The sequence below is a fragment of the Vombatus ursinus genome, unplaced genomic scaffold (genome assembly GCF_900497805.2).
Source record: "Vombatus ursinus unplaced genomic scaffold, bare-nosed wombat genome assembly UNPS02014848.1, whole genome shotgun sequence".
Lineage (NCBI taxonomy): Eukaryota > Metazoa > Chordata > Mammalia > Diprotodontia > Vombatidae > Vombatus > Vombatus ursinus.
In genome coordinates, this window is record NW_020954626.1 from 3130990 (window position 1) to 3203078 (window position 72089).

The following is a 72089-nucleotide window of genomic DNA, read 5'->3' on the forward strand; positions in this document are numbered from 1 at the left end:
CAGGTCTTCCTTACTCCAGGCCCAGCACTCTATCCACTTCATTACCTAGCTAAACAACAACCACCACCCCAGATTATAGACACCTGCTCTAAAGATCCCTGTGATTTAACTACTAAATCCAGTGACCTTTTCTCAGGCCTCATGCTCTTTGACCTCTGGCCAGAGACTGACATTGCAGAATACTTGCTCCCTTCTAGAATATCCATCTCTCTCAGCTTTGGTGCCTCTGCTGTCACCTGGTTTCTCTCCTACAAGATGAAATCAAAGGTCTGGACATATTGAAGTTTTGTGAAGAAGTGATAGGATTTGTTGTTACTGTTCAGTCGTTTTTGGCTCTTCATGACCCCATTTGGGGTTTTCTTTTCAAAGATACTAGAGTGATTTGCCATTTCCTTCTCCAGCTCATTTTACAGATGAGGAAAGTGAGGCAAACAGGGTTAAGTGACTTGCCCAAGGTCACACAGCTAGCATTTGAGGTTAGATTTGAACTCAGGAAGATGACTCTTCCTGATTTCAGGCCTGGCACTCTGTTCACTGTACCACCTAGATGCCTAATGATAGGACAGGATTAGGAATATTTAAAAATGTTCCAGTCTACAAAATATTTTAATTCACATAATGACATCTTTGATACCTTTTGCATACAATTTCAGGTGGACCAAACACAATGTTACATGCAAGTTATATAAACAAAGATATTTCAATTTTCATGTATAGTTATTACAGGAATATGTTACACATGAATAGAATTGTTTTTAAAAAGAATAACTGAATGTTTCTTTAAGTTACACGGTTTAAAATAAATTGATGAACATACTAACTCCAGCGGATAGAGATTTCTCTAGAGGTTTGATCACAAAAAGAAAGCACAGGAAAAAAAAACCGAAAGCACCACCCCAAAAGACAACATTTATAGCCTTGTGGGCATAGAATTCTAGGGTCATGAAAACAGCAAGAACATCTGGGATAGCCCAGGGAAAGAAGCGTTGATTAGGAAAATTAAGCAATCTAGAGGACTTAATTAGTTGAAAGCATCCCCTGAACATTTACTGGATGCAGAATACTGTGCAGGGGCTGAGGGAAGGACATAATAGAATAATATGACCTATTCCTGAGCTGAAGGACTTTACAGTCAAGTGATTCCTCTGTTCCACTAGAGAGAAAAGTTGAGAAGCATGACAAAATGGCCTAGATTTTTGATAATGCCCTACTTTGGAAAAAAAATAACGAGAACTAGGCACTAAAGACCAATAATAAATGAAATCATTTCCACCTCCACTGTTCAAATTTATGTGCAAAAAAAAAAAATTAGGCCATAAAACAATAGGAAGGGTGGGTGGCAATAAAACAATCTTATGGAGAATACCATAGAAATGACAACATGGAAAGTTAGGTAGGTGTTCTACAGGATATCATATTTACTGTACCACACATATGTACATACAAGAGATATGTCTTATATGAGGATAAATAACTTTTTCTCATTGCTCTGCAACTGTCTCTTTTGTCATTGCATTCATATATCACAATTTTTTCAGCCATTCCTTACTTGTCTAAGAAGAAATTGAAGGTATCACCTTAGATTCTAATTCTTTTCTTTTGTTCCCCCTTTTCAGAATCAGGAAGTTTGTTTTGCTTGCAGCTATTCCTTCTCTAGTATTATTCTCTCTCTTAGCATCCCCGCTATTCTGCTTCTTGTATTCCTACACTAAACTTTTGCATATATGTTTGCATATGTATGCATATATGTTTAATCCTCCTTTGTCCACTTCAGTTAAATAAGGCTCATCTGATACCTACTTCTTGCACCCCTTCCTCCATGTTTGTGTATTATTTTTCTCATATACTCCATTCATGAGAACTAGCAAATTCTTTCTTCTTCCTTCTTTCTACAACAACATGTTCCTTTCACCCTCCCTTTTCAGTCCCCTCTACAAATCCTAAGAATAGAATCCACCCATGACCATGGCCTCTTCTATATTTAATTCCTTCAATACTCTTCGAAAACATTAAAGTTCTGAAGAGACATTTATTTCTTCTCCTTCCAATAGAATGTTAGCACTATATAATCATACAGCTCTGTCCAACTGCTCATATAAATTTACCTTTCTAGGATTGTCTGGGTTCATGTTTATATTTACAAGTTCTTACTTAGGTCTGGCCTTTATCAGAAATGCTTGAAAGTCCTCTGTTTCATTAAAGATTCATTCCCCGCCTCTATGTTCCCCCAACTGGATTATACTTAGCTTTTCAGGGTAAGCTATTCTTGCCTGTAAGCAGGTATCTTCTGCCTTTTGGAATATTGTATTCTATAACCTCTCATTTATAGTACAAGATGCCAAGTCTCGCATGCTGCTGACTGTGGTTCCTTGGTACTTGAACTTTTTGGATGCTTCTAGAATTTTTTCTTTGATAAAGGAGTTCTGGGTTTTGGCTATGACATTCCTGGGACTTTAACTTTCGGAGTACCTATCAGGAAGTGATCAGTAGGTTCTTTCTATATTTACTTTGCCCTCTGGTTCTAATAGAGCTAGGCAATTTTCATTTATGATTTCTTGAAATATACTACCCAAGCTTTATTTTTTTATCATGGCTTTCAGGGAGTGTAATGATTTTTATATTACTCATCCTTGACCTGTTTCCCAGGTCAGTTGCTTTTTATGTCATTTACATTTTTTTCTTTTTTGATTTTTTGATTTTAATATTTCTTGTTCTCTCAGAATCATTGATTCCTATACAGTCTAGTTTTCAGGGAGTACTTACTTGGGTAAATTTCTCTTGAAAGCTATTTATTCTCTTCTATGTCTTTTCTCCTGAGTTTTTATGTCATGTTTTAGCTCTTGCTTTGTTTTTTTTATCTAGGTGTTCATGTAGTCTGTTGAAAATCCATTTTTTTCATTGAGTTTCTTTTTGCAGTTGTATATGTCTCATGAATATGAGACATATTTTATGTAAACATAGTAATATTTACTAAGATAACACAGAAACAACAGTATAAAATATTACCCCCATAAATCTGGGGCACACTGCCACTGTGTATGGTACATGTTGTACCTGTGCCCCACTATCATTAAGGGCTGCCCTTTGCTATCCTCCAAAGTCCTTATCTTCCACCAAGCTAGGCTAAAATTTGAATTCACTTTCTTGTTGGTGATTGTCTTCTCCAAGAGCACTGGAATAATTGCTGTGGATTCTTCCACATATATAAACAAAGTATATACTTAGTATATACCCAAGTAAGTACTCCCTGAAAACTAGACTGTATAGGAATCAATGATTCTGAGAGAACAAGAAATATTAAAATCAAAAAATAAACATATATTATGTAAACATATATTCAGAAGTCTCCCTTGTACTTTTTTGAGATGCTAGTGAAGGTCCTGAAAATTCAACACACTGAACTAGATGCAGTGGGGCCTACCCCTGAGATGTGAAAATCAGCTCAGAAATCAATATGACCCAGGCCAAACCAAGGCCAATGACCCTAACTAAAATTCCAGTAGGGGGCTGAGCCTGAGCTTGGTACAAAGCTTCAATTAAAGTAAATCAAAGAAAATGGCAACCAGGTTTGGAAAATTATCCCAAATCTAAAGATATCTCGAAAGAAGAAGTTTTCCTACAACACTTATGCTTCTTGTTTACCACTTGTGGTATGAAGTCACTTATTGTGGTTTCTTCTTGGATTTCTTGATCATTATTTGGTGCAGTGGGAACTTCAGGGTTTTGCCAAAGTAGGTATGTGGGAGCTGGGTAGTTCCACTTAGGCAGTTATCTTGGCTGGAATTTTACTCTGCATATATCTTATATGTACCTATTCATCTATGTATTGTGTCCCTGATAAGAAGTATATGCTCACTGAGGACAGGAACTGCTTTTTCTTTTTGTAATGACAGTTGAATTGGCCTAGAGGGGACATCCCAGGGAATGTGTACCCAGGCTTCCCCTGGAAACTTATGGAGATTTCAGAGACAATGATTCAGTGCTTGGACCCTTTAGGGATAACAAACTTCCTGGCTTACTTCTGGCCAAATAGTAGCTAAACAGCTGAAAGTATTTGGGGACTTGAAATGACGAAGCCCTCACTGGCTACTGAGCAGGAAGAACAGATGACTCAGTGGGTATTTTATAAATGAGTGGCCCCACCCTCAGGGCCCAATCTTCCTTTTTGGCTTCAAATTCTGTCAGGACTGTGTCAGAGGCATTTGCTGGAAGTGCGGAGGAGGGGCAATTTGCCCTATTTCCCACTGTGGCTGCCATGAACACATGGCAGATAAAATATGTTTTTGTCTAGGAGAGACTGAGACTTGGTTTGGGTTGAGTATTTCGTGTTTGTTCTCTCCTGATCCTAGATGAACAAGCATATATCTGTAGATCAGTGTGTCTAGGCTTGGAGGTAACCTTGGGAATTCAAGATGCCTGGAGGTCCTGGGTCTTTTGGGTTGGGGTTGACTGGAGATTCAAAGAAGAATCCACAGCAATTATTCCAGTGCTCTTGGAGAAGACAATCACCAACAAGAAAGTGAATTCAAATTTTAGCCTAGCTTGGTGGAAGATAAGGACTTTGGAGGATAGCAAAGGGCAGCCCTTAATGATAGTGGGGCACAGGTACAACATGTACCATACACAGTGGCAGTGTGCCCCAGATTTATGGGGGTAATATTTTATACTGTTGTTTCTGTGTTATCTTAGTAAATATGTTTTTTTTGAGCTGTGACTATTGACTGATTATTAAAAGCTCACTGTTGGGAGCTTTATGCTATAGTTTTTAGTAGTATAGCTCCAAAGAATGCCATTTGAACCAAGAATAGTTATACCCTGGTGACTCAACTCTATGAGTGACAATTGGGGAGCCAACTCAGAAGGGGAGCTATAACTTTAATCAAATGCCCATGAAGTGAAGGATGAATTGGCAATAGATAGCTAAAACTCAGAAGGCAGGGAGAAAGTTGGACAGGGCAGGGATATATAGAACTGATGGCAGTGAGGTAGTGTAGTGGATAGAGTGCTGGGCCTAGAGTCAAGAAAACTTGAGTTCAAATCCAGCCTTAGACACTTATTAGCGGTGCGACTTTGGGCAAGTCATCTAACTCTATTTGCCTCAGTTTTCTCATCTGTAAAATGAGAAGAAGGAAGAGAAGGAAATGGCAAACCACTCCGGTATCTTTGCCAAGAAAATCTTAAATGGGGTCACAAAAAGTCAGACATGACTGAACAACACATATAGAATTAAAGATTAGATGAAGGACAAGAATAAAACAAAGCGCCATACAAGTGGAGGAACCAACCTGAATCTTGACTTTCTGTAACATTAAGTCATGCACACTATTCAGGTGCAGTGGGGGAGGGGAAGTTGACTCTCCCGTGCCCTGAATCACACTATCTAGTACTATAAGATTGAAGGGCTGTATAGTTAGTTCCCTATGGGAAATGAAAGTTTTCTGGACTAGTGTTTTAGGTCTGGATGAGTCTTTTCTATCTCTTTGTGACTGTAAAAACCTATTTGGTTATGTAATGTATTTTGCTCATATCATGTGCCTTTCCACTGCCCTCTGTGTGATACTCATTTTTGGTTCTTCAGAGGCAGTGGTGTTCCATGACTCACTGCCATAAAGAAACACAGGCAAAATATTAGTATTGAAAAGGCAGGCCATCAGAAAGAATCAAAGACAAGTAGCACAACTTTGAAGTTACATGCTGTTACATATTTAAAAGAAAAGCAAGTTGTACATAACACAGATCCAGTTTTATGAGCAATGCTATTCTCGAGTTGTACTAGGTGTGTGGAAATGTCCATTTTATTTGGTGTTTAAGTTGAGAGTAAAAATTAAAGTTTAAAAAAATATTAGTCTTTGCTGTCATGAGATACTTGAGGTCAGTGAGAGTTTGACAATTTCCATAAAGTAATCTAGTCTGTTCTCCCCTTTTCAACTCTGGGCCTGGCTAATTGTCCATACATACTGTCTCAGATGTGCATACTGCTGGACAGGCTTTATAGAGTGTACTTCCAAATGCATGTTGAAATCTGGGCAATAGACATTCTTCACCCCCTTGGTTTTTCCTGTGTGGGTAGATGGGCCAAATTTCCTTGATTACAAATCTCTTCCAGGAGGCTCCTGGAGATTGATGCAAACAGTACACTGTCCATCCACAAACAAGATTACTTCATCTACCCCTCCTCAACCCGGATAATTCATTGGATCTCCTCTATCATAGCATCAAATATCTTTGGCAAACATACATCTTTATCTTTTATACCTTGCCTGATGTTTATTATCACAGGGTTACTAATTAGGGTTATTTTTGTTGTAACATGTGGCAAGGAATCCAGAATAAACTTGATATATTGATGGGAGACAGCTTTCTAAAAAGAGCTTATAATGTGGTGGTTATTCTACTGAATCAGATACTTTTTTCATAATAAACAATAAGCATAACTGGATATTATATCCTCTGTAACTTTTGATTGAGGTGGTAAAGATATGATCCATTGTTTAATATCAATTGTGAAAACCTGCTTGCTCACTCCCTATGAATACCATCAATATTCTTTTTTTTTTGTAAATAGTACTTTTTTTGTGAAAGTATTTTTTTGTAAACAGTATTTTATTTTTTCCAATTCATTTAAAATAAGATTTTGAGTTACAAATTTTTCTCCCTTCCTTTTTCCCCTCTTCCCCCTCCCCAAGACAGCAAGCAATCTGATAGAGACTACACATGAGCAGTTATGTTAAACATATTTCCACCTAAGTCATGTTGTGAAAGAAGATTCAGAACAAAATGGGAAAAATGAGAAAGAAAAACAACGACAAAAAAAGTGCAGATAGTATGCTTCAATTCACATTCAGACTCCATAGTTCTTTCTCAAGATGTGGACAGCACTTTCTGTCATGAGTCTTTTGGAATTGTCTTAGATCCTTGCATTGTTGAGAAGAGCCAAGTTTATCAAAGTTGGTCACTGCACAATGTTGCTGTTACTGTGTACACTGTTCTCCTGGTTCTGTTCACTCAGCATCAGTTCATATAAGTCTTTCCAGGATTTTGTGAAATCTGTCTGCTCATCATTTCTTGTAGAACAATAGTATTCCATTTCATTATATAGCACAAATTGTTCAGCCGTTTCCTAACTGATGGGCATTCCCTCAATATCCAATTCTTCATCAAGGATATTCTTGATTCATGCATAAATGACTCTCACAAAGATTTTGTTTTGATGTGATGCTACACACATAGGTTGTTAGTTACCGGTGTTCTTTTTTTTGTACTAATGAGATCTGAGATTTTTTCCATGCCTTTGGTATCTTCCCCTTTTTCAGATACACTGTATATTAGTATCTTAATGCCCTTACAATTGTATTGCCATCTTTTTTTCTCTTTAATACCATTTATACCACTTCTATAAGCACCTTGTGGGCTGTGATGTTAGGGTTCAACTATGGTAGTTCCATTATCACTCGTAGAGAAAACACTTTTTAAAAATGTCTTTTACAAATCTTTATCAAAATTTTCTTCTGTTTGTAGTCTCATTCTTATCTTTACATGCTGTGGAAATACCTTTATTTAGTTGAATACCTCGTTATGCTTCCTTTACTGCTTCCCTTTGTTTTATGAGTTGATGCTGGTCTTAATTATCCATCATCCTTCTTCATGAGATTTTACAGTTTAGTTTACATTATAATCATGTGTTGTCCTTGGTAGCCATGAGGTTTGTTGGTTTCTAGGCTCTGTCATCTTTGTTGTGGCAATTAACTAACAGTAGTAAACTTCTATATGAAATTACTATTATTATTATTATCATTTTTGGTGAGGCTATTGGGGTTAAGTGACTTGCCCAGGGTCACACATCTAGTAAGTTTCAAGTGTCTGAGGCTGGATTTGAACTCCAGTCCTCCTGACTCCAAGGGCAGAGTTCTATCTACTTCGCCACTTAACTGCCTCTTATATAAAATTATTTTAACTAGTATTGATATCATTTCTGTTGTCCATTTCTTACTTTTAAATTTTTAATTACTTGTTTATATAATTCAGGATTCAACTGTTTTAATTTTGCTCCATATCCTCCTCCTTCACCTTTATTTTTCATTGTTGCTCTATTAGTGGGAAGTGTGAGAAACAGATTATAAATGAATATAGAAATAAATTTATTTTTTAAAAACTTTCATCATAACTCTGACAAGTCAATGGTCTGATTGTACAGAATTTCTCCCACATCAATAACAAGTCTTTCTTTTGTCTTTTAAAATAAATTCAATTTAATTCTTTATAGTCATTTGGTGGTCACCACATCCTGGACTTAATAATTTTTTAAAAAATATTTATTTTTTAGTTTGGACCACTCTTTTATAAGATTTTGAGTTCCATTTTCTCCCTCCCTCCACCCCAAGATGGCAAGCAATTTGATGAGGCTATACATGTACAATCATATTACAAATACTTCCACATTAGACATGTTGTGAAAGAATCAGAACAAAAGGGAAAAACCACAAGAAAGAAAAAACAAAAAAAAGTGAGAATAATATGCTTTGATCTGCATTCAGACTCCATAGTTCTTTCTCTGGATGTGTATAGCATTTTATATCATGAGTCTTTAGAATTGTCTTAGATCATTGTACTGCTGAGAAGAGATAAGTCTACAAAAGTTGGTCATCGCACAATGTTGCTGTTACTGTGTATGATGTTCTCCTGGCTCTGTTTGCTTCACTCAGCATTAGTTCATGTAAGTCTTCTGGACTTAATTCTTTAAAAAAAATTTACAATATAGAACCATAAAATTTCTGTATCATCTACAAGTCAGTTAAAAAGTCTGTTAATAGTACTCAACAAGCACTTAAGTGCTAACTTTGTGCAAGGCACTGGGCTACATGCTGGAAATACAAATAAAAGCAGAAAGACAGTCCCTCACCCCAAGAAACTTAAGTTCGAATGGGGGTAGGGGGGAACCAGAGATAGCACATAAAAGGGAACTGAAAAGGAAGGGGGGGGGACATGATAGATAATGTCCCATGGACATGAGTCAGCAGAGCAGCCTGAAGAGAGATGAAGCCTCTTTGACTTGGGTCTCCCTCCTTAAATTGTGGATTCTACAAGTCTTCAAATTCTCTCGTTTCTTTTTGCTGATTCATACTGTTCCATAAATTTTTCCCTACCCTTACCTTTTCAGACATTTGAATAAAAGAATTAATGAATGAAAAAGAAGTTATTAAATACTTACTATATGCTAAGTGCTGGTGATAAAAATCCAAAAGCCATTTGAATTCTGAGACCCAACACATATAAGGGAGTGATGGCCAGTGGGGAGACAATTTGATCCTAAAAGTTAGGTTATGGAAAGTGAGGCCAAAAGGGAGAATGACATTACCTTATCCAGGACCAATGGACTTGATTTAATTATGGTTCCAGAACAGGAGAAGGGAATTAGAGGTGTGGAAAGTAGAAAGGAAAGGGTATATATACCTGTAGAAGCAAGGCACTGGAGGAGATAAGCAGAGAGTAGGGAGTAGGGAGTGAAGTGAAATATGTCTGGGGATGTTCTGAAACAGTAGGCCAGGAGAGGCAGTCATTTTGCATTAAAGACACCAAGTAATAGAGTGTATAATGATTAGATCTGGAGGGTCTTACGAGTTCTTCACAGAATTTCTTTACCAGTTCATTCTCACCAAGCAGTGTTGGTATATATGCTGCAATTATTTTCCTAGTTCTCTTTCTACAAACATTTACCATTAGTACTGCAATATATGATTACCAAATATCCCGTGAAATAATTCTAGTAGCTTGGGGCATATGATAAAACCCACTCCACTAACTCCTTTCTTTGCTTCTTCAGAAGTACCTGAGTCACCCTTTCATTTAGCCACAACTTCCTCCTTTCTTCTGGTTTTGGTCATAACAAGAATATCAAGATCTAAAGTTCAGCCCCTCTGGCAGTATGTCCACTTGTTGGTCACTGGATAAGGATCTCAGATTTAGAGTATCAGCAGTACAAATGAAGTTTATTAACAGTCTAAAAACTAAATTCTTAGTCCTCTGTCTTTCTTGCCACTGTCACTGAAGAAGAGGAAAGCACCCCATAAGACTGAGGGCCATTTAAAATTTTTCTTTGTTGCAAGGGTTGCCATGACCAAAAAAACTGCCACTGGGTAGCCAGACTACTAGTGATACCCCTCTCTGTAATAATTTAGAAAACAAGCTTGTTTTGCTACCAGGGTCATACTCAAAGCCTTTCTAGCATAGAAGGACCTTGTAGAACTTGCACTCTATTGGTATAGCCTTCCATAGCCCAAAGTTATCCACTGCATCCCAGGCCATCGCCAGTCATTCTGACTTTTGTCTTGCCACTGGATTTTGATGACTCTGGAAGAGAAGAGTGAGGTTGATAATTCTCTGCAACTCTGCCTTCACTCAAGTCTTCTTCACATGCAAGTCAAGATATCACCCCATGATATCAACGGTCCTGCTGGAAAACAAAGGATGTACAACAACAATCATCTCCCACGTCATGAGGAGGCATCAGAGCAGGATTTGAGATATGACATGACCACTGAAATCTATAAGGTCATTAAAGAATTCTTTACCCTGACATGTGACAGTCCAGTTTTCAATAGTATGAAGAACTTCAGGTATGGAAATTTCTCCTACCAAGCAGAGAGGCAACTCCTCTGTAATTTATAGTTTTAGAGTTGTCAATGGGCACTGAGAGATACGACTTGCCCATGGTAAATTAGCTACATATTAGAGTCAGACTTTGAACCTAAGTCTTCAGGACTTCCAGGCTGTTCCTCCATTTATTAAACCATGCTACTTCTCAAACAAAAAGATATTAGACATATAAGTCATTAAGGTTCATTAGGGGAGTAAGGGAGGTTTGGAATAAATCTTTAAAATTCTCAGGTTGTCAAAAACAAAATCAACCCTGCTATTTGATAAAATATCCCTTAGCATCATTACTATGGAATACAAAACTGGATAGATATGTATTACTGATTTGAAATACTTTGATATTTATGTTCCTAGTAATTTTTCATTATGGTATATACTGCAAGCCTCCAGTGTTTTTTTTCTTTCTTTCTAGTGACTCCTAGAGATTAATCAGTCCTTATGGAATTGGTAACCAAGTGTCTGGATCTGTAGAGCTAAAGACCTAGAGAAGTAACCTCTACCAGACCATCAGAGATTGTTAAAATGAAACAATTGCTACTAATAAACTGTCTTTTATCTTATTAAATAGCTGTTTATTGAGGTCCTACCCACTGGATCCTCTTTGCAATTGAAGCAATCCTGCGTTAGGCAAGTTTATTATTCCTGAATCTTTATACATTTCATTTATCGAGCTATTGTCACGACCTTCCAGAAATGAGTGTGTAGACTTGGACACTGAAGTACTGTGAAGCAGGGTGAATGACCTGAGTTGCAAAATTTCCTTTCATCCCCAAGTTCAAAATGCTTATATCTCACTGGGGGTCAGGGTTGCTGTTAGGGACATTCAGGTGTACCCTTTCTCCTAATTTACTGACTGTGGTTATGGTCATGACCGTGTTCTTCTCGGGGATCAGTCACTGTGGTGGAAATACTGCAGTTTTGAGAGCCTCAAGGTTAAAACAAAGGGACTGTGTCTAGAAATTTGGTACATCTGTTCTTCCTAGGCTAACAGAACTGTCAAGATAGGAGCACAAACCAGGGCAGCTTGCCAAAGCAATAGGCAAAACCTGAACTGAATTTCCCTGAAGCCAAGAGACACTTTTATCCTTGTGTTAAGAGGATAAAAATGACTCCTTTAACAACAGATTCAATTATTCATTTAAATCTACCCATCTTAAAATTTGTCCCATTTTAAGAATATCCTGTTTACAAAATCAAGTAAATTAGGAGTGATTGTATTATATTTTGACTTAAAAAATGTTTCAAATAGGCATTCTCGAGTATAGCTAAGTGTTTGGTATGATACCTCAAAAAGTTTACAATACGATTTTTCAGAAACTTATTTTAATATTACAAGTAGTTAAACTTATTGCTCTTTTTGTCTCATCCCCAAGAACCCCTCATTCCTGGCTTGAGGGCAGGGGCACATGGGAGTTTGATTTTGGTCTTTCCCAGTATACAGGTAGGACTCCACTGATTAATTCATCCACTTAAAAAGTATTGCCTTTCAAAACTAAGTTTGATTAGGGCCTGTCCACCTCCTTGAATCACCAAAACCATTGTGTGAGACAGGGTCACGTCCAAAGGAATTTATACAAGAGGAGAAAGGTTTGGAAGCACAGAGGTTGGAGCAAGTATGTTGTGAATTGATATTGCCCTTTCCTAGTTCTTCTACCTGTCTGACTAGTCCTTCTTAGTCTCCTTTGCTGGATCTTCATCCATGACACACCCAATAATTATGAATGTCCCCAAGGCTCTGACCTAAACCTTCTCTTCTCCTTCTATACTATTTCATTTGGGGATCTTACCTGATTCTCATGGATTCAAATGTCATCTCTATACAGATGATGCTCAGATTTACTTATCCAGTCCTTACTTTTTTCAGCACTTCTGGTCTTGAATTTCTAAATGGCTATTAAACATTTCAAAGTGGATGTCTGAAAGACATCTTAAACTAAACAGGTCCAAAATTGTTGGGGGTCTATCATTACACTCTTTAAAACTTCCTTATTCCTGTGTGGGCACCATCATCCTCCTAGCTTTAAGAGCCTAAAACTTTTGGTACACACTGTATTATCTCATTTAATCTTCACAACAACCCAAGGAGGTAGGTGCTATTATTATTCCCATTTTGCAGATGAGGAAACAGAGGCAGACAAGAGATTTAATCCACTTGCCCAGAGTCACACAGTAGTAAATATATAAGGCTGGATTTTGAATTCAGGTCTCCTGACTCTACGTCCCGTACATTAGCCACTACCTATACAGTTGGCTGCATGTTTTTCTCCCATTAGACTATGATACGGCTGGGACTGTTTTTTGTTTTTCTTTGCTTCCCCAGCACTTAGCAGTGTCTTGACATGTAGTAGGTGCTTAATAAATGCTTGTTGCCTTGACTGAAGTTGGTGTTCCAGCAAGCCTCTGAGGGGTGAAGATAGGCCTGAGATAGTATGAAAGGAAGATATAGAAGAGGATTAATTGCTCTACAGGCATCTCTAAGCCAAAGACCTGGGCTGAGGGAACAAGTTCCAGGAAAAGGTCATCTCTTTCCCCAACTTCCCTTTCTGGTCACTGTCTATCTACAGAAACTATAATATTTGCTGCTGTTTCATTACCTAAATGTTTCAAGTAAATTGAATTTTGCCTGAACTACAAAGAGGCCAGGGGCTCACTAGAGAAAGATATAAATATAACGTTAGGCAGAGAGCCCAATCTCTGCCTAAATGTCAAAAATTTTTGTAACTGGGGGCTTGATTTAATTCTGACTGAATTCCGAGCTTTTTGTCTAAAACAAATTCCCTAAAGCTGAAAAGAAACCTCATTACCTCTTCTTCCCCCCCCCCCCCCCCGCCCCCAGTCTTAAAGGATGGAAGCAGCTAGGGAACTAGTACACTATCCAGAAGGCCTACAAAAGTTAATTCTGAGCTTCCCTCTCAGGCAAGCACTTTGACTTCTATCACATTTGTGGGCTTTTTTGTTTGTTTGTTTGTTTTGTTTTGTTTTAAATAAGGAACTTAGTTCCTTGACCGCTGCCCTTGATGCTGCTATTTAATGGGTTGGGAAGTCTGGACTCCACTCACCTCAAATCTCCTCAGGGCTTGGCAGAAAAAGCTGTGGGCAAACTCACTACACTCCTATCTGCTTTGCTCCAAAGGAAGTGGGGGTGGGGAGAAGGAGCTGGATTTAGTTTCAGAAGGTCCTCTTAACTCCATTCAACTAATGATTGTCAATCTCCTTTCCCCTTTAAACCACTGGGGGGGGGGGGGGCTGCATTCTGACAAAACCAAAAGGGTCTGAGGGACCTTTTCTTCAGTCAAGCCCCACAAGCTCTTTGGGATTTGTCAGAGGAATAAACTGCTAAATACAAAAAGGGTAGGAAAGTCCTCCGAAAGTCAACATCTTTCACCTCGAATCCTTTGTTCCAAGTTCCTGCCTTTCTCATGCAAACATGCTTGGCCACAAACAGGAAGGCTATGAGCTGCTCTACTTTAGAATACTGGGTACCTGAAGCTGGGTAAGGTGTTTCATTCAGTGGTATAAAGTATGAGAAAAAGAAGACATCTTTTTATAGAGGAGGAACGTAATGACACAATAACATATCCAGGTCACAAAGATAGCAAATAGTAAAGCTGGGGTTTGAAACCAGGACCTCTGACTCAAAATCCGGTGCTCTTAATGCTTCAGTAGGGTGCTACTACAAACAAGGCATCCCACTCCACTGTGAGTTAACTTTGATTAAAAGAAAATTCTTTAGATTGAACCAAAATTGGCCTCTCTCTATAATTAACACACATTGGTCCAAGTTTTGCTCTGCAGATCAAAATAAGTTCTTCCTTGTTTCGTGTGATAACCTTTCAAACATTTGGTAATATTGTAGACGTTGTCAGCCCAGGTGCAAAGCTTTATGAGTCAGTCAATAAGCATTTACTAAGCACTGGGAGTACAAAGAAAAGCAAATACCTTATAAGAACCTGGCTAGGAGAGAGAGAGAATGTGGCCTAGTAGATTATGCTCCCAAAGGATGTAGAGATGTTCGTTTAGGTTCTTAAGAGTTCTTAACTTTTTTTTTTTTTTTTTGCCACGCACCCCTTTGGCTGCCTGCTGCTGTTTGGTGGGTGACAGGGGAAAAGGGGTGTGATATGAGAAAAAGATGTTATTTTATAGAGGAAGAACCTAAGGTCCCAGGAAATGACTTGGTCAAGTCACAAAGATAGCAAATAGTAGAGCTGGGGTCTGAAATATAATAATATTAGAACTGTGGTATAGCTTACAGCCCCTTGGCTGAGTGACATTTTTGAATGCAAATAATACTTGGGATTACAAAAAAAAATCAAGTATATTGAAATACATTTGTCAACATATTTTGAAAAAAAAAAGCTCAAGGGATCCAGATTAAGAACCTCTAGTACATGAATCTTTTGCCACGGAACTTCAGCCAAAATCTTCTCCCTCCTCATCTCCATCTCCTTTGCTTCCCTGGCTTCCTTCAAATCCCAGCTAAAATCCCACTTTCTACAGGAAGCCTTTCCTCTGGTGATTGTTTCTAGTTTATCCTGTGTATAGCTTATTAGTAAATAATTGTTTGCATGTTTTGTCACCCCCATTAGACTAAGAGCTCTTTGGGAGCAGGGTTTGTCTGTCATACCTTTCTTCGTATCCTCAGCACTTTGCACGGTACCTGGCTCACAGAAGACGCTTAATAAAGGTTAGTGCCTGACTGGACTGGAAGGTTAGTCTTTACAAGCCTTGTCAGATAGATGAGTCTTTCCCATGCCTACTTCGGGTCCTTCTGTCTCTACCTAAATTGATTGGTTCAAAAATTTCAGATTTCACAGACCTGGATCAGGGCCCCTTGGACTGAAGTCCACAGTTGTATGCAGAATAGTAACGCTTTTTTTTTTTTTTACTCCTCGACGTGTTTTTGCCAGAGCATGGGAGCCCCGGGAGCCAGGACGGCACAAGGGGTTCTGCAGCATCCTCTTTACTCGCCGTCTACCCGGCCTCTCCCGGTACAGCTAGAGCACCACGAGGCGCACGATCCCTCAGCCTTTCCTGCCCTCACCCATCGCCGCGCGAAGGCCTCAGTCCCCGGCGTTTGAAATTCCTGCGCGTGTCGGTGGCAAGCAGCCAAGGGGAAAAAAGGAAGCAGGCCCGGGATTGGGGTGTGTGTGGGGCGGGGGCCCGGGGCTGGGAACCCGGCTAGGGAGCCTGTGACGTAGCCGTAGGAGGCGTGGCCCGCAGAGGCCCCTCCCCTGCACATCTCCTCCCCCCTCCCCCTCCCTCCCTCGCCCTCTCTCTCGGGTCGGGGTTACATGGCGGCGACTGCGGCAAAGCGAGAGCCTTGGAGACGCCGCTGCCGCCAACACCGCCGGAGACCGGAGCCGACCTCAGGGGCTGTCCGCGGGCCCTGCACTGCCTCGATGAGTCGGAGAAGTCCCGTGAGTGTGTTCGGTGTGCCGGTGGGGGCTGAGGGCCGCTGGGGGGGTGGAAACGGGCGGCCGGCGGCGGCGGCGGCGGCGGGGGCGGGGGGGGACGAGACACCGAGTCCGGGAGGGCCCGGCGGTGGCGGCCGCGGGGCCGGCTCGGCTCGGCTCCCTCTTCTCTCTTTCCCCCCTCCTCCTCCTTCTCCATTGTGTGTGACCCTCCCTCCGGCGGCGGCGGCGGTGGCGGCCGCTTAACAAAGGCGCTTTTGTTTTGTCTCCTTCCCGCCGCCCCTCCTCCAGCTCTCTCCCATGCCCAGCCTGGCCTCTCTAGCCGGGCCACGTCCTTTCCTCCCCCGAGCCGGACCGGCGTGGACCGGCCTGGGCCCGGGGGGGGTGCATCCGCGTGCGGCTGCCGGGCTTCGCCCCCCCCCTCCAGCGGGGCTAGGGAAGCGGATACCGCGGCGTGGGGCGCGCCGCCCGTCCCTCCCACCGCCCGAGGGGGAGGCGGGATTGGGGGGAGGCCGCTGCCGGCTTGGGGCAGGGGGGCGTGGTACGCTCCTTGTCCCCTTTCTCCTGGTCTGGGGGGGGGCAGGGTGTCCTGACTCCTCCTTGGTGGCCTCGTAGCGGGGGTACCTTAGCTTGGGGAGGCCCCTCCTCTACCCCAAGGACTTGTACCTCCGTCCCAGGGACCTACATTCTCCCACTGTCCCGGGAACTTATGGTCCTTCCCCCCCCCAGCCCCCACTGCTCCCAGGACCTAGAGCCCCACCCCCGACCTGGGAAGTTATGATCTCCCCCTGCTGCAGGTACTCTAAGCCACCTAATGCTTCAGGATTAGGTTCCCCCCACCCCACCGCAGATTTACTGTCTTCCACTGCCCCGGGGACTTGTGCTCCTACCCAGGGACTTAGAGCCCCCCAGACCTGGGAACTACTTATGGTCCTCCCTTGCCCCAGGGACTCTGAACCCCCCCCCCCCCACCCGCCTCGACCCAAGAATTTATGGTCCTTCTCCTGAGCTGGGCACTTAGAGTCCACCCTACCGCCCTGGGGACTCAGATCCCCCTCCACTGCCCAGGGGACTCAGCGCCGCCCCCACCCTCTTCTTTCTCCCAAGGCCTCAGCTTTTCCATCACTTTTCCTTTTCTAGGAGAGGTGGGCGTTCGATCTCTTACCCCTTGTTCCTTAAGGGCAGAGATTTGAATAGCTTGGGGCTTGTAGGTGGGCCCCTGGAGGAGGGGGAAATCCCAGGAGCGGTTTGTGGTGCCGGGTGAAAGAGAGTGACGGGGACTCTCATGCCTTCCTGGCATTTTGCTGGTCGAAATAGTTTCCCGGATCTCCTCTTCCTCCCTCCCTCCGGCTTCCCCCCAGTGACTCTGCCTCAGCTGACTTCTGAGGCTAAGGCACCCGAGGACTTAACTTGATAAATTACGTATCAGTTGCACATTAGGAATTGTTTAAAATCCTCCCCAGTTACTAATCTAGGCTGACCTGGGGTGCAGAAAAGGCGATTTTGTATTTGTTGGCCAATTTCCTTGTGTATTTCAAAGTCATTTTTTTTTCCTTAGCTGTGTAGGGTGGTAGCTTGTAAAGAGACCAGAATTTGTAAAAATTAGGTCTGTCAGTTCTGTGAAATTCACTCTAGAGTTAGTGTGTCCTCACCTTCTTAATTTTGAACCCTCTGACCCATGACTTCCCTGAGATGCATTGAAAAGTCATGGAGTTTTTACTTCATTTAATTCCAATTGGTTAGGATTGTTTAGTCTGTAAAAAAGAAAAGAAATGATTTTTTTTTTTTACTTTTGTCCACCCTTTGGAAAGATTCAATGAGGGGAACAGTGAACTCTATTTAGGAACACGGTAATGGTAGATGAACTGATATGGCTCTTAGAGTATTGTGTAACTGCTAAAAATGATTCTATTTTAAAAGTTCATTTTCAGCTTTGGTGTGATCTGTTAGGAGAGAAGTTTCTTTGGAGGGGAAAGTTAATGGGGAATGGAGTAGCATCAGACATTTGGACTAGATTGCAGTATCAAACAATTTATCAAATTGTTTGGCTGGTCTTTCTGTCCTGTTTATTTTGAACAAATTCTGAATTGCTTCATCTTGTTTTTTAGTTTATTAATCACAAGTGTAATTTTCACAACGGGATTCTTTGAAAGAATTTTCTGACTAGACGAATCAAGGATCTAGAGCAGAGCACTTGAAGGAAACTTCTTACACTTGCTCGTGCTTTCTTTCCCTCTTCAATCTGAAAAAAAAAAAAAACCCAAAAAACATACATACTTATTTGTTTAGTAAGAGGTTGTAAAAAACTTTTAGATCAGAATATACAGTACTATAATATTTCTTGTTTTATTTTTCTGAATGCACTTTTTTCATGGGCTGGTCTTAAAATAAGCTAGAAAATATGCCAGATTTGAGAATGATAGGTTTTGTCCTCTTTATATTACTGTAAAGAAAAACTTTAGAAAATGGAAATTTTTTTTTAAAAAAAGCTTTAAATAATACTCTTTGTTGATTTCAGAAGTTTAACACAAAGACTAGAATTCGTATTTCAGTTTCAATTGAACGTCCATTTATTAATCGTCAACTATATGCAGAACTCTGTCGTGGGAAAGATAATAGATAATAAAGATGTAATGAGAAATATCATTTCTTTCCGTTCTTGGAGCTTATCAGTCTACCCCTTTCTTCAAAACTGAAATAGATTGACTTCTTTCTTTCATCATTAAACTCCTGCAAATAAATAAATAAATAGAACTGTACTCTCTCCTCCTCTCCCAAAACCTCCAAACAATCCAATCAAACCACCAAGAGATAATTTTCTTTTGGAGTAGAAGAAATAATTGATTTTTATTTTATAAATTTAACAGGTTCTGGATCCTGTCAGTCTTAAAAAGTTTTGTATTGTTTTTACATATGCACTAATTCTGAGAATTTTCATAGGCTGATAAAGTAGCATTTGCTGACTCAGTTAATGTACATTTTTTTTTTTATTATGAGGGGTTTAGAAGAACAGCAAGTTTTATGAGTTCCATGATGACTCATCCTGACTACTGACTGCAACGTGGCTCTTTTTTTCTTTTCCTCCCCTTTCCAAGCATACTGTATTTTATTTAGTTGGGCTAAAATTGTTCAGGATGCATATTATTTCAGGTGATGTTGTCTTTTCTAAAGAGAGAAAGTTAATATTTTGTCTGTGGAGTGATCTTGTATTTTTGGTAGGTTTTTGAATCTTTGTTATCTTCAAATAAGTCAGTGTATTTTTGTTTCTAAGTACTAGATGCTCAGATGTGGAATTTTGACATACTTTCTAAAAGAGATTTTTTTTTTTAAAGGTTTCCTGGTGAGGTTAATTGGTTCAGTCAGTAGTATTTTGAGATATTTGTTAGTTTATTTATGTAAGGTATGTAGTATTTCTATCATGTACTGATGGAAACTGATTTTACTAATATTTTAACTGTTTATATGTCTTTTATAATAACATTTGCCTAGAAATAAATGAGATAACCATTTTAAAGGTGCCAACAACTAATCAAAAATATAGGTGTAAACATTTGGTTTTCAGTTTAATGAAAGTATATTAGAACAATGCTAAATACAATAATTTGACAGATATTTGTAGGCTTTTTATTTTCTTATATAATGAATAGTATTTTAAATAGATCAGCATGATAGCCACTCATTACTTTTTCATCTGTCGGAATTTCATGATAGGCTGTTGAGCACACTGTTCCAAAATTAGGGCTTAGATTGGAGTAAGGTAATAAGATGCGGCTTTGACTGACTTGAAAACCTACAGTGTTTAGCAATTTGGCAATAGGATTTAAGGCAGATTTTTTTTGTCTCCTTTCCCCTTTGTTTTATATATTAAAGAGTTTTAAAAATGGATTTATTGTTATTAGTTGTGGGTATTAAAATATTGTAATAGGAATTAAATTTCTGGACTTCTTTGGTTCTGATTTTTTTGAATGACTTGGCAGATGGACTTTTAAGAACTTTAATTAAATTTTTATGTTTAAAATCTGTATTTCACACATAGGCTTTTTGCTATTGCAGTTTTTGTAGCACCAGTGTTAAGCTTAAATACTTAAAGTGGATTTACAATATTTCTTTGTTATAGGTGAGTACAATATAGGACTAATCAACATATACAAAATTGATTAGGTCTTCAGGTTTTTTTAATATCATAATAAATGTTGTTTTTAGAAAGATCTTAGCACCTTTAATTCTTTGACAATCAGCTGTTTGTTAGTATTGTTCAACTAGTTTCCTTGAAAGGTGAGTGAGCGGCTTCTGCTATAACAGTGTTACAAGTTCTCTGTCGCAATCTTCTTGTGATGCTGTCTTGCTAAAGCTAACAGGAAAACCCGGAAGTGAGGTTCTACAGCTGTTTTATTACTCTGAACTCTGTAAAGAACTTAGAATATTATTACTTAGTTAATGATACTTTCAAGGGGAACTTCTTATAGGACTGACTAGTTCTTTTTTATACAACTGGAGGCAATACTAGTGGTTGGGTAGACGGCTAATAACCCACCTCCATCCATTCCAGAAGCAGCTAGGTGGCACAGTGGATAGAATGCCAGGCCTGGAGTCAAGAAGCCTCCTCTTCCTGACTTCAAATCTGGCCTCAGACACTTAACTAGCTCTGTGACTCTGGGCAAGTCACTTAACCCTATTTACCTCAGTTCCTCATCTGTAAAATGAGCTGGAGAATGAAATGTCAAACCACTCCAGGATCTTTGGCAGGAAAACCCTAAATGGGGTCACAAAGAGTCAGGACTGAAACAACTGAGCAACAACAATCTCTTATAGGGATACACTTCTAAAATTGTTATAACTCAGCTGAATTTTCAAAATTTTGCATTTTACTCTACCCTCTTCAGCTCTCATAGACATGCTGGGCCATGATTTTCCTCAGGTTGTTCCCTCTGCCTGGAGTGTTCTTTTCATTTTTTTTTTTTTTGACTGAACTTGTGTTTTCATACATACCAAAACCTTTGTAACTAATATGTATGGTCAAGCAAAACAAATTCATACAATGGCCATGTCCAAAAATATATATATCTTATTCTGCATTTTGAATCCATCACCTCTTTCAGAGGTGAATATCATGCTTCATCATTGGGTCTCCGGAATAATGTTGATTGTTGTGTCAATCACAGTTTTTAAATCTTTAGAAGTTATTCTTTAGAATGTTTTTATTTTATGTATTGTTTTCCTGGTTCTGCTCACTTCATTCGGCATCAGTTCATACAAGTCTTCCCAGGTTTCTCTGAAACCCTCCCTTATAATATTTCACTATATATATCTATATGTATATCTCATTATTTATTCATCTATTCTCCAATGATGGGTATTCCCTTAGTTTCCAGTTCTTTGCTATAACAAAAAGAGATGCTACAAATATTTGTGTGGATATGGATCCTTTTCATATTTTGTTGATCTCTTTGGGGCATAAGCCCATAAATGGTATCACTAAGTCAAAAAGGGTTTGCACAGATAAGTAATTTTTTACTCATAGTTCCAAATTGCTTTGCAGAAAGGCTAGATAAATTCACAACTCCATCAGTAGTACTGTTGAAAAGATCATCCACCTCATTTAAAATATACTATACAATTTACTCCTACTTCCTAGGAAATCTCCTTGAGTGTGTAGGATTTGAAGGTGATATTGTACCTGTTTTTGATTTTCAGGAGACCTTAATACTCATGGAGCTTTATCTAGCCAAAATTCATTAGTTCATTAATAACATAGAACATATATTAGATAAATATTCATTATGGAGTGTAATAGAGGTAATTTTGTTTTAAACAGAACTTCCTTTAGAAAACTTCCATAAGAAATCAGACAAACTTTATTTTAACATTATGCTGCCTCTGAAGAATGAATTTCTTCACAAACCACTAAAACTGCCCTAGGTTTTACAATCCCTTTTCTTCTTTGAAAAGGAGGGGACCTCTGGTGCTTGGAGGTCACCAGTTTTAAGTCAGTGTCATAGTTTAATAGTATGTACAGTGTAATAGTATGTATTAATAACTATATAAAACACTGTCCAAATCACTAAGAGAAATAAAGCAACCTTTAAGTTTCGTCACATAACCAACAAATTGGTAAAGATAGCAAAAGATAAGAATGTTGGAGAGGTTATGGAAAAATGGGTGAAGTTACTGGTGAAGTTGTGAATTGGTCCCAATCATTCTGGAAAACAATTTGGAATTATGAAAATAGTAAAATGTCCAATATCTTTTGATCCAGAGTTTCCACTGTTAGGCTTGTACTCCAAAGAGGTCTTCCTTTCAAAGGATTCAGGGGTGGACATTGACACAAAAGCCCTCCTGATTCTTTCATGACTTTTTTGGACAAAAGATCATAGCCTGTATTCTGTGCCTGGAATGCCCCTTCTCCTTCCTCCCTTTCATATTTAGACAGCCTACCCATCCCTTTAATACCCAGAAGCCTTCCTTGTTCTTTTGTCCCCTCCTTCACTTGGAAGAGATTATAAGATCATAAATCTAGAGCTGGAAGACACTGTAGAAATAATTAGACCAACCTCCTCACTTCTGTATGAGGAAACTGATGCTAAGACAGAGGTAAGGTGATTTGTTCAAAGTCATGCAGCAGAATTAAGATTCAAACTCAAGTCCTTTGTTTATGAATCAGGTAGTCCATAATGCTTGATCTCATAGCACTTCGCTTTATTTATAAAGGAGTGGGTAGTCCCTACTATTTTGCGTCTTTGACTATGTATTGCCACATCTAAATTGGTGAATTTGAATTTCATTTCTTTAAATGGTATAATTCTTTGGGTAGGCTATCAAGTAGCAAAATGGGGAGAAAGTATGTGGATATAATCCCCAACACTTTTGTGGATTATTTAAAAATAACACACCTTTTGAAGACTATGATTATTGGAATATCTTTTCTTTTTCTCCCATGTGTGTAAAGCCTTACTGCTATTAATAGTGAAATTATGATATTGTTGAATTAAGCTTTTTTTCTCCTAATTTTATGTAACTAAAAATGAGCATTTAGTAACCTAGAAAGGGGAGGGGGAACATGAACTGGTTGATTAGTATTGTTAGCTTTGTGCAGTTGTTTTTGGCGGTTATTCCATCTTGCTTCTATTTTTTTTTTTTTTTTGCATGTTTTCCCTTTACGTATATTTTATTATGGATTTAGCAAGGCCAGATATGCTGGGAAGAAGAAGCTCTCGGGAAGTCTGTGCTGTTCTCAAATTTGGAGCTAGTGAATGACCTTGCTGTGTTAGGACCTGTTGGGTGAGAGTCCAGAGATACTGTTGTGTACAGACTTGCTCAGCATGACTTTGCTGTCCCTCTCACCTTGTGTAGCTCAGCAAACTAATGTAGTTATGTAAGCTTTGATGTTTAAGCTTGAAAGTTATGAAGGTTGCACAAGCTGTTAACACTCTGTTGGCATAGGCTGTTGGTAGCAGTGGTCAGTAATAGAAAGATCCTGTTGGTAGCTCTGTAATTTTTAAGCTTGTAATCTTGATTTTGAGCTTATTGACATGACCTTTTAGAATGTTGTGTTATATAAAACTTCCTTAATATCACTCTTTCATTCCTAACTGAGGCTTTTTGCATGGATCCCAGGACCAAGTTGTAGTAAGGCTAGTGTATCTGATTGTTCATCACACTGGATGTGACCAGCTGCACTCATTCAAGGCAAAGCCAAGTTACTCTTTGGTCTTAAAACTTTCTGAAGTGAAGTTTGTCTGGAGTGCTAGGGAAAGCATAGAGCAATGGAGTGATACATAATTGCCTTAAGAAATTTTATTGATATATTTTGTTTTTGCATCATTTATATTTTACAATTTATTCTTCCCCTCTCCTCTTTCCAGAGTGTCTATAACAAAGAATAAAAAATAGAGGAAAAAAGAAGGAATTCAGCAAAACGAACCAACACATGGAAAAAGTATGACATGGGTTGTTACTTCTAGTCCCCAAGTACTCCAAAGAAGTAGGGAGATGGCTTCTTATAACTTCTGTGGGTCTAAGTTTGGCCAATAGAATTTCCCAGAATTATGTTGATTTGTTGTTGCTCTTTCTGTTTACATTATTGTCATTATGTGTGATGTTTTCCTGATTCTGCCTACTTCACTTTGCATCATTTTTTATCATATTACATGTTTCTTACAGCAGCAATATTCTGTTTCGTTCATGTATTACAACTTTGCTTAGCTTTTCCCCAGTTAATAATTCTGTACTTTGTTCTCAGCTATTTGCTGCTATGTAAAACTCTAATATAAATATTTGTTGTATGTGGGGCTTTAAAAAAAAAATCATTGACCTCTTTGGAGTATAAGCCTAACAGTGGAAACTCTGGATCAAAAGATATTGGACATTTTAGTATTTTCATAATTCCAGATTGTTTTCCAGAGTTATGATAGGACCAATTCACAACTTTACCAGTAACTTCACCCATCTTTCCATAACCCCTCCAACATTGATTATTGCTGTCTTTTGCTATCTTTACCAATTTGTTGGGTATGCAGGGAAACTTAAAGGTTGCTTTATTTCTCTTAGTGATTTGGACAGTGTTTCATATGGTTATTAATAATTTATGATTTTTTTTTTTTGGCTTGGCAATGGGGTTAAGTACTTGCCCAGGGTCACACTGCTGTCAGGTCCTCCTGACTCCAGGGCCAGTGCTCTATCCACTGTGACACCTAGCTGCCCCATAATTTGTGATTTTTAAAAGAACTATTTGTTCATAACCTATGACCATGATTGGGGAATGGCTTCTTGTCTTATATTTCTGTTAGTTGCCAGTAGTTGTTTTATTGTTTTCCATCCAGTGATGGATGAAGAGCATGGTTAAAGTATCAGCAGCTTGAGGGCAGGTTCTGTGTCTTTTCTGATAATTCCTCTTCTGTCCTCACGTAGGATGTTCTATTATTCACAAATGTTACCTAATCTCAAATAGCAGGGCTACCATTAGAAAGAGAGGAAGGTTAACATTTAGAAAATGGGAGTAGGGTAGGATATGGTAGAAATGAGTAAGTAAATGGTTTGGAGGGCAGAGATGAGGAAGTTAAGAATGTGAAGCCATGAGAGAGAGACTAGAAATAAAGCAGTGAGAAAAACTCTAAAATGAATTGAATTAAGTATGAATGGGAAAAGGAAGAATCAATTTGTAGACTAACTATACTCGTAGACATTCCCAGATATTCAGTAGAGATTGGGAAAAGAAACTGCTGTATGTCCTTTATTTTCCTGTCCCTTGGATCCATTGTCTCTTTAAGGTTAGGTGAGGCATGCTTAGAAATGAGGGATTAGTTGCGGAGCACACGGAATGGGGTGATTAAGAAAAAAGTAACATTTCTGACTGTGTGCTCTCAGATGGTATCCAGTCATTTGTCAACTCTTGTGCTGATTCTCCCCACAGTATCGTTCATCAGTCTCCTTCTCTCTACTCCCACCACAACCACTCTAGTTTAAGCCCTCATTACATCTGGCCTGGATTATTTTAATAGCCTGCTAACTGTGCTCCCTGCCTCTGTTCTTTCCCCCTTTCCATCTGTCTTCCATATAGCTGCCATTGATAATTTTAAAGCACAGGTCTGACCATGTCTCTCCCCTGCTCAAGAAGTTTCAGTGATACCTGGTTACCTCTAGGATCAATCCGTCAGTCAAGCGTGTATTAAGCACCTACTGGATTCTAGGCATTGAGGACATACATACTACATACACACATATATACATACATATATGCAAGACAGTCTCTGCCATCAGGGAACTTAGAGTAAAAAGCAAAGTCCTCTGTTTATCTCCATCCTACCTTTCTAAAATCATTGCACATTATTTTCTTTGGTGCTTTTTGGGTCCTACATACATCATTCCTTCTCTCTTCTCCCTGCCTTTGTACAGACAGTCATGCTTGGAATATACTCCTTCTCCCTTCTGTCTGTAGACTCCCTAGCCTCCTTCTAGGCTTAGCTCAAGTGCCATCTTTAAACAAGGCATATCCCAATCTCCACTTTACTTCTCTCTAATTCTTCCCACCCCTATTCCTTGCCAGTGCACCCCAAGGCTCTGTCCTGAGAACTCTTCTTTTTTCCCTTTATACTTTTTCACTTGATGATATCATCAGCTCCCATGGAGTTCAGTTATTATATCATTGCAGCTGACTCCCATATGTATTTATCCAACCATAATCTCTCTCCTGAGCTCTTGTCATACATCATCATCACCTGTCCTTTTAGTAGGCATTCCAAACACATATCCACGACAGAACTCATGTATTCACATAAAACCACTTCTCTTACAAAGCACGGGATTGCCTTCTTCCAGTTAGCTACATTTGCAGCCTTGGTGTCATCTTTGATCTCTCACCCCACGTATACAATCAGTTGTCAGATCTTGTTTGTATCTCTGCAGCATCTCTCACAGATGTCCCACCATCCTGGTTCAGGCCTTCATTACTTTTCACCTGGACTATTGCAAAAACTTCCTAATTCAATTTCTCTGATTTAGGCCTCTCCACTACTCTAATCCATCTTCCGTATTGCCACCAAAGTGTAGGTCTGGCCATGTTACATCTACTACTCAATAAATTCCACTGACTATTATTACCTCTAGGATCAAATAGAAGGTTTTGCTATAACTTGGCTTTTCCCTCATTCTTCCCGTCTTCTCCCTCTTAAGGTATTGGCACTCTGACCAACTAGTTTCCTACTTGATATTCCTCATACACAGGGCCTTTGCATTGACTGTGCTCTCCCTCCAGGGTTGTTGTGGTCTCCTTTGTGTGTCTTGTGTATGTATACCTATACATCTGTACCAGTGTATCTTCCTCCCTGTTAGAATTTAAGCTCTGTCTTTTTATCCTTAGGGCTTAGTGCTCAATGCCTGGTAAATAGTAGGTTCTGAATAAATACTTATTGTTTGATCTGTATTTTGTATTTACTTATCTTTGTGTTCGCTTACCCTTTCCTTCCCCTTCTTCCCTTGCAAACTTCTTAATAGGAGGGACTTTTTTCTTTTCATCCCCATGGCCTAGCCCAGTGTATGGCAAAGAGTAGCTGCTTAATGAATGTTGAATGAATGAATGAATGAATTCTGTAGTATATAGCTGCCATTATCATTATTTTAAAATTTTAACAAACACCCTCTTGTTCAACATCAAGGTTATCTAGTTAATCCAAGGTTCTTAAGCGTACATTCAAGGTGGATATGGATACAGAATAACTGGGTACTTAGTAATAAATAGCAGGCTCACCAACATATTTTTATCTATTGTGGATGACAAATTCCACCGAGCATTTACAAAAGCATTTAGACAATAAATAGTATTCCAGCAGGGATTGGAGTGGAGGGGATTTAGAAAAAATAAGCATTATCTCTAAGACTGAGAGGCAGTTTCTAGTGTAGTGGAAAGAGCAGAATAATGGATTTAAGAATGTGGAGAGACCTAGATGCAAATCCTGCCTCTGATACACACTAGTGGTGACTATGAGCAAATCACTTAACCTCTCTCAGTGTCAATTTTCTCATCTTATAAGTAGAGATAATGGTACCTGTCTCGCAGGGTTGTTTTGAGGGTCAAATGAGATAATGCACCTCACTTAAATTACTGTATAAATGGCAGTTGTTGTTAAAGATGATGTTGCTGAACACTACTTGGGCACCACCTAGTGGGCTCACATGCTCTTGAGTCTCCCCACTAAGGTTCTTGAATTTGGTGATTGTTGATTCTTTCTGAGACTTAGAATTTTAGTTCATCAGTAGCTCTAGGGCACTGCACAATAGACACTTACTGCTTTCTAACCAACATTTAAAACCAGAGCGTAGGCATGGTCAAGCATCTAGGCTTTTGTAACCTTGCTTTGGTAGAAAGCTCCTGCTATGGGGACTGATCAGTTTCAATCAGAATTTTCTATGTGGGTCAGAGGCATGAATAAGTGTCTCCCTGAACTATGATAGCTCTAGGTGCTCAGGGGGTTGAGGTGAGGTGCTGTGGCAAGTAAACAGGTGCCCAATATCCAGGATATATACAGTTATAATCTAGCCTTTATGTTCAGATGTGATGGGCTCTTGTTGATTCCACCAGTCCCTATCAGTGCTCATCATGGGAACAGAAGTTTGCTGGATTTATTTGCCCCTTTGTGGTCCTTGTATATTTGGTAACTGGATGGCCAGGTTGGGTCTTGGGTTGCTGTGGAGGAGGACTGGGGATATAGAGGGAGGAGGACAACCATCTTTCTTTCTGAGTGAGGTCAGATGACAAGTATCAATACTTGAATCAATGGAGAGGAGATGGGAGGGAATTCTACGAAAGTAAACAGTTTGCCATCTAAGACTCTCACTGGGATCATGTTAATTGAAGCTATACTTTTCTTGACTAAAAGTCTGAGATAAGTGACTTCCCTGGTTAAGGGGGGGTGGGGAGGAGATGGACCTAGTTCCTTTGGAATAAGCAAATTGGGTTATCTTTTTTTTTCATTTCTGCCCTAGCCACATCAGTTGCATAGATTGTAGGGCCTTTACTAGGGCCCCCAGTTAGAACTGAGGTAGAGCACTTTGCTTGGGGGCATGGAAGGAGAGGAAGAGAAGGAGGTCTGGGTGATGGTAGGAAAAGCAGCCAATGTCAGATCTAGAGAAGCAGACTGAATCAAGCCAACTCAGTTCCTGTAATTACCTCTTTCTAGTCTAGCTCCTATCTTCAAATCTTTCTAGGCAACCCCAAAAATATCATTGTAGTCTTTGGTGGTATACATGTAAGGGGCAGGGATGGGGAATCAAACATTCATTTCTATGCAGAGAATTATAAAGTGTGTGGAGTTAGGGGAGAGTAACAGTTGATTTCAAGCTGATTTTTGCTTTTCCTCACCTCTTCTGGTACATACAAATGAGTGAGGGAGTTGTGGGCCTTGCCATGCTAAGTTCTTAGCTTTAGACACAGATGATTGTATGATAGGGGAATCATGGAGATGGCTGATGTGAGAGTAGTTGACCTGTAAAGTAATGGGTTCTGCTTAGGACCTCTGACTGAAGCTAAGCCATCACCGCATTCTCCTGATGGTGTCATTTGCTTTAGATGAGTTTATCAACCTAGGAGGAAGCTTCATTCCTTGGGCCTGTATAGTCTTTGTGAAGGCTAAAAGTGAAATGTCATAAAGACAAAGGTGATATGGTGGGCTGTGTGTTTGTTTCTTAGTCTTAGTCTGGTAGACAGGATCAAAAGTACTCTCCCCCATAGTGAGACTGCCAGAAACAGCATTAGAGATATATCCACTACATTATGCTGTGACATTATTGGGTAGACAAACTTCTGTGAGCACCTTATTATTTGAAACAACCTTTAATAGAGAAAATTTTTTTCAGTTTTAAGTGTATAAATCAGCAGTTTTGATATGAATATTCTGTGACTGCAGTAGAAGGGAAACAATATAGCTTGCAGTATAATTTTACTGATTTCTTTCTTCTTTTTCCTTTCTTTTTCAGGTTGTCACAGAGTAAGATGGATGGTAGCTTTGATTGTGATTGTGGTGAGCTGGAGCCACCTGATCACTAACAAAAGACATCTTCTATAAACCAACAGCTGCCAGAGCTTCCTAGTCAAATAAACAGTAAACAAAGGAGGAAAAGAAACAAAACTAACATAGTGCTTACTGGCACCCTAGAAATGATGCTGCTCAGGACCAGTCCAACACTGAATGTATCTGCACTGTGAGGAGAATGTTCAGAGAAGCCTATTGTGTGCATATTTATTCACTTTTTTGTTAAATGTTAACTCGTTTAGCACAGTAAAGCTGAGTGCATAGTATGTCATTTCATTCCGTTTGAGTTTCTTGAGTGTTTTCTTTAAATGTCTGCAGAGTTGCTGCCCCTATCTTGAGCTATGGATACTGCAATCTTTCTAATTCTCAGTATGAGTTAGAGCTTAAAAGCTGTAAATTTAAAGGGAACTCACCAGGCCTGGTTGGCACATGCGATGAGTATCAAGAAACCATCTTGCAGTGGAAGCAGAATTATTTTTCTCCCTTTTTGAAAGATCTTTCTTTTTGATGCCAGTTTCCTTCCGTGTTTACACAAGTTCATCAGTTTGAAAGGAAAAATAATATTAAGTGTTTCAAAATGGCAGAAAAGTTTGAAAGTCTCATGAACATTCATGGTTTTGATCTGGGCTCTCGGTATATGGACTTAAAACCGCTGGGTTGTGGTGGCAATGGCTTAGTTTTTTCTGCTGTCGATAATGACTGTGACAAAAGAGTGGCTGTCAAGAAAATTGTTCTTACAGATCCCCAGAGTGTTAAACATGCTTTACGCGAAATCAAAATTATTAGAAGACTCGACCATGATAACATTGTGAAAGTATTTGAAATTCTTGGTCCCAGTGGAAGCCAGTTAACAGATGATGTGGGCTCTCTGACAGAACTGAACAGTGTTTACATTGTTCAGGAGTACATGGAGACAGACTTGGCTAATCTGCTAGAGCAGGGCCCTTTACTGGAGGAGCATGCCAGGCTTTTCATGTATCAGCTGCTACGTGGGCTCAAGTATATTCATTCTGCAAATGTACTGCACAGAGATCTCAAACCAGCTAATCTCTTCATTAATACCGAAGACTTGGTGCTGAAGATAGGTGACTTTGGTCTTGCCCGGATCATGGATCCCCATTACTCCCATAAGGTATGTAAAAGAAATGCTTGTAGGGGTGCGCGCATGTGTGTGTGTGTGTATGTGTGTGGGGGGGGGGGTTTAATCTTTCCAAGGATTCTTTTGGATCTGAGGAGAGAACCTTTGTGCTCTCTCTGTGCTTTCTCTTTTCTAACAAACTTAAAACAACTTCTGTAGATTTTTTTTTTAAATTCATGATGTAGCCCTGTTGGGTAGGTAGGTGAGAAGGCATCTTAATTTTTTGGGTAGGGAAATGGAAATGAAGGCTATCTACATTGAAAACTGCATTGTGAGTTTTACAGACTCAAGGCAACTTTTGATTTCATCTCAAGCGTAATTAGGTAGCTTATCTTGACCTTTTGCTTCCCTTTATAGATACTAGCATTTTGGTCATTTTATTCATTGCTTTAATAGCTTCACTGAAGGATAAAAAGAGGAAATTAAACAAAATAAGAATTCCTGCTATCTGTCCATTACTTTATTAATTTTGTTGTGGTGAAGAAGGTTGTAAAAATAAGATTTGGGCCCTTATATTTGTGTATGATATCCCTATCCCTCGTTACTTTGACTTGGACTGCAGGATACATCTTTGCTGAAATGCTGACTGGGAAGACCCTCTTAGCAGGTTTGAATTTCTTTCTATATACACATATGCACACATAAAATATAGAAATTAATCACATGCAGAAGTAATTTTTCATTTATTGAAAACAGTTGAGGATAATTGAGAATGAATAGTGTCAATCAAATTCTATGTAAATGACACTAAACTAAATCTGTTTAGTTACCAGTTCTGTTCCATTGAATGGAACAAAGAGGAAAAGGGACTTCAGATGTAATACAGAAGCATTCTTTTTACTCTTCTGTGATTTCATTGCTGTAGAGAACTCCTAGTAAGGAACTCCCTTTACCAACACAGATCAACACCTGCTAGTCCTTTTAAACATTTTTTTTTCTCAATTGCATGTAAAAACAATTTTTAACATTCAGTTTTTAAACTTTTGAGTTCCAAAGTATCTCCCTTCCCTTCCCCTTCCTTGAGAAGGCAAGCAATTTGTTATAGATTATACATGTACAATCATGCAAAACACATTTCCTTATTAGCCATGTATAACTGCTAGTCTTAAAAAGTTGCTTGGGGCACTGAGAGATTGATTTGTTTAGAGTCATACAGCCAGTGTTCATCAATGACAGAACTTCAATCCAGTTCTTCTAGATATGGAGGCTTTCTCTCTGTCAACATTGCCTCTCAATATAAAATTATAAGATTTAGAAAAATCTCAAGCAACATCAAGTCCAGTACTCTCTATTTAAAGCATGTGAATAACTAAATGATATTCTAGGAAATATAGTTGTGTATCCTTGAAGGTCTTCAACCCTAGAGACGTCCCAGAATCTCATAGTAACTTATTTTTCCCCAGTGTTTATTATCCTGGTGATCAGTAAGTTCTTCCTTTTTGTCCAACTGAAGGTTTTTTTTTTTGTTTTGTTTTGTTTTTTGCTTTTTGGTGAGGCGATAGGGGTTAAGTGACTTGTCCAGGGTCACACAGCTAGTAAGTGTTAAGTGTCTGAGGCTGAATTTGAACTCAGGTCCTTCTGACTCCAAGGCTGGAGTTCTATTCACTGTGCCACCTAGCTGCCCCTGATGTATTTTCTTTAATGCCAGTTTCTTCATGTCTGTAGAAGCATAAACAAGCATTCAGCATCCCCCTTGTTAAAAGATTGATCGTCACCTTTTTGTAGGACCTATTTTTAACTGTTTGGGTCTTGGATTTGAGTCATTTATGTTAAATGGGCAAAAAAAAATTCAATAGTAGGGGATATTACTATTTCAGCAAGTTACTAATTCATATATTTGGTTTGATAAGTGTGGTTTTGCCTGAAAGCATAAGGTGTTTGATTGCTTACGTGAAAGCTTGTGGTGTCTTCTTTCTTTGTAATGCTTTAATATACAGGTCCACTTTGCTTTTGGCAAGCATGATATAGTGTGGAATATTAATTTATACAGAAGTTAAATTATTCACAACAGGATTCCTTTAAATCTAAGTTCCCCTGTTGCATTTAAAATGCTTCAATTCCAGTGCACATGATTTTGGACACATGATTGATGCGTGAAGTGAATTATACTCGTATGTATAACTGTAAACATGTGAAGGACATCTTAACCTTTTTGAATGTGCAGTAGAGCCACATTTTAGCATAATAGTCAAGAAATTACATTTATTGATTACATTATATCCTTTTGTTTCTAAAAAGATAGGTCAGAATTCTAGGATATGGCTTTTTCTCTAAGGCTTTGGCAATTTAAACATTTTAGAATTACTGACTTAGTTAATACCCCTGATTTCTCTAACATTTTTGACTTATGAGTGCCAAATGAAATCTGCATTTTTCCATGCATATTGTAGTGAGGTCTGTTCTGCTATGGAAATGGAAGTTAGAGAGATCTTCTTGAGAGAATTGATACCCAAAATAGCCATTGCCCTCCAAAAAAAAAAGTTTTAAAATTTCAGTTTTTTTAGATTTAGACATTTGTTAGGTCAGATTTATTTGTTAAAGTAACATTGTAAAAATAAGCTTTTCATTTTTTTAGGGTCATCTTTCTGAAGGATTGGTTACTAAATGGTACAGATCTCCACGACTTTTACTTTCTCCTAATAACTATACTAAAGCCATTGATATGTGGGCTGCAGGATGCATCTTTGCTGAAATGCTGACTGGGAAAACCCTCTTTGCAGGTTCGAATTTCTTTTTATATACATGTACACACACACACTATGTAGAAATTAATCCCATACAGAAGTAATTTTTCATTTATTGAGTAAAATTGATCTATGTACAAATCAAGTAATTTACCGTGGAATGAAGAATTTCAAAATTCAAAGGTGAATAGTGTTTTTTTTTTAGCAGTTTTTTAAAAAGTAGGTTAAATAGCATATGTATATTTGCACTATCATGCAAACCCTCTGTTTACTTGAACTTATGTAACTCTACAGTATCCTTTTATGTATTATGTTTGCTGATTGTTGCCCAAAAAATGAAGTTCATTTTTAAAGCCAGTAAGATCCTATGTTATTATTGTGCCATCTGTCACCTGTGCTGTGCACCTTTATCACTTTTGGTCTTTGCTGCTGATGCCCTTTACTGCTCCAACTGCTGAAAGTCCAGCTAGTTTTTTTCTTTGGCCTCCCATAGTTTTGCCACTTGAACTACTACAATTTAGTGGCTGTTGTGATCTTCAGAAATTTAAAACAGATATTTATCGAGTGCCTGCTATATCCTGGCATTATGTTTGGTGGAAACTTCTGGCAAAAATGATGGTGACCTCAAAGATTTTAATCAAGCCCAGCTCACCTGCAAGACCATGGTACTAGGCACTATAATAGATAAAGTGGGAGATAGTGTAGTCCCTGTCAACAAATAGTTTATTTGTAAAAGTTAAGGCTAATACAGGAAACATCAGATTCTGCCCAAGGCAGAGTATAATAAGTAAGTGCTAAATGTTGGTTTTGAATGTAAATGCAGTAGAGTTGTTCATAGGAGAGATCAGTGATAGCTGGAGTTGTCAGAGAAGGCTTTATGGGTGGGTAGGAGTGGAGCTTTGGGCATGTAGACTAGGTGGCATTTAGATAGATAAAGGTGGGAAAAAAAATAGGTAGGACAAATAACAAGCAAGAATGAACACAGTATGTTTTATGTAACATTCAGAAAAACATCCACACTGGAGCTTTGGAATTCATGTTGGAGATTCTTGAAAAATAAAATTTGTATAGGCTGGGCAAGATTATGAAGGACCTTGGAAACCAGTGAAGAGTTTAGGTTTGATAAAGTAGAAAACAGGGAATCTTGCGAACTTTTTGAAGAGGGAAATGATATGATGATCTTTAGAGTAGACTTTCTCTTTTATTTTTAACCCTGTTGTGGGGAGGTTAGTAAATGAGTGGTAAGAAATCAGTTTTAGAGAAGAGTTTAGCTTTTGATGAGATAGAGTGAGTGTTAAGGAAAGCATAAGCATAATCTATGTTAAAGTAATTTTTAGCATTAGTACTCATTACAGATATCTGTTTACATGGAATTTTCAGATTTCTGTATAAGGTTTTTCCTGATGAATATCTTAAGGTTCATCTGTAAAATGTGATCATGATAGGAAATTTCAATTTAGAAAAAAATTGAGACTCCCAAGAAATGGAGCCAAATAACAGGTAGAGCCCATTTCTCATCACAAAGCATTGCTGCCACTCACATCATGAAGTGGAGAGTTAAAGCATATTCTCTTTCCCTGTAGGAATGAATATTCTATTTGGGGAATGTTTCTGACTGAGGACTTAGAATCAAATCATTATTTATAAGAAATGGTGAGGCTTAGGGAAAATTCTGGCCTGGGAGGCAGGTTGTGGGATTCTAGTTCAGGCCCTCTTACTGCTGGTGGTATGAATCACCTCACCTTTCTGGGCTCCAGTTTCATCATCTGTAAGATGGGTATATTGAAGTAGACAGGACTCTGATGTCTCTTTCAGCTCTAGCAAGCTGAGACCCACACTGTCATAAAGTAAAGATAGTAGCTATAAACATCTAAAATTTAAACAGTAAAATTTTGGTCCAAGTCCTATAAAAATAGATGTAATGGACTAGATACATTATAGCATACATACATACATAAATGTTGGAGGTATCAAAGATTTAACCTAAAACTGATACTAGCTATAATAAACATCTAATTTATTCACCTTTTATAAGGTCTTTATTTATATGATATCTATGGCCCAGTTAACTTTGGAAAAATATTTTTGGGTACGTATAATCTTGATGCTTTTTTTCCTCCTCTCTCTTCCTATAGCAAACTGAGGCATCCAAATTATTCCTTTGAGTTGAGTTCAGAGGATCTGCCCTTTTGAGAAAAACTCATAGTTCCCCTCTTTTCCTATTAGATGCTATACCAGTACCTCGGTAAACTATCCTAGAAAAGGAGTTGGAAGTTGATTTAGATATTAGGCACTCTTGAATGGAATGTGAAGCATCAAAAGTTGGGGGCTGCTTTCATTTGTGTTGTGGTTTTGTAGATTACAAAGTGCTTTCATATCTGTTCTCAGCTTTATAGAAAGCTATTTGTAAAGAATGTTAGGGATCATTTGGTCTAATTTCCTCATTTATAGATGTGGAAACTGAGATCGTTGAAAGAATGTGACTTGCCATGGTCATTCAGTTAGTAAGAGTAACATCTGAAGCTGAAAATTGTTTAGCATTATGATCTCTAACCAACATTTCAATGTATAGGCACTTTCTAATATTTACTGCATTGGTATCTTAGGAGCTCTATCAGAAAACAGAATGATGGGAAATGGGTTCTTTTTAAAAAAGAGCTAGTACATAGCACTCAGTTATTGTTTTTCCCAGTAGAAATACTAGGATTTAGAAACTGGGAATTTTAGAGCTGGAAGGGACCTTGGAAATCACCAGGATTGGTTTTATCATTTTGTTTATATGGAAACTGGTCCAGAGATGTTAAATTAATTGGCTGAAAGTGTACAACTGGTTAGTAGCTAAACAAGTATTATATTATGACTCGGGTCTCTTAATTTCAGTCTCATTATTATTTATACTATAACATGTTGCCTTGGCATGATGTCCCAGCTAATGAATCAACTAAGACAAGGTATGGGCAAACAAAAATTACGAAAGATTTTTTTTTTTGGAGACCAGCAGTTGAGAGGATTAATGACATTCTGGGTGGTGAAAAAGGAGGAATTAGGTCTGTAAACCTAATAAAAAGTGCATTTCAGCTAACTATAAATGTTACTTGGTAAAAGTTATAAAATATAATGGAAATTATAATAGGTAACGTGTGTTCAGTTAAACATTTTTAAAGGTCTTGTACGAGAGAGTGTGTTGGGTTCTGGAGATACAAAAGCAAAAACTGAAATAGCAAAGAAGTATGGTATAGTAGAGGCTGACATCTGAAATCTGAGCTGGTGAATATTTCCCTTCTCCTGCCCAGACTCAGACCCACTCAGCCATCTTCTCGTCGTACGCCATGTTACTGCTCGTGTGCTAGGGACACATCCTTTTCCAACTGTAGGTCTGACTCTGTTATTTAGTGTGTATGTGACCGAGGGGGGCGTGGGAGGAGGAGGTAGATTAGATGATGATCTTTAAGGTTCCTTCCAGTTTAAAATCTATGACTCTTTTGACAGTCCCTGCATTCAAGGAGCTATTATTCTATTGAAAATTAAATACGTATACAGATACATATAGATACATAAAGTAGTTTGAAGGGAGAGATCACAATTTTCTGACATTTTGGGGGCTACTTGAGTCATTGTTTTTTATATATATATATATGTTTTACTTGATATTTCTTATTCAGGTGCACATGAACTTGAACAGATGCAGCTGATTTTAGAATCTATTCCTGTTGTACATGAGGAAGATCGTCAGGAGCTTCTCAGTGTAATCCCGGTTTACATAAGAAATGATATGACTGAGCCACACAAACCTTTAATTCAGCTGCTTCCAGGAATTAGTCGTGAAGGTAATCTGGATTGAGGTTAACCGTTATTTTCTTTGACAAACTAAGGAAAGTCTGATCTTAGTTTTTTTAAGCATATGCATGATACGTTTTTTTCAATGTCTAAGGGCATCTAGATTCCAACTTTTAGTATTCTCTTTTTCATATTTCACTTACCCTTGTCTCTCTTTGCCTGTCTGAGATCACTTTCTGGCTCTAACCCTGTCTCTTCTGTAGCCTCTCTAGTCTTTGGTGCCTTTGGTAATAATAGAGGAGAGATGGCTATTGTCATCAAGTATCCAAGTTTCTAGGGAGTCATAACCAAGAGTAGGATGACTCCATGTTTGTCTGAATAAATATGAAGGTGTGGCTGTGAATGAAAAGATAGAAGGGGGAGAGGGGATGACTAAGTCAGTCAGCAGCATGGAGTGAGACTGCAGGGCAGGGAGATGCCTTAAGACTTGGAGGCAGGGAGGGATGGTGAAGGGAGGAAAGATAGAACAAGACTTAAATAGAACTAGTAACTATGAACGTGTATAAAGAATGTACAAGTGTTGAGCATGTTATATGTATTAGATACCAACTCGTACAAAGAAGTATAACTGAAAACAGTATGTATAAATATGAATGATGAGAGAAAAAAGTAAGGAGATACAAAACTTTAGTTGACTACTAAAGCCGTTTTCAGTTTTATATCAGGTTATATGTCACTTATCTTTTTGGATCCATGTTAATATAACAAAATACAAAGGACTTTAACTATAGTAGTAATCCAACATTAATTGTAATGTTGAAATTTTTATAAGGGGCAAATATTAGTAATGAAAGTTATTTTTGACTTATATTCTTAAAAATTCATTTATATCCATCAAGGATTATACCCATTATGTGACCGTTCATTCTAGTGTTCAGTCTGACAGTGGCACCAAGTGTTTTGTTTTCTTTTTTAGAGTTGTCATTTCTTATGCCAATTTGGAAAGTTAGAGATATCCACTGTTTCCCTCTTCCCACCCCCACCCCAGTATAAGCTTCTTTTTACTGGTTGTAAATAATATCTCCATTTCAACAAAATTCTGGAAGTTAAATTGTATGTGGGTCAGAAAAAGAGTTACATTTTACCGCCATTCCAAGAAATACTGTGTGGCAAAATGATAATGAATGTTAAGGTAATCCTTGTTTTCCAAGGTTAATTGGGATTGATTTTGTCAATCAGACAAAAAAGAATGAAAATACTTTTGTTATATTTATGCAGGATTTGCATATATAGATTTTTAGTTCTTGCATAATAGCCACTGACTCTTGTGAGTCCATAATTCTATTTGAATGAATGAATGTTAGTTTTTGTATATGTTACTGTGTTAAGATAATGAGGCTATTTAGTTACTCTTTTGTCCGTATGGGAGAGCAGAAAGGGAAGAATAGGTCCTCAGTGAGGAGTGATTGGTATAAACAGAGCATGATGAAGTTTGGAGATGCCTCGCTAGAGTCTCCTGCAAGGTGACAAATGGACAGTTAAATATCGGTCGAAAGATCTCCAGTGGAGAAAGGTCAAGGCATGAAAATGGTATCTATGTGGATATTAAGGCAACTAGTGGCCCCAGTGCTTAGAGCCCTAGGCCTGGAGTCAGAAAGATCTGAGTTCAAAATCTGGCCTCAGAAACTTACTATCTGTGTGACTGGGAGCAAGTCACTTACCTTTGCCTCAAGTTTTCCTCAGCTGTAAAATGGCATAATACTTACCTCCTAGGGTTGTCGTGAAGACCAAATGACAATATTAGTAAAGCACTTAGTCCGTTGCCTGGTACATAGTAAGTGCTATGTACCTGTCAGTAGATAACTGAATGAAAATATTCGTATCTGTTGTAGAATGCTTGGAACTTGAGATGTGATTTAACCTAACATCAAGGATTGTAGAAATCTGGGCCTATAAAAAAGCCAAGGGTGTAAATACCCTGACAGAAGCTGCTGCTTTTGTGTTAGCATATATTTCTGCATTTCAAATGTAGAGTATGCTTGTTCTCATCAAGTTAGATATACATTTTCTAAAGTCTTCTGAAATTACAACTTAAAAGGAGACTACCCCTCTAAGATAATAGGAAGAAATGCTGGAAAAAGAGGGATGCCAAATTTAGCATAGAAGATGTGACAGAGACACTGATATGTTTGGCTGATTTGAAAGTTCATAGCCTTGGCTCTCTCCAGAACATTAAGATGGCAAGAACATCCATCTGCAGCTTATCAGAAGTCTCTAGTAATTAAGCTGTGACTCACAGAAGATGCTGATCAATTCTAATTTCAATATCTATAGCTTTACATCTGAAGATGGAGAAGTTGACCGTGGCAGCAACAATGTTGTAAAATATTGCAAAGAAACAATATCGCAGTTGTATTGTCAAGTTCTCTTCTCCATTTCCAACCATAAACATCAAATGAATACACGTATCTACAGTTCACTTGATGTAATACAGACTTAGATTTTGATATTTAAATGTTATAAAAGCTTTTTACTCCTTTTCTGTTCTTTAGATGTAATATACCTATTTTCACTTCAAATCACTTACCTTTAGCATGACCAAACTAAATGGAATTCTCTAATTTTGAGAGAAATTGATTTTGCCAGGGAACAGTTCCAATGCATTTTCTCCAGGCTTTGTATTAAAGATAGTTGTTTGTTTGTTTGTTTTAAAGTTTATGTTAAAGATAGTCATAGAAAAGTTTTTAGAAATAAATTATCTTAATAGTATAGGTATAAGGATATGTGTACATATAGGTACTGAATAAGTAAGCTTGTTTATTAGTGCCTATATTTCTGCTTGTAAAAACAAAAAAAGAGAAAACCAGTATTTATTTTTTCTTTTTAAAAATTTTTTTTGGGGGGCAGCTCAGCGGATAGAACACTAGCCCTGGATTCAGGAGGATCTGAGTTCAAATCTGACCTCAGACACTTGACACTTACTAGCTGTGTGACCCTAGGCAAGTCACTTCATCCCATTGCCTTGCGGAAAAAAAAATTATTTGTTACCTTCATGTTGAAAGCTTCTCTGTCCAAATCAAGGTAACCTTGATGTTATCTTCATTTTTGACAATATGTATTCCTCCCAGTCAACTTCCCAGAGAACTATCCTTTGTAACAAAGGAAAAAAGGGAGGAGGGGGCAGTAAACGAATCAACACGATAACTGAGCCTAATATATGTAGTTTTCCTCTCTCATAGCCTACTATCTCTGAAAAGAAGGGAGAAAGACACATTATCTCATGTTTCCCTCAGATCAGCTTGGTTATTATGATTACCGATTATTGGTTTCTGTTTGTATTGTCATAGTGTATATTTTTTTCCTGGTTCTTTCTTTACATCAGTTCATATATTTTTTCTTACATTGAATTAATACTCCATTACATTCATGTACTACAATTTGTTTAGCCATTCCACAATTAATGAATATCAGCTGTGTTTCTGTAAAAATATTATTATGAATATTTTGGTGTATATGGGACCTTATTTTCTGTTTTTGACCCCTTTGGGGTATATGCCTACTGGCCTACCAAGCATTTTTAAAAATAAGTGTTTAACATCACCAGTGCTACATGTTTTAATTAAGCAATGTGAAAAGGAAAGGAAAAAAATTTTAAACTATTTTTCTGTCCAATGATAATCTGTCATAAGAATCTTACTAGTCTTATACTAAGTGCTTGATAGTATCTTTTCATGCTTGTCACTAAAGTGCTAGTACATAAGAGATTTCCTATTGGAACTTTCCTTAGCTGGTGGGGATTGGATATCATCTGGGGAGTAAAGTTAGGATGCCTAAAAAAAGATTTGTCTTTTTCAGCTTCAGTTGATTAGAGGTCACATACTAGAGTTTTGGCCTTTATTCAAAGAATAGTGTAATATAAGAAGCCCTGGAATAGTGACTGGAAGCACTGGAATCTGACTTATGGTTAGGAGTCAGATTTTTAAAGAGTCCTGAAGTCTGAATGGCCTTACCTGCACATTTTAGGAGGAGGGGTAAAAATATAAGTTCATTTCTAGATGCAATGTAGAAGGGAGATGACAGGTTATAGGATGTAGGGGTTAGGGTGGTGGACTTGGAGTCAGAAAGACCTGAGTTGAAATTCTCCTCGAGACACTAGCCATGTAGTCCTGGACAAGTCTCTTAAACTCTTCAGGACTCAGTTTTCTCATCTCTAAAATGGATCAGAGGGTAGACTCAAAGACCTTTAAGGTCCCTTCTAGCTCTAAATGCATGAGTCTGTGACCTTAAAATTCATGGCTGTGTGTTCACTGGGTAATCATTTATTTTGAAGGGTTGTCTCTGGTAGGATCAGAGTAACTTGTAGATTTCCTATAATGGAGATACACTTTTGGTTTCATTCTTTCTGATCCATCCATCCTTAAAACCAGTTTTCTGGTTCAAAACTGTGGTTCAAGAAATCTTATCCAGTTTTGCATAGTATAGTGGTCTGATCCTAGTGATGAGTTTCTGGAGGTGGAAAAGAAACAAATGTAGGTGTTCTTTTATCTTGTCAGCTGTGGACCTTTTGTCAAGTTATCTTTGAAGGCTTTTAAGGGGAGAATTTGTTAGCCTTTGTTCTAAAAGGCTAATAATATGAAGGACCTTCAGTAAGACCAATTAGATGCACTGAGTTCAAGAACATACCATCAAGGAGAAGGTATCAGTTATTAATGGTCTGCTGAAGGGTATCTGACAGGGGTTAGTTCTGTTTTGGGTGTTTTATGATAGGCCTACAGTTTTCAGGGGTGTCTCAGGGGAAGGGAGTCTGTTTGGAAGTCTAGTTAAAGCAATTAAGTATGGTCATTGCCTAAACAAATCACTCAGACATGCACAATCAAGTTACAGATTATTCATTTAATATTTAGCTGTGTTCTGAGGTTTCTTGTTATTCTCATGAGTCAACAAAGTGGGCACTGGGAGTTAGTACAGTAAGCAGTGAATCACCCTTTCAGGAATAGGTGTGTAAATGCCGTTTCCAAAAGTGTGCCTGCCCCTCAATCTCTTGAGCTAGCAACAGGTATTTTTTGATGGCCCATCTTTGTGGAAGACCCATTCAGTTTCTTATGGCTCTGATTTTTTTAGAAGGATAATGTTTCTAGCAAGCCCAGTGGAATGCTTGTGGTCAGAGACCCTTTAAAGATGATTTGTGAAACTCATGATTTGTGAGGGGGTTTCATCAGTGAGGGTATTTGGACAGAGGAGCTTTCCAAACCAGTGTGATAAGGTTGGGCAGCTTTAGTTAACTGACAAAGTTGTTTATGGTTCCTCACCTTGTAAAAAAGTAGCAATTGATTTTACTGAGAAATCTTTGAAGGCAAAAGAATCATTTAGTATTAGTGGGCCCAAAAATGAGAGTGAACAGAGGTTTAGAGGGGGAAGGGGAATTTAGTGTGTTTTATGTAATAGTTTTAATAATTGAAATACTTAAAAGAAGATTGACAGACTTCATTGCCTCTAGACAGCAAGAATAAGAAAATGACGAAAGTTAAATGTATTACTTATAAATAAAGATGAATGGATCAAGAATAAAACCCATCCATGTGGTGCTTGTGGGAAAATACATTCAATGCAAAAAAAAAGCTAGTTTCAAATTAAGAGGTCCTGTGAAATATGTAACTGAAAGTTCAGAAAAAAGCAAGTGTATTGGGAGATTTGAGAGGGGGGGACAGTAAAGGAGTTTATTAGAAACAGATCAGAAGTGATATCTTTTTCATTTTCCATACCATTTAGTATTAGATACTTCTAAATGTCTGATTTTTATAGTAAGGCATTGGCTAGCCAGAAAGATGAATGACAGTCCACAAAACATAATATATGTTAAGCCATTTTTATTGGAATGAAATTTTGGGTTATATTTGATAGACCATCTGTCATATCCTGAGGTTCAGGACTAAAGCTACTGATTGTTGAGGCCCCTTGAGGCTTCCAGTTGGATGCTTTCTTCAAGGCCTGTGTGGTCACTGATGTAAATACCTGTAGGACAGAGTTCTAGGAACAAAGAAGTATGAGGATTGCTTCTGACACTCCCTTATATAATGGAGAAACTCCATTTCCCCCATGTTGGCTGTGATATCCCGAATAGTTTTCCCCAATTTCTGATCTCCCTTTAGACTTTCTAGTATTTCATTTGGCAGGGAAGACAGATTTTTATCTGTTAGCTCCATTCCCAAATTTCTGCGTGGGCATATTTGCAGAGACTCACTGGCCCAAGGCAGCAAGCAGGAAGAATCCTCCAGATCAGAGGTGTCAGAAACACATGGACCACAATACTCCTAAGTGTAGCCTGAACCAGATTAAAATGTAATTGGGAAATATTTAACAAAATAAGTAAAAATACAGTAAGACATAAAATAATTTTAAAACTAATCAGTATGTGGCTCACAGGGATCCTTTTGTACAATTTAATGGCACTCATTTATATTTGAGTTTGACACCATTGTTCCAGATGACTGTCTCTGGATTTGTTATTGTTGGAGAGTGGGAGGGCATCCTTCAGCTTTTAGAAATGTAAGCTCAGGGTAGACTAAACTGCTATTGGGACATAATTAACAAAAGTAGAGACGTAGAGTAGCAATATATGAATGAATATTGGATTTTATCAAAGGCTTTTTCTGTATCTATTACATATATGTTCTTCATATATATATACATTTATGTATATATTTTTTAAATAGATACAAATATATACAGTCCAAAGTGTTTCCTAGTTTGTTGGTATAATACTTTGTAAGGGATCCATTGGTCTATTTTAACACTCTCTAGTAATGTATGCTTGTAAGCTCAGTTTCTGACTCATCTTTTAAGTAAGAAATGTTTTTGTGTGGGGTATGTATATATCCTTTGAATAGGAAGCATAGGAAAGAAGGTCACATACAGCTTAGGAATAAAACAACTAAGCAGATAGCAAAAAAACTCCACATGGTATCATTGAATTGTCCTTTTATGTGACAGCTTTCCCAAGCCAGTTTTTAAAGCAGGCTAAAAACAGACTAACATAGTTAACTCAGGATTTTTGTTCAGAACTTTTGTTTAACAGCTAGGTGTTGCAATGGATAGGATAAAGGGGAAGAAGTTGGGGTTGTATGCTGTGAATCATCCACATTAGAGGTGATAAACCTATGAGAGCTGGTGAGTTACTGAGAGAGAAGGCCTAGGACAGACTTTTGGGGACCACTCATAGTTAGGGGGCATGATAAGGAAAATGAGTTAGCAAAGGAGATTTAAGAAGGAGCAGAGAGGTAGGAGAAGAACCAGGAGAGAGCAGTGTCACAGAACCCTAGAAGGAAGAGAGTATTCCAAGAGAGAAAAGGGTGATCAGTAGTGTCCATTGCAGCAGATCGTTGAGAAGGATGAGGACTAAGAAAAGACTATCACATTTGCCAATAAGAGATCATTGGTGACTAAAGAGAGGAGTTGCAGTTGAATGAAGCCATATTGAAAAGGATTGAGGAGGGAGTGAAAAGAGAGGAAGTATAGACAGCCTTTTCGAGGATTTGCAGTGTAAAGGGAGGAAAGATAGAGTATGATAGCTTGTGGAGGATGGCAGAGTCTAGTCAAAGTTTTTTTTTAAGGATGAAGGGGAGATTTCATTATGTCTGAAAGTAGTAGGAAAGGACCCAGTAGATAGGGAGGAGTTGAAGATAGGGGCAGGGTTGATGATTGAGAATGCAATGTGCTTTGAGAAAGTGGGAGGGGATGGGATCAATATGTTGGCCTTGGCAAGTAGGGCCAGTGCACTATCAGAGACTGGGGGAAAGGAGAAAGAGTGGTGGATGATGTTCAAAGGTTTTTGAGATGAAGAAAATGGGAAGAAGATAATATACTGTAACCATACATATACTGTAACCAGTATGCATGTCATGCTTTGCTGCTTCCATGGATCTGTGGCCTCATTGATGTGGGTACATATCAAAGCATCCTTGTCTTCAGATACAGATGATCTTCCTTTCCACTAATCAGCTGACTGGATGAGAATGCTTATTTTGCATTTGTCTCATCCCAGGCTCATTCTCAGCTATTAGGATTCACCTTGATAGTTGGTTTTGGTGCTCTACCCATATTGCTAAGAAATCAGTTCCAATCTTTCTAACTTCTAAGGCTGTTAATATCATAGATTATACGTGGGAAGGAAAGGCTAGCCAGTCCAACTCCCTTATTTTAGAGATGAGGAAATTGAGTTTCAGAGAACTTAAGTGATTTACTTATATAAGGTTAAGGTCATATAAGTAATAAGTAGCAGAGTCAGGATTTGAAGTTGTGTTCTGACTCCAAAGCCAGTGCTCTTTCCATTGAACCAAATACAACATGGTTTCCATCATCTTAAATCAGGAAAATTCAAGGTGACACATGATCCCCCAAAGTTAACCAGCAGCACCCCTTTATATACTTTTTCCCCTTCTTTCTGTATTTTGTCCCATTCCTTGATGAAAGTCCTAAAAAAAAAGTTGTGGGGGAAGGGAAGATGGGAAAGGGGAGAAAAAAAAAAGTAAGGAAAAAGTTACTTCAGAAGAGATTATTAAGGTAGCCAGATCATTCATATGACTATTCTCCTTAGGCATACGGGTCAGTAGTTATCAGTATGTTCTAAGTCACCTTTTTTTTGGTGGTAATAAGGTCTGAGATACCTTTGGTATCTTCCCCTTTTTCAGATACCTTGAGAATGGATACCTCATCACCCACAAACTTGTGTCGCCTCCAGCACGGACCACCTTTATGTGTCCTTGGATGAGTCCAGCTTCTTTTTCCATCTTTGTTTTCTTCAGTGCCATTTCCACTTCCTCAGCAAGCACATCCAGAACTGTGATGTTAGAGTCCAAATGTGGTGGCTCCACTATCCTTGATGGTGAAAAGAATTTGTTATATAGATCTTTATAGATCTTTTCCATTTTTCATGCTGCTTGTCCTTTCAGCTTCATCTCTAAGTGCCCTTGGGATGACCTGGCTTAACTGGGTCTCTGAACAAGCTTTCTGTAAACTTGTTTTTCTTTCCATTGTTTCCTACTGTTTTGTGGAGTGATATTGCTCAAAATCTTCCACTGTCCTCTTCAGTGCGACCTTATAAGGTTAGAGTCTGAGCCAGTATTGCTGTTGGCTGCCATTACTCTCTGTTTGGCAAAGAGATCAAGTGGTTTGCTGGCTGAGGCAGCATCTGGGTTCTTTTGGTCTCCTTATTATGGCAATTGATTTACATCGGTCCAATTTCCTTTGGAAATGGTTATATCTGTTAATGTTTGTCTTTTGTTTTCTTTTTTTCAGTATCAAACAACTTGTTTACACAGGTCAGGTTGAAGTTGCCTCAAATACACACAATATCTTCTTATATATGATTTGACCTTACACAAGACAATTATTTCAAAATGAATCCAAAAGATTCAAAATTACTTCAAACCAGTTATTTCCCATCAGGATATAATCAGTTTCCTTTCTTAAAATTGTTTATATGATACTCACCACCTGACTCTTTAAATTATTTGTGATATTTACGTATGTAATTTCTGTATAGTCTGTAAACCCTTAGCCCTCTCGTTTTGTAATTAAATATTTTTTAGTACATGTTTCACTGTCTTCCCCTATTCCTTCTTTTGCATTGAAGTCAACAAGTGTATGTTGATTTAACGTGGAGCTTCTCGTTGAGGTTTTCCTAGGATTTGTCTACCTCCTACTCTGAAACAGATATTGGCACATACGCTACAATTTTTCTTCCCGGTTGTCTTTTTTTCATATCTTCATCATGACTATTACATGGTCGTGACCTTGTGTGAAGGTATTTCTTGTTGCCTTGGGTGACACAATAAAGCAAATTCTGCCAGCCCATTTGCCTCTCCAAGGGAAGAATCTGTGTACCAGTCTTCCATTTAACTACAACTTCCTTTTGTTTTTTGTTATCATTTCTATGGTCAGCTAGGTGGCACAGTGGATAAAGCCATGGGCCTGAAGTCAGGAAGACCTGAGTTCAGATCCAGCCTCAGACACTGCTAGTTCTGTGACCCTGGGCAAGTCACTTAACTCTGCCTCAGTTTCCTCATCTGTATAATGAGCTGGATAAGGAAATGGCAAACCACTCCAGTATCTTTGCCAAGAAAACCCCAAAAAGGGGTCACAGAGTCAGACATGACTGAAACAACTAAATATTATTTCTGTATAGCAAGAACGTGAAGATTGAGATAATTAGTACCTCCAAAATTATGTCTCCTGGTTGGTCACTATACAAGGATTTCACATTCAGAATGCCAACTGTGCATCTTAGAACTCTGGCTCTTTTTCAATCACCCTGCAGGGTGAGTGCAGGATCTGGACAACGGACTGTTTTATGTTTTTGTTAATTTCATAGTTGTCACTGCCAAAAAATTCATCATCAAGTGGACGCCCTACTTGTAATGAGTCTCTCCCTACTCAGCTATGCTTATCCTTAGAAATCAGGCATAGTCCTCTGCTGAAACCATACTCAAATCCTTTCCAAAGTGGCAGAACCTGCTGTTGTTGCAGACTGCTGATACAGTCTATGAGAACTCAGGGTTGCCTTTGTGCTTTGATGAAACATTAGAGTATGACTCTCTGGATCTGTATATATCACAGATCAGATTGTGTTTTCATTTATTTTTGCTGTTATCAAATCCTGTTCATGTATACTTGGGCTTCTTTTGTCATGTCGTTTGGTTGTCTGTTAATTGCTTCCAAAAACTAAAGGAAACATTGACATCCAGAAATATTTGGCAGTGAAAGGAAGCAGGTAAAGGAAATAGAACCATAGTTATAAGAGGAAGGAAATTGAAGCAAAGATTATTTTAAAGTCTAGGGGACCTCTGAATACACGGAGTTAAAAAGCTTAGTGAGAGAAAGGAAGGAATGAAAATAAGATTCCTCAGGAGTGAAGGAAAAAAATGAGCTCTAGGGTGCTGGTGGGATGATTTGCTTAAGAGAGAGTAACATCTTCTTTCCCCAGATTAGAGTTAAGTTGTAGAGATGAGGGAAAATGTGGGAATTTGCACTAGATAGTAATAAGCTTTCCAGTAAAATGTATTTCAGATTTATAGATCAGGGCTTGAACCTGGAGAATTGTGATAAATGGCCTTTTATAATAAAGTATTTTTGATGTAAGCATAGTACTTTATCATCTGAAACTTTGCCCTAAATCCATTTGCTCCATTTAAACAAGCCACTGTCTAGCTATACAGATGTTATAGGGAGCAGCAAGAAATTAGTAAAAAGATTATTGAGCTTGGACCAATAATTGAAATGGTACAGTATTTATTTGTCATGATCCATTTCTTCATGATTATTCATTTTTCTATAGTTATACCGCATTACCTAAGAAGAGAGAAAGCAAATGTTAGGTTTGGCACATAGTCACAGTGGAAAGTCATATGGGTAAGAGGGTTGGGATAGTAGGGAGGGCAGTATTAAGATGACTAACTGTGTAGTCCAGCCTGAGTAGAGATTCTAGCATAGCCTTGAGACAGCTTTAGTTGAACCAATCAATGATTGGAATGGGAGAAATGACAGATAAGAAAGGTGGTGCATTAAAGTATTTGTTTTTATTGAATAAGATTTTCTATCATTTTTTAAAAAATTAAAATCAGGTTTGTTTGTTTTTTTTTTAAGGAGAGAAAACAAAAACAAAAGTTAACTTTATTTTTATTTTATATGGCACCCTTGTTTATTTTTGCCTATAATTTGTTGTCCTCAGCGTGCAAAAGAAAGTTCCCTCTTCCTGTTGTATAACGTGAAATAATAAAGGGTATCACAATTAACTGTCACAGGTGTATCACAGGTATATACTCTGGCATTAAAGAATCCTTCTCTTCTTTGAAAGCTTAGCTTGGTCACCTTCCCTAATCCCCGAATTGAAAGTATTCTCTTTCCTCAAATGTGCCTAGAGAATTTTGTTTTGATCTCTTCTTTCCTTCCTACCTTGTCATACATGTCATATCTTTGCAGTTCTCTCCCACACCCAGGTAAATGGTGTGAGTTCCTTGAGGTTAGGGACTATTTTTTTTTATCTTTGTAGCATATCTTGTACATATGCTTAATACATGTTTGTTGAATCATTCAGTTTGTTTTTCTTTTAGAGAAGTACTTCTTGAAATTTTCCTAATTTATCTCTGTAGCACTGGACTTCTTGGAGCAAATTTTGACTTTTAGTCCCATGGATCGATTGACAGCAGAAGAAGCTCTGTCCCATCCTTATATGAGCATTTATTCCTTTCCAATGGATGAACCAATTTCAAGCCATCCTTTTCACATTGAAGATGAAGTTGATGATATTTTGCTCATGGATGAAACTCATAGTCACATTTATAATTGGGAGAGGTAAAATTGATTTTATATTAAACTACTTAATAATTGACTTTTATTTATATGAACCACAACATGATGACATTTTTATTAATGAGTTTTTTGTATGATATATCAACGCAAAAGTTGTGTGAGTAAAGGTACCATGTTTTTATCTGTGTTTCTTCTTAATTTTACCCTCCTAGTAAATTATTTCTCTTTAAGTATACCATTTAAAAATGTCTATGTGTGTATGTGTGTGTGTATGCCACTTATATACCATAATATACCATTTATAATGTTTACTAAAATATTTTTCAAAAACAACCTTTTAGAATGAAAATTAAATGGTTGCTACTTTCTTAAAAGTATTTTTTCATGCTTTGTTAACAGTCCTTTGAATGGTTTTGTTGCCCTTTTAAAGTGAAGAATTGGGGAGTGAGGGGTGGCAGGGTGTGGGGAGACAACATAGGGATGCAAATAGTTTAAAGATTCCACAATACAGCATTGTTGCTTTTAGGTGAACAAGACAAACCATCTGCCTTATAGCATAATCATTAGGCAGTTATTATATATGTATATTATATATATGTAATTATGTTTTAGGGGATGAATTATTTTTTCTTGTGGCGTATAGATTAATTTGATAGTAGAATTCTATATATCTAGAAATTTTTTTCTTAACTGCTTTGCTCATATTTTTGATCCCATTTAAATTTATTATTAGGGGAATTTTAAGACTAATGGAAATGAAAGATTATAGAATCCCCTTTAAAAAATTTTTGTATTTGTGGCATGGTCATGGCATGGTCCTGCCTAAAGAGGGGAACAGTGGCCAAAAAACCTTTAAAGTTCCTTCCAGCCATCTGATTTTTATTATATTTTTCCCCACTCATTAAGAATGAAAATATACTAATATGTTGAAGTTATATCATTTTTTAAAAACATTATTGGGGTTTTTTTTTTCAGTATTATGTCACTAAGTTTATAGGGTTCTCTTTCTAGCTCTGCCATTAACTATGTGACTTTGGGCAAATGTCTTAACTTTCTTGAGTCCCATTTTCCCTTTCTATAGAATGATAGAATTATACTGAAATATCTTTTTTTTTTTTTTTTTTTTTTTTTTTGAGGAAATTGGGGTTAAGTGACTTGCCCAGGGTCACCCAGCTAGTAAGTGTCATGTGTCTGAGGCTGCATTTGAACTCAAGTCCTCCTGACTCCAGGGCCAGTGCTCTATCTACTGTGCCACCTAGCTGCCCCGTACTAAAATATCTTCTGACTATATCTTACATGGTACCATTTGTGATGAGCAACATACAAATTAATAAAATTATTGACCTGAATTTGACGTACATTCTTCATCTAGTAGTTTTTGTGGGTTGAGAACAAAGAGGAATTAGTTAAGGAGAGCCTATCTGGAAATAATGACTAGTGAATGATATTACTAAAAAATGCAAATCTCCAAGCCTCAGTTTAAACTATACATTCATTTGACATGTATTGTCTTGTATTTATTTCTACATGTCAGGTCTTACCTTCCTAACTATATTGTAAATTCCTAGAGGACAGAAAATCCTGATTTTTGTATCTTTTAGAGAGCCTAAAATGGGATTTTTAAAAATATATATAGTATGTATTCAAATATTTAATGATAATGATCTTTAGATATAGGCTGACTGTGACATTAATTTATTTCAGGTACCATGATTGTCAGTTTTCAGACCATGACTGGCCTATACACAATAATTTTGATATTGAAGAAGTTCAGCGTGACCCAAGGGCTCTTTCTGATGTCACTGATGAAGAGGAAGTACAAGTGGATCCTCGAAAATATTTGGATGGAGATCGTGAAAAGTATCTGAAGGATCCTGCCTTTGATACCCATTTCTCTACTGAGCCTTGTTGGCAGTATCCAGATCATCATGAAAATAAGTATTGTGATCTGGAATGCAGCCACACTTGTAACTACAAAATGAGGTCGTCATCATATCTAGATAACTTAGTTTGGAGAGAGAGTGAAGTTAACCATTACTATGAACCCAAACTTATTATAGATCTTTCTAATTGGAAAGAACAGAGCAAAGAGAAATCTGATAAGAAAGGCAAGTCAAAGTGTGAAAGGAATGGACTGGTTAAAGCTCAAATAGCTCTTGAGGAAGCATCACAACAGCTGGTGGAAAAGGAAAGGGAGAAGAACCAAGGGTTTGACTTTGATTCCTTTATTGCAGGAACTATTCAACTTAGTTCACAACATGCGTCTTCTGACGTTGTTGATAAATTAAATGACTTGAATAGCTCAGTGTCCCAACTAGAATTGAAAAGTTTGATATCAAAGTCAGTAAGCCGGGAAAAACAGGAAAAGGGAATGGCAAATTTGGCTCAGTTAGAAGCTTTGTACCAGTCTTCTTGGGATGGCCAGTTTGTAAGTGGTGGGGAGGAATGTTTTCTCATAGATCAGTTTTGTGGTGAAGTGAGAAAGGATGAACAAATTGAGAAGGAAAACACTTATACCAGTTACTTGGACAAGTTTTTTAGCAGGAAGGAAGATACTGAAATGCTAGAAACTGAGCCAGTAGAGGATGGCAAGTTTGGAGAAAGAGAAAGTGAGGAGGGTTTTCTTAACAATAGTGGGGAGTTCCTCTTTAACAAGCAGCTTGAGTCTATAGGCATCCCACAGTTTCATAGTCCAGTTGGTTCACCACTTAAATCAATACAGGCCACATTAACACCTTCTGCTATGAAATCTTCCCCCCAGATTCCCCATAAAACATACAGCAGCATTCTGAAACATCTGAACTAAAACACTCAGCAGACAGTTCTTTTTGTATTCATGAAATGTGTTTTGTCTTTTTTATTACTAGTATAAGTCATTTTTTTACTTGAATCAGATGGTGTCATTTTAGTATGGATTTCATTAGTTCTTGGTTTTTAAAATCCAGAATTACTTTCTATACATGAAATAGTTTTCATTTTAAACTGGCATGTCGTTTGCACACAAAATTAAAGAATAGAGCAAAATAATGCAATGCAGGAGGAGACAAAAGAAATGCACTAAGCCAAGTAAAAACATTCTCTCAGTAAAACGGTTATCTGTTTTACAGGAAAAAAAAATCTTGCCTTGAAATTTACACAGTGAGACTGTACATAATTGCATGAAAATATCTATTTTTTTCCTAAAACATTTTTCATTCATGAGTATTTTCAAGTTTTTCATACTGTACACATTTCTTAAAACACATGATACCAGCAGCAACTGAAAATGAATGCCGAATTTGGTACACATGTGTTATCTACCTCAAGGTAACAGAAGTATGTGGCAAAACATGTACCACCCATAGTGCTTCACAATATGCACTTCTATTTAGCCAGCGTTATTATAGTAACTTCTTAATAAGAATCATTCACTGTTTATAAGTGTTCTGGTATGCATTCTTTCTAGTGAAGTGTTAATACACCACATCTTATTTATTTTAGCAAATCAGTATATTTTCTGTATTTAATTATAGAAAGTTAACTTAGTTTTTTGAAATTTATTTGCAAATAAAGTTTTTCCATTTGGCACTATGGTTTGTTGCCTACCTAGCTGAATATTATAATGTCAGCTTGTTCTGAGGCTGTCCACGTACTCAATTTACTTAAGTGTTCATTTTAAGTAAAGCGCTCACTGTGTATAGGAATTTGTATTTTGGAGGTGCTTGATCTATCTACAAAGAAAAATTAGGAATTACTTTATTATAAAATGCTCCTAGAAGTCTTAATTGTGTTTATTTTTTAAAAAAATTATAATGTTAGACTTGTGTGCATGGACGTAATTAAGGTACATCATTATTGTAGGTTAAAAGTTGTATATGGTAAGACATATTTTGTTTTTACTGTATGTTTTTACTGAATGATCTATTCCCCATCCCAAAGCAAGCATGAATAAAATTAGGTTAAATATAGCATGTGGCATCTCAGTCTCTTGAAAATTCATTTCACCTATTTTATTTTATTGAATACTGTCTGTATCTTTGGTTAACCTGTTTAAAGAAAAGGATGAATAAAACATGGCCATCAAAAAATGGTTCCTGTTTCACTACTTAAGACAAGTGATTGACTGTTGCAGTGAAATGTATAGCAGAATCTGTTTCAACTTACTTACAGGGCCAAAATTTTGAACTGATGATTTTAAATTCTTTTGATATGAAAGATTTAAAGGAAAAAATGGTCTTACCTCAAGCAGAAGTCACATGTTGACTTAAGTCAATTTGCCTTGTCACTTAAAAAATTGAGGAACATTATTAGGGTTTATTGAAATGTGTAATTTAAACCAGATCTCAAATGTACATATTACATAAAGCATACATATAAAACTCTTATAGATTGCACCTTCTCCATAACTGACAGTGGAGTTGCTGTGCCTGAAAAGTTCATAACTTTGCAGACCAATTCTGGTGACAAGCCTCCCCAGATTTGTCTGTGCTGGTCCTCTTATCAAACTGGGCCCACACTCTTAAGCCTTTTCAGCTTTGTATAGGACTTGACTGAAATTGTGTTCTGATCTAGCCAGAACCCAAAAGCATCTCGATGCCATGATGAAGCACCAGTTGTAGGATTGCAGTAAAGCACTATTAAAAAAAAAATTCAGCCATGAGAATATCCAGATATTTAGGCTTCAAATGGTGCTCTTTTGAGTTGTTAATATAGTGGATTATATCTTATTGATAAACTGTAGCATGATGCAATAGAAAGCACTGTATTTGGTGTTAAGGCACTTGGGTTTAAATCTCAGCTTTGCTGCTTACCCTCCTGAAAGACCTTAGGTGAATCTTTGTCTGGGCCTCAGTCTTCTGACTTGTACAATGGGAATGAATCATACCTGTTATGGGTCTTTCCAGTTGTGTCTGATCTTATGATCCCATTTACTTCTTCCTAATTTCTTTATTACCGTGAGCAATACCATCATTCTTATTTCCCACATTTGCTCACTAAGACCTCTATACTTGTCTCTTGCACCTTTCCATCTATACTATATCACTGACTGATCTTATCAGCTCTCATGGATTCAGTTATCTCTATGCTGATGATTCTCAGATCTCCTTATTCAGCCCTAAACTCACCTAATTTCCAAACACATCTCCAACTGCTTATTGGATATCTTAAACTGGATGAACGGTAGGTATCTTAAACTCAACATGGCCAAAACCTTCCAAACTTCTCTATTACTGTGGAAAACATTACCATCCTCCCCATCCCCCAGGCTTCCAACCTAGGTGTTACCTTCAATTCCTCACTCACCTCCTCTGTCCAATTTGTTACCAAGTTCTATTGATTTTACCTTTGCAGTGTTTGTCTTATATACTTTTTCTCTTCTGACACTGCTAATGCTCTGGTATAGGCCCTCATCACCTCACACCAGGATTATTACAGTAACCTTCTGGTTGGTCTCCCCACTTTAAGTCTCTTCCCCACTCCAATCTATCTTCTATTCAGCTGTCAAATTAATATTCCTAAAGTACAGGTCTCACCTGGTTACCCACCCCTCCATTCAGTAAATTCCACTACCTATCATCTTCCAAGATCAAATGTAAAGACCTTTTTGTTTTGGCATTCAGAGTGCTTCATAACCTGGCTCCCCTCTACCTTTCCAGTCTTTTTATTTCTCATTCCTATATACTCTGTGACCTAGGGACACTGGCCTCCTCACTGTTTAATGACACTTCCAATCTCTCCCTGGCATTTTCACTGGCTGTTGACTGTGTCTGGAATTCTCTCTTTCCTCATCTGCCTCCTGGCCTCCTTCAAAACCCCGCCTACAAGAAACTTTTCCCAATGCTAGTGCTTTCCTCTGTTGATGATTTCTAATTTGTGTTGATGATCTCATTTGTTTAATCTCTAATTTATCTGTATATATCTTGGTTGTACATAGTTATTTTCATGTTCTCTTCCATTAGACTGAGTTCCTTGAGAGTCAGAATTGTCTTTTGACTTTATAGTCCTAGCACTTAGCACAGTGCCTGGCACATAGTAGATGCTTAATAAATGTTGACTATGTCTCTTGATTAACCATTTTCTCCCTTTTTGAATAACAATCACCTTTGCCAAAGATCTTATAAACTTTTTTGGCTCATGACTCATGACAAATACAGGTAAAGCCTATGGACTCTTCTTAAAATAGTGGTTTTAAATGCATAAAATACATAGGATTATAAGGAAATCAGTGATATTAAATACACATCAAAATATTAAAGATTCTTAGTTTGTAGATCTCCTGAAATCTATCCATGAATCTTTTGTGGGCCTGGGGACCCCAGGTTAAGAACCACTGTTATAGATTGTTCTTGTAATCTGTCCCCATTCTAATTTAACCCATCTACACACAGCTGCCAGAAAAATCTTCCTCAAACATTATTGCCTGTTGCCTCTGTATTGCCTAATCAAATGAAAAAACCCTTTATACTTCTCTACTAATGTTCCACCATTCATGGCACTTCTATGCCGGTTCTGTTGAATGTACCTGATAACCTGGCTTGCTAATTCTTAGATGTGTTCCTTACCTTGGAGAAATGGTCAAGTGATATTTCACAAGACTTCCACCCCCAGATCTAGGGTTAAGCTCTTCTAGCTTCACTAAATTCCTAGAGAAGACCTTTTCTTCTTAGGGTCCCAGGTCCCTTTGGCTTTAAGTTAAATCTACCGCCTTGGCCTGCAGCTCCCTACATGGTAGTATGAGTGAGACTGTGCCCATAGGAAATTTCTTAGCTTTTGTCATGCTTGGGTAAGTCTACCACTTACTCAGTTTTCCTGTACTATACCTTTCATCTTAGCCTAGAATGTGTTAATATGTGCTGGCACCTAATTCCTCTAAGTGCTTTCCTGCTTATTTCCTCTACTTGTTCTTAAGACATGATGGCTTTTTTTGGCAGCTCCTTCATTCTGAATATCATCATGCATTCACTCTGCTTTCCACTGTCTATTCATAAATTTTGTATTACTAAAAAAAAATTCAATCATCTCTTCACAAATTAGTCGTCTGTTATCATCACCCATCCTAATTATCCTAGTCAGTAGGTCCCATTCAACTAGCTTGACCACCATATCTTCTTAGGTAATCACTAAGTTAAGTACAAATATATGCATGTTAAAGACAGCCACTGTATGACACTGGGAGGTCCATAATACATTTATGATGCTTAAGATCTCATTTAGATTTCCACCTTCAGGTTTTGCTATTGTTTTGGAAAGAGGAATATTTTTGCGTAAAACTGATGTAGGCCCTATGTTAGAGATGTATCTGGCATGAAGGACCAGAGTCGTTTTCGGGGATGCCTTAGCAATAAAGTCCCCAGAGCAAAGCCCAACAACCTCTTGGTTATTTTGTTAGCTTGAGGGAGAGTCTTAGGGAAGATATGCCACCAGACTAGCCTCCGAAGTGCTATCATCCATCCATTGTGTTACTGTTGCCCAAGCAGTAAGAGTAAATGGGAAAGGGTTGGAGAACATGGGACCATGAAAGTAGTTTCAGTTGGGCAATCAGGAAATGGTCATTCAGGTCTTTGCTTGAAGACCTCAAGTGAAAGGAAAACCATTATTTTTCTTTTTTGGTTTGTTTTTGCTAGGCAATGGGGTTAAGTGACTTGCCCAAAGTCACATAACTAGTAAGTGTCAAATGTCTGGTCTGAGACCGGATTTGAACTCAAGTCCTCCTGACTCTAGGGCTGGTCCTCTATCCGCTGCACCACCTAGCTGCCCCGAAAACCATTATTTCTTAAGGAAGTTGATTCGACTTTTGGGTTGATCTGTTTTTTAAAATATCTTTTATTTTTAACACCTATTCCTCTCTGACTATGACTCTTCCTTTTCCCTTCTCAGAGAGACTCTTTATAACAAAGAATGAAAGAAAATTTAAAAAATTAACTTGATGTAAGGAAAAAGTCTGACATTGTATGCAGTGTTCCACAGCTATCCTCCCCCAACTCTTTAAAGAGAGGAAGGGGAGGAAGCCTTCTCCTATCCCTCATTTGGGGCTAAGCTCGGTCCTTATAATTTTGCAACATTCAGTTTTCATTGTCATTCTTTCCATTTATACAGATGTAGTCATTGTGTGTGTGTGTGTGTGTGTTTATGTATGTGTATACACACATACACACATTTTTCCCCTAGTTCATTTATTTCACTTAGCATCAGTTTATTTGTCTGACTAGGTTCCTCTGTATTCACCATAGTCATTGCTGCAGCACAGCAATATTACATTACATTCGTGTATCACAATTTGTTTAGCCATTCCCTGGTTGATAAGCATCTACTGTTTCCAGTTCTTTGATACTTCAAAAAATGCTGTTCTAAATATTTGTTGTGGTTACTGCTTATCAGAGATAATCGGAATCAAAGGTTTTTTCCCAGTAAATGACCGCTTCTGTTATCCCCGAGACATTGATTTTCTAGTTAGAAAACCTTTTCAAAGTTTCTGTAATCAAAATTACCTACTTGAATCTTTTATAATTATCTCTATCCCTTCTTTAGCTAAGAATTCTTCCTGGGGCCATGGCTGAGAAAGGTGCTTGAACCTTTCTAAATTTTTAAATGGTATGATCTTTAAGTTCAGGTCATGTATACATTTTGATTTTATTGTGGTGTAAAGTGTTTGTCTAAACCTAATTTCTGCTGAATGACTTTCTAGTTATCCTAACTATTCTTATCAAACAGGAAGTACTTCCCCAACTAACTTAACATTCTTAGATTTATTGAACACTTTGAGTTGAGTCCAATTGTTTCCGATCCTTCTTTATCTAGTGTGTTCTATTATTCTACTTTTCAGTTTTTAAAATCAGTACCAAATAATTTTATAAGTATTTATAATTTTTATTTTATGCTATTTTAATTTTATGTTATAATTTGAGATCTTAGAAGTACTAGTCTCTCTTCATTCTTGTTTTCGTGATTTCCCTTGAGGTTCTACATCTTTTGTTCCTTTAAAGGAAATTTATTATTTTATCTACTTCCACAAAGTATCCTCTTGGTAGTTTGGTATTTATATTAATTTAGGTAATATAATTTTTATTACATTGAAACAGCCCAGCTATGAGTACTAAATATCCCTTCAGTTATTTGATCGTAATTTCTTTAAGGAACATGTTTTAATTGTGTTTATGTAAGTCTTAAGTATGCCTTGTAGTTATTTTAATGGGATTTCTGTTTATATTATTTCCTCTTGGCTTTTTTATTGCTCTACAGAAATGCTGTTGATTTTTGTGGATTTAGCATGTATCCTACTTTGCTGAAAGTATTGTCTCAATCAGTTTCTTTGCTGATTCTGTAGTATATTCTAAGTAAACCAACAAGTGGTAATAGTTTTGTTTCCTCTTTGCCTATATTTATGCTTTTAATTTTTTTCTCTTGATTTATTGCTATTGCTGTCATTTCTATAATGAAGTCAAAGAGAAGGGGGAATAGGTTAATTACTAGCAAATTTTTCCTTACATTGAGCCTCAAATTGTCCCTGCATATTCCACCTATTACTTGTGGTGCTGTTCTTTATCACCAAACAGAACAATTATTTTTCCAGTTGTCCTCCTTTCTTATACTTGAAAACAGCTTTCATGTTTCCCCTGAGTCTTCTCCAGTCTAAACTTTCCTGGGTCCTTACCTATCCTGCTTGTCCTCTTGTGGATGCTCTCCTGTTTACCAGTTTCTTTAAAATATTTTCAGAATTGTACACAGTACTCCATATGTGGCATACATATTCCACTACTATATTTATAGAGTACTACAGGCAACTAGGTAGCACCTGTGCCTGGAGTCAGGAAGAGCTGAGTTCAAGTCTGGCTGCAGACACTTACTAGCTGTGTGACCCTGGGTAAGTCACTCTCTCAGTTTTCAGATCTGTAAATGAGGATGATAATAATAACATCTATGTCTCAGTATTGTTGTGAGGATCAAATGAGATAATATTTGTAAAGCATTTGGTATACTGCCTGGCACTATAGTAGGCACTATATACATGTTAGCTATTATTACTAACTATAACTTGGCCAGGGTAGATTATAGTACGACTATCACCTTTAAACTGCAAGCTATGATTCTTAATGCAGTCTAAAATCTCATTAGCTTTCTCAGTTACTGCATCTCAGTGTTGACTCATTGAGTTTGGAGGCTACTAAAAACTCCCAGATTATTTTTGAAGTAAACTATTGCCTAACCATGTTTTTCCCTACCTTGTACTTACAAGTTTGATCTTTTTTTTAACCCAAGTGTAAAACTCAAAACTTTTTCTTATTGTTGCAGCCTTATAGTCTTTCTCTCTCGATAGTCCTTTTGATCTCTCATCCGCAGTGTTATCATCTGAATTTTCCATGAAGGGTCTCAGGTTCCCATCTGGTAACGAATGAACACTCAGAATCCAGTAGTGCTAATTATACCCCTGATCATCAAAGGCTGTAAGAACATTATGAATTAATGTTCTTACATTATGAATTAATGTTCAGAATAGAAAGAGAATGGACAGATGGCAGTCATGGTCTGATGTTGTATGGTGAACTCCCAATTACTTTATTGATCACTCACAGACATTCATCCTGGATCCCAGTAACAGGCCTTGGGAACGGTGAGGGTCTAAACAAGTCAGAATGGAAACAACTGTCTGCTTAGCATGCTTGTATGTGCATACAAATACAAGTACACCATTGTACTTACTTTTATAGCCACTTGCCATATGACCCTCCAGCCCTAGAGTCACTTATTCATTCAGTCATGTCTAACTCTTCATGACCTCATGGACCATAGCACACCAGTGCTGTCCATAGGGTTTTTCCGGCAAAGATACTGTAGTGATTTGCCATTTCCTTCTCCAGTGGATTAAGGCAAATTTAGATTAAGTGACTTGCTCAGGGTCACACAGCTAGTAAGTATCCCTGGCTAGATTTGAATTCAAGTCTTCTTGACTCCAGGCCCAGTGCTCTATCCACTGAGCCATCTAGCTACTAGGGTCACTTGGGTAGTTGGCAAAACGAAATTAGTGATTTGGACCTGCGTATCTCTGGACACTCCCCCTCTCCTATTTTACAATCATACTCTTCTGGACTTTCCCTGCACCCCACCTATTTTCCTGCTCTCACTTAGTTAAATTTTTACTGTGTCCACCAGTCTTACATATGGCAATTGGGACTTAAGTGAGAGTCACAGCAGGACCTGGCCAAAGTCCAGTACACCATTACTCCAGATTTGTATTATTTGCATATTAAGTCATTGATAATATTAAGTAGCACAGGACCAAGTATATATCCATAAAGCACTAACTAGACTGAAGACTTGTCCAGGTGACATTAAGCCATTAAGCACTGGTTACTTTTTAGGTTCTCCATGCCTACTTCAATTCATTTTAAATTCATCTTGTCGTTTAGTTGTTTTCAGTCTTATCTGACTCTTTGTGACCTGATTTGGGGTTTTCTTGGCAAAGATGTTGGAGTGATTTGCCATTTCCTTGTCCAGCTCATTTTACAGACGAGGAAACTGGGCTGGGACAAACAGGGTTAAGTGACTTGCCGAGGGTCATGCAGCTAGGAATTGTCTTAGGCCAGATTTGAACTCGAGAAGATGGGTCTTCCTGACTCCAGGCCAGGCACTCTATCCACTGTACTACCTAGCTGCTTTTGATTTTATCTAGTGGCAAGCCCACCTCTTTTAATCTATTTTTTTTTTTTACAAGAAAAACATGAGAAACTTTATCAAATGTTTTGCAGTTTGGCAGAAACTAGGCATAGACCAACATCCCACACTGTGTGCCAAGATAAAGTCTAAATGGGTACACAATTTAAACATAAAGGCTGATATAAGCAAATTGGGGAGCATGGAGAACCTTACATGTCAGATGTATAGATGGGGGAAAAATTTATACCAAATGAGATGGAGAAGATCATGGGAAAATATAATGGGTAATTTTGATTACATGAAATTAAAAAGTTTTTGTAGAAACGAAACTAATGCAGAAACAAAAACCAAGATTCGAAGGAAAGCAAGAAACTGAGAAATAATTTTTATAGCAAGTTTCTGTGATAAAGGCCTCATTTCTCAAATATGTAGAGAACTTAATCAAGTTTACAAAAATAAGAACCATTCCCCAGTTGATAAATGGTCAATGGATATGAACAGGCAGTTTTCAGAAGAAGAAATCAAGCTATCTATAGCTATATGAAAAAAATGCTCTAAATCACTATTGATTAGGGAAATGCAAATTAAAACAACAGTTCTGAGGTATCAGCTCACATTTATCAGATTGGCTAATATGACCTAAAAGAAAAATGACAAATGCTGGAGGGGATTGGTGGAGTTGTGAACTGTTCCAAATATTCTGTAGAACAATTTGGACTTATGCTCAAAAGTCTATCAAACTGTATACCCTTTGATTGAACAATACCACTACTGGGTCTGTATCCAAAAGAGATAAGAGAAAAAGAAAAAGGACCTATATGTACAAAAATATTTATAGCAACTCTTTTTGTGTTGGTAAAGAACTGGAATTTGAGAGGATGCCCATCATTTGGGAAATGGCTGAATGAGTTGCGGTGTATGAGGAGTATACTGGCTAAGACAAACCTGGGAACTACATGAACATAATTATAAAACACTTTATACAAATAAAGTCAGGTTTAAATAATTGGAAAAATATTAATTATTCATGGGTGAGTAGAGCAATATAATAAAAATCATTCTGTCTAAGCTAATCTACTTATTCAATGCCATCCCCAATTAAATTACCAAAAAATTATTTTATTGAGCTAGAAAAAATGATGACATTCATTTGGAAGAACAAAAGGTCAAGAATATCAAAGAAATTAATGGAAAAAAATGTAAAGGAAGGAAGTTTAGCGGTACTAGATTATAAACTATGTTAAAAGGCAGTAATTATCAAAACTATCTGGTACTGCATAAGAAATAGAAAGGTGGATCAGTGGAACAGAATAGACATACAATACACAGTAGTAAATGATTATAGTTGCCTTGTATTTGACAAATGTAAAGATTTAAGCTTTTGGGATAAGGATTCACTATTTGTTAAAAAATAGTTGTGAAAACTAGAAAGCAGTCTGGCAAAATATCTTACACCATTTACCAAGATAAGGTCAAGATATGACCTAGACATAAAGGGAGATAGCATAAGTAAATTAAAAGAACATAGAGCATATTACCTTTCAGACTTATAGATAGGAGAAGAATTTATGAATAAATAAGAGATAGAGAGCGTTGTGAGGTGTAAAATGGACAATTTTGATTACATTAAATTAAAAAGGTTTCGTACAAATAAAACCAACGTAGCCAATTTTAGAAAGAAAGCAGAAAACTAGGGGAAAAGTTTCTCAGATAATGGTCTCATATCTCAAATATATAGAGAACTTGGTCAATTTAATAAGAATATGTGTAATTCTCCAATTGATAAATAAATGGTAGTTTTTGGATGAAGATATCAAAGCTACATATAGTCATATGAAAAATGCTCTAAATCATTGCTGATTAGAGAAATGCAAATTAAAACAACTTTGAGATATCATCTCACACTTATCAGTTTGGCTAAAATGATAGAAGGGAATGATGGCAGTGTTGGAGGGGATGTAGAAAAATTGGGATGCTAATACATTGTTGGTAGAACTGTGAACTGATCCAACCCATTTTGGAGTTATATACCCAAAGAGTTATAGAACTGTATATACCCGTTGACCTAGCAATACCCCAATTAAGGTCTGTTTCCTAAGGTGATCAGGAAAAAGGAAAAAGAACCTATATCTTCTAAAATATTTATAGCAGCTCTCTTTGTGGTGGCAAAGAACTGGAAATTGAGGAAATGCCCATCAATTGGGGAATGGCTAAACAAGTTGTGGTATATGATTATATACCACACAGTTGTAAACTCCCAGATTATTTTTGAAGTAAACTATTGCCTAACCATGTTTTTCCCTACCTTGTACTTACAAGTTTGATCTTTTTTTTAACCCAAGTGTAAAACTCAAAACTTTTTCTTATTGTTGCAGCCTTATAGTCTTTCTCTCTTGATAGTCCTTTTGATCTATCATCTGCAGTGTTGCTGTAAGAAATTATGAAGAGGTTGATTTTAGAAAAACATGGAAAAAAGTTGCATGAAATAATAAAGAGTGAAATGAGCAGAAACAAGAGAATGTTGTATAGAATAGCAGCAATATTGTTCCAAGAACAAGAAAGTTTTTTTTAAAGAATGTTACAAATAAATAATAAATTTGAAAAATTTGAAAATGATATGATGTTGGGCAAGTCACTTAACCTCTCTGGATCTCAGTTTTTTCATCTGTAAAATGAGGTGGTTAAACTCGATGCTCTGAGATCCTTTCCAGCTCTACTACATTCATAAATTCTACAATCCTAATAAGTTGCCTAGGCAGTCTTTCAGTAACAGCCCAACCTAACAGCCAGTGTGTGTGTCAGAGGTGGAACCTGACCTCAGGTCTTTTTGATTCCAAGGCTAGTTCTTTATACACTAGGCAATACTGTTTCTCACTAACTTCAAAGCCCAGTATAAATGTAAACAGAATGTCACATGTAGAGTAGCATTGATTTTTCATACAATGACATTTTCTGAGTTGTAGCTATATCATGAAGGAAAGAACAAATGAAGTACTTTAAAATAATCTGCATAAAATATATCTCCTTTTGGGATCCAATCCAGATATTTTACAGTTTCTTTTAATGAATAAAAGTATTTATTAAGCACTTTCTACATGCAGAACACTGTATTAAGAGCTAAGAATACAAAATAGAAAAGCAAGACAATCCCTGTTCTCCAGGAGGAGACATGGGGAAGGTTTCAGCTGCAAGTCAGATGGGAGGATGAGAGGGACCCATGTTCCTTAGGATGCAGTGGTAAATCAGATAGTAATGCTGCTTTAATGTCATTCCCATGGGAAAAAAATCCTATCAGTTTCTGATGTTGAGCCATTTGACAGTGCCAAGCACTTTGGTGACAAGAACTTTCTTATGGGGTCTTCTGCAGAAATGGCTATAGCCTCTGCAAGAACAGTAGCCAGGTTGCCTTTCCACAGGGGTTACCTCCCAGAATAATAACTGTGCCCACTGGTCTGGAAGCATAGCTATTTCAATGGCTCTTAGGTTCAGGGTCCTAGGATGTTTCCATCAGGGTGGTTTGACTTGCATGTTGCAAGTGTCTCTCCTTTAGGACGCCTTGCTGCTTCAGCTAGACTGTCTTGACTGCCTTGTGGGTGGCAATTGATTGGCAGTTGATGGTGACAGCTGGCCTGTCTCTACAGAGCTGCCCCCTCAAATGATAGCTGAGAAGGCTGGCTGTAAGCAGAACCTGTGTTCTGGGGAGTGCTCCCTCTCCCATGACTCCCATTGGTTTCCCAAGCTCTCTGCTGGTTGCTGGCAGTTGGTCAGTGTTGGTGATGAGGAAGGTGGGCCCTTTCTCCATAATTTCTCTCCCAGTGGTGGCTGCAGTTCCTTTTATAATCAACTTCAATGAGAATTCACATTTTTCTTAATTTTATACTTCTTTTTTTCCCAAATACTTCTTTGCTAGATTATAAATGTGGTTCTTTTAGGATGCTAGAGTGTCACCAAGGTGACCTAAGATTAGAACTAGAATAACAACACTAACAAAACACGTTAGTACTAGAGATGTACAATAAGCTGCCAATGATTGAAGGACAAATTCAATTTTCTAAGAAATATTGCTTTATGATTCTTCCCATTGGTTCTAATTCTTCTTTACAACATGACTAATGTGGAAATATGTTTAATATGATTTGTATAGCTTATATCAGATTGTATGTTGTCTGGGGAGGGGGGAGGAGAGGGAGGGGGAGAAAATTTAAACTTGAAATCTTATGGAAGTGAATGTTGAAAACTAAAAATAAATGAAATTTAAAAAAAAGAAATATTGCTTTAAAAATATTTTTTTGAGAGGGAGGTAGGAATGACTAATTCTAAGTTATAGGAACAAGCCATCGCCCATCCTGGGATGATCTGTGCTGTTAGGCTTTCATGTCTATCAATTTGTTAATGAACCAACTACATTATGTAACAAAGTGTTTGGAGATGGGCTGAATCATAGATGTGATGCTGAATTTGAAATCTAAATTACTCCATCCATTAGTCACATCTGCTGCACTGTTGCTCTGTTCCACCTATAACATCTGTCACAGTGAATAGCTTTGAATGGCCTGTAGTTCATCTGAAGAACCTCAGAGAAGTCATTTGCTTGGTGAGGAGAAAATATGTAAACCTCTGATGGGTGGCTGTTCTGCCAGGGAGAGTTTTTTACTTTTGTGGGGAAAGTTGGAAGGTGATGCAGAAAAAAAAAAGAAGAAAATAAAAAAATCTAAGTGAAAGCACACACACAAAAGGGAGCAGAAGAAAGTTCGGAAGGGGAGAGAGAGAAGCTGGGCAATGTTGGTACAATGGTGTAAAATTTAAAGTACATGAAGTAAACCCCAAGCTACATGCAAAGTTCATGCATTCGTAAATAATCCTCTTTCTCTGTTCTTTACATAATAACCCCTCACCTCTGCCAAGAAGTGGAGGTAAAAGTACATTCTCATGTCTTTTCTTTGGGGTCAAGTTTTCTTGTTCTCATCTTAAAGCATTTAGTTGGTTTTTTTTTTTTGGTTATTTGTTTCCATTTCTATGAATTCCCCATTAACCACGTTTGTCACATTATTTTCAGGTCGCAAGTTATTCTCCTTGGAATAGAAAATCAAAAGAAAAAAAGGATTGTGTCTTCTCTCCATCACTAGTTACTATATTCACCCTGAACAACGGTGGTACTTTGCCTTGGCATAGTGGATAGAACATTGGACTTGATGTTAGAAAGATGAGTCCAAATCCTACCTCAGACATTTTCTAGCCATGTGATCTTGGGCAAGTCACTTACCTCTCAGTTTCCTCAATTGTAAAATGGTGGAGGTAACAGCAGCATTTACCACATAAGGTTTTTTGTGAGTGTTAAATATGTGAAGTAGTGTGCAAACTTTAAAGTTATATAGAAATGTTAGCTATAATTATTATTAACATAGCTAAAAGGAAAGCCCTTTTTGTTATCCTTAGCTTTTCCTCACTAGCCTCGCCTCATTTGGAACTTCCTCCAGGCACCATTTTTATAGGCCTCAGTGCCATGCTTTTATATCCATCCTCCATCTATCCATCCTCTTGTCTCTATCTTTTGCATATATTTTTAAACTTGTCAAGTTCTCTATGGTTTCACCTTGATCTTTAGACAATCCCACCTTTTTTTCCTCCTCAGTGTTATTTCTCTGTCATCAGAATTTTATTCACATTAAGTCTTCTGTGCCTCCTGGGCTTACTCTCTTTGTAGAATTGTAGGTCATGGGATACTGCCTATCCTGAAATATTCTCTCCCAGAATCTCGGGTGCATGTCAGATCATGTCTGATATTTCTACTCATTGCCTTCTGGGATTCCTGCCTAGCTCATGATTGTAAGTGACTGAAGCTATATACATTTCAGAAGAAGGGTTCATAAGGATTATTCCCTAGAGCTGGAAGGTAATTTAGAGGAAATCTTGTCCAACCCTCCACCCCCCCAATTTTTTTTTAACAGATAAGGAAACTGAGATCAAGAGAGGTTAAGTGATTTACTCAAGGCTGCTCATTGTCAGGTTGATATCATGAGTTCTTTTTTTTTATTTTTACTGTATTAACAACTTTTTTTTAAATCTCTCTACAGCTTGCTAAATTGAACTGTGTGTTTGCAAGGGGATCTGATAGTCATACATATAATGAAGTTCCCAGATTTTTCCAGAGAGAAGCAACAAATTAGTAAAATGAGAAATTCAATTTCTACCCCATGTACCCCAGTCCTTCATAGCACATCAGATTAATTGACTGAGTCAAGGTTACATAGTTAATACTTGTCAAAATTCTAAATCTAGTGCCCTTTTTTTTTTAAACCACAGCATGCTATGTCCCCCTCATCTCACCTCCTCTCTTTCTAACAGTATTCTATCTATCCTTCAAAGACCAGTTTGTCTACCCCATCTGGCCCAACATACACTGATTTCTCCTTTCTCTAAAATTCCAGAAAGACTGCCCTGTGGCTAAAAATATAGCATTTAGGGGTGGGTGAGTAATAAGGTACAGTCCTATAGAGAGGTAGTATGGGTAGTGGATAGAAAACTAGGTTCAGAACCAGAAGGACCTGGGTTGAAGTTCTACCTTTGACAGATACTTGCTGTATGACCTTGGAAAAGTCATTTAACCTCATAGTGCTATAGAAAGCTCTCTGAGATGATAAAAGTTGCAGAGAAGGTGCCAACCTGCATTAGTATAGTTTCTTCATCTAGGAGTTTCTTCCACTAATAAAACCCTAAGTCCTGACTCTATCCCTAGCCTTTTGTTCTATAATTGTCTCATGTGTCTTTCTCTCCAAATAGATTTTAGGGTGCCAGCGGTGAGGGACTACATACATCTTATCCTTCTAGACATCCCAGAAAATGCTCATACAAGTTGTAGACTCTCCGTGAATCTTGTGCTGTTAGTTACATCCAGCTTTACTTACTGATCTAAAGAGTAACACATTCTAAATACTTTGTTTGCAAAGGTTCTTAACCTGCATTGTTGGGGTGAACTCTGTAGTGAGGGGAAGGATTTTTAGCATGTCCAGAGAGATTCTGTAGGACAAACCAAAAATTTTAACTTCGTCTTAAATTGTAGCATTGTTCTCATCAGACATTGAGGAGAGCCTGCCCCCTTGTGGAATAGCCAAATGTTGGCCATTTTATAAAATGTTTCTGAGACATTCCTTTGACATCACTGCAGTCAAAAATCTCTCCTCAATGTCTCTTCCTTTTTTTTTTTCCCTATTTCAGATTATATATCTCTAGCATCCCATATTATCTATGCTGTTTGTTTCAACAACTGAAATGTTAAATGTAATTAATTAATAAGTGAGCAGCCCAACAGGACAAATCTTTGGTACAGTGCAAAGAAAATGGACTTTTAAATCTGAAGACCCTGATGAATTATAGATTCTTATCTGCCTCCAACAATTATTACCTGCGTGACTTTGAGGTAAGTCACTTAACCTCACTCAGTCTCAGTTTCCTCAAGGAAGGAGTTGGCCTCTGAAGTACTTCCAGGTCTAAATATATGATGATCTAACTGAAGGTTTCTAAATTATCTCATTGTACTTTAATGGTCTTGTTCAAGGAATGGACCCCCAAATCCTTTAAAAATCATACTTTGGTGACACTAAGAGAAATTTCTGTTAGCCCTGCAAAGGTCATAGAAGCAAGGGGATTTTCCAACTTTTTCAACCAGTGGCCCATTTTGGCAAGAACAAATGATCCAGAAAGCAAATTACTCCTTGTAGCCTCTCCAGCCACTTTCAGGAAAACTTCCCCAGAATTAATGTGAAGTCCCTTTTTGATGAGGCCACAATGGATTGATTTTAATTCAGTAGTAAAAATCTTACATTCTGGCCTGCAATTCATCCCCAGCTTCAAAGGATCCAACTTCCAACCTTCTCACCAAAGTTGAGGATGACTCCACTTTTGTAAAATGGGCATTGAGAGATCTATAAAGAAACAGTTTGAAAGGAATTAGCCCAGGCCACTTGAGTCTAGTTAAGAAAAAGAACCATAAAAGAAAACAATCAGATGACCCCTTTGTTATTTGACCTGGTAAAGATCTTATTTCTGCCAGTTCATCCCTCTATGGGAATTCCTGTTTCCACCCTAACTCTCCAACTAGTAACTGGTTTGGGATTAATACACAAAATAGTTCACATTCCCCGAGGGCTCCTTTTATTTTTATTTATTTATTTTTGGCTAGGCAATGGGGGTTAAGTGACTTGCCCAGGGTCACACAGCTACTAAGTGTTATGTGTCTGAGGCTGGATTTGAACTCAGGTACTCCTGAATCCAGGGCCAGTGCTCTATCCATTGGGCCAGTGCTTTATCCACTGCACCACCTAGCTGCCCCACCCCCCCAGGGCTCCTTTTAAAAAATAGAATGAGTTTCCTGAACTTCCCAAAACAAGGACTTGAGATTGAATGCAATAGTAATAAAGGCACCTACTTCACAAGGTTTTTCTGAAGATCCAGTGAGAAAACATATGGGAAACAGTTTGTAAATTTCAAAGCATGATGGCAATGATGATGATGTCCTAACCAATGCCTCACCCTAGCATGGAAATAAATGAGCTGGGTTTTTCAAAAGCCATGCCAAAAGAATGTAAGCTCTAATCAGTTCTACCAGGCTGGAGGACAGGCTAGAATACTTGACTGGGCTGAGGGTTGGTTAGCCAAGTATGCTGGAAAGAATCTTGGAATTCAGGTCAGGAAACCTGATCTGAGTTCTCTCTCTGATTCTTACTAGCCATGGCCAAGTCATTTAACTTGTGAGCCAGCTCTCTCATCTGTAAAATGGAGGCATAATATTTAAACTATCTACTTTACAATACTGTTATGAAAAAATTGTTTTATATGTGTACACTTCTGTAGCACTTTTGTATTACTGCAGATTCAGGAAGGTTTAGAAAATCTAGGGCCAAGTACTAAGAAACATGGAGCATGCAAAGCAGTAAAAATAGCCTTGAGAGGATATACTTAGAATATGAGGGGACACCTTTACAATATAAAAAGTAATCAGTGAGAAAGGTGGAAACAAGTTAGGTTGGTTGGGCTTCCAAAGTAGAGTTGGGTGCACTCCATTGGGGCCCCAGACGGAATGGGGCACTCTGAATCTGTAAAGTCCTGTGGGTTTCTACACATTTCTTTTTTTAAAATTAATTTTGATTTATCAACAATCACTTCCATATGCTTCTGAGTTTAAAATTTTTCTCCCCATCTCTCCCTATCACCCTCCCCAAGACAGCACACAATTTGATATAGGCTATACATAAACATTCCTATTAAACATATTTTCACATTAGTGATATTGTAAGTAAGAATTAGAACCAATAGGAAGAACCACCAGAAAGAGGAAATAAAACATAACAGAAGAAAAAAAAATAGCAAATAGTATGCTTCAATTTGCATTCAAACTCCATAATTCTTTCTTCTTTATGGATAGCATCTTCCATCATGTGGCCTTTGGAGATGTCTTAGATCCTTGTATTGCTGAGAAGGGTCAAGTCTATAAACGTTAGTCATTGCACAATGCGGCTGTTATTGTGTACAAGGTTCTCCTGGTTCTGCTCATGTCATTCAGCATCAGTACATACAAGTCTTTCCAGGTTTTTCTGAAAGCATCCTGCTTATCATTTCTTCTAGCACAATAGTATTCCATTACATTCATATACCACAACTTGTTCAGCCATTCCCCAATTGCTGGATATCCTCTCAGTTTCCAATTCTTTGCCACCACAAAAAGAGCTGCTATAAATATTTTTGTACATGTGGGTCCTTTTCCCATTTGTATGATCTCTTTGGGGTATAGCCCTAGAAGTGCTATTGCTGGGTCAAAGGGTATGCACATTTTTATAGTCCTTTGGGCATGACTCCAAATTGCTCTCCAAAACGGTTGGATCATTTCACAACTCCACCAACAATGCATTAGTGTTCCAATTTTCCCACATCTTCTCCAACATTTATCAGTTTCCTGTTTTGTCATGTTGGCCAATCTGATAGGTGTGATGTGTCTACACATTTCTTATGTGGATCTAGCAGGATCAGGCAATGTGGGAAGGGAGTGAGGAGCCTGGACCTGAGGATTGGTGTTGATTCATGCTAATGGTGGGGGAAGGAGCGAAACATTCATGAAGAATTGGCAACAAGTTGATATTCAAACTCCCTATATGTGGAAAACATTTAACTTCCCAGGGGCTTCTTCAGGCTGAGGAGGCTGCTCCTGGGGTCATTATAAGTTTTAAATTGTTATTGTAATCCTGGTTGCAGGAGGAGTAAGGGGGTAGGCAAGGCTTACATTCTGGAAAAAGGCACTATTATTCCAGATTAGGAAATTGAATTCTTTCATCTACAGAAAGTTAATGAATGTCCTAAGTCAGACATTAGTGATTTCTTGAGCTGTCTGGTTCTTTCTCTCCCTTGGGAGTGCCCAGTGAGGAAGGACATGACCCATAGCCTTGCATCTGACTGTAGGTATTCAGGGAAAATTTCGTTAGAAGCTGCACCCAGGAAATTTTATTTTTTGAAAGACAAACATTTACTGAATACTTAATCCTAAAGGATATTATCTTTAGTCACCATACTAAAAGAGAAAACTTAATTTGAAAAACTTAGCAACATTTACTTATGTAACAGTGATGACCACTGTTGGCTGTTGTGTGTGTGTGTGTGTGTGTGTGTGTGTGTGCGCGCGTGCGCCCTTCCCTTTCTTCTCCACTAAGGTGCCCCTCTGCTCTGGACTCAAGAACTTGTAGATTAAGTCCAGGCCTAGAGGAGCCTAACCACTTAACAAGATGGTCAGCTCTTTAGTTTTGCTGTGTTGGGCTCTTTATACCTCCCCTAAAGTCCTGGGAAAATTATCAGAAGGCTAATTTTGGTCCATGTTCAGTGTCTTTCCCAAAAACGGCAGAGTGGAAGTGGAAAGGTATTCAGCGTACAAGGTAGATCACTCATAGGACATCTATTTATTTCCTCTATACCAAAAAATGCT

The 72089-nt window shown here is 37.8% G+C and overlaps 1 protein-coding gene across 1 annotated transcript; it reads left to right on the forward strand.

Annotated features, from left to right (window-relative positions):
• The first annotated feature begins 15930 nt into the window (after window positions 1–15930).
• MAPK6 (mitogen-activated protein kinase 6) lies at window positions 15931–51868 on the forward strand. The gene is given in 7 exon segments (XM_027840841.1): window positions 15931–16070; window positions 29532–30719; window positions 33301–33445; window positions 37072–37236; window positions 49333–49534; window positions 51197–51647; window positions 51649–51868. Coding segments are annotated over 6 exon segments (1650 nt in total). The 5' UTR covers window positions 15931–16070; window positions 29532–30164; the 3' UTR covers window positions 51781–51868.
• Window positions 51869–72089: the final 20221 nt, after the last annotated feature.